The following is a 72089-nucleotide window of genomic DNA, read 5'->3' on the forward strand; positions in this document are numbered from 1 at the left end:
ACATGCAATGTGATGCAAAACAAAGGTTTTTTGTTTTTGTTTTTGTTTTTGTTTAAAAAAAAAAAAAAGAAGATGGAGAAATCTACCCCCGAAACACCAACTATACTGGATGCAATTTTAGCCCAGTGTGGATTTTATTTGCACCCCATTACTCATAAACACCCAAATGTAACTCTTTTACTAGAGCTCCTTTTGAGTTCAATGTGATAATGAATGTGAAGGGTCTATGTGAGGGGAGTTGGGGAGGGGGGCACTTTGTGATTTTGCAGGTTCACACCAGATAGGCATTTTTTATAGCCTGAAAGGGGATGTTTTCTTTTGTTAATGGCTTACAATCAGATGAAAGGACTCATCACTCTATTTTAGTGCTCCACCACATGGCGCGTATCTTTTATAAATTACAGGCTGGCGTTGTGTGCACTTGGGGAGAGAAAGGTTGGTTTTTCTCGCTGTGAGCCATCCTGCCTAATTGTCGTATGCAAATAAAAGCAATTATAAGGCTTTTAGGGTGAAGGGATGACAGCTGAGTTTGGCAGTTGAGAAGGCCTCACCCACCTTGTTGGCATAGCAACAGGGAGGAAAAGGACAAAATGGTGTGTATACACAGGAAATATATATGTTTTGGTTCAAGAATTTTAAAATATATACCAATGTTGAGATGAAAATGTCAATATTGTAATGAATGCCTTTGTTTAAAATATTATTTAAATTAAACTCTATTTATTTCCCGGCCCTTTGAATGATCCTTGTCATCTAACTACCATTTATCTGCTGTCATTTGTGATTTTTAGTTGCTACTTTTAAAGTTCTAGGCAGATCATAACAACAGTATTCAATAATTAGGAGATTATAAGTTCTTGATTTTAACAACCTTTGGAAATACCACTGGGTGAAAGTTTTGTGAAAGGAAATCCCAGTAAAGGAGATGATGTAATGTGGGAAAATGGTGCAAAGTATGCAGCTATCAGTGCATAAAGTTCAATATTAAAAAAAAATTGTTTGTACTAAAGTGTTAAACAAGTAGAATAAATAGCATGCTACTAGCATACAAAATTAAAATGAGTCACAAATGGATATCTTCTATGGCAATTTATTTCACAATTACTCTTGTGGAAGCTTTCATGAATTAAATATGAGTTCTGTCTTGAAATTAGGTGTTATAAGGCTAAATTACAAGAGGCAGGCAGTAATTGAGGTGGCAGCAACACAGGGTCTGGTGAACTAATCTCTTGCCATGTCACATGGCTCACCTTCAGCCAATGAGATGCCTCCCATCACAAAAACAGAGGCAGCTGAGAAAAATTGATTTCTCATCTGAGCCATATTTGATAGCTTTTGAAATCGAAAATTGAAATTAACTAACCTAAGCCCCGTTGTAACAAAAGAGCAAATTAAATATGCAACATCGTTTCCTATTGGCAGTAAGAGGGCCTGCCAAGGTAAATTTGTAAATAGAGTTTAAGATGCAATTCTGTTCTCTCTCTCTTTCTCTTTCAGTGTAAAAGTGTAAGTGTATAGTGGCTTTATAAATTATTTATATAAAAAAATCATCAGCTGCAAATGGCCACTGTGGTTAAGGACTTCCATGGAGAAAATGATTGCATTAGGAGAGCTCATTGAATGAATTAAAATTAAAAATCATCCTCAATGATTTGCTGATCTTACCTAAAATAAAAAGTGGGAATATTTTAAACTTTTTTTCCCTGAACTTTATTTTTTTTCCTCTCCCCCCAAACTCAAAGAAGAAATCTACCATGATTTGCTAAAATTAAAAACAACCACAACCACTGTGGTATAAATTAAACCATCCAACTGTCCTGTAAATAATTGTAAAAATTAATTTTGATTTACTAACTGCTTGAAACAAACCTATTACTTCATTGTGTCATACGTGATAGTTTCAAGTCTGACCACTTTAAAATTATTTCCCAAATGGATCCCAGTGATTCGGTAAGTATAACTATTGATTCTGAATTTATAAATGTACTAGATCAGGTGAAGGAAATAGGTGTCTCAGAGGCTATATCCTAGATAACCCAGGAGTGACAGTTTTTAATTTATTATTTCACTCCTGCTTGTGCAATAGGCTGTCCAATATAATGTTTGTATCACCACAGAAAGTGTTCATCCTGACTTTATATTGCTTGAATTTTTTAAGTAGGTAAATTAATTTTATATGTGTGAATGATAGGTGATTGAAGATAAAAAATCATGAAATCACAGTACAATCCTGTCTTCCTTGTTCAGATCTGAACTGTACATATAGAATTCAATGACAAGCATAATGGAGGGTATTATACTTAGCCCGTCCGTCAGCCCATAGATCTGGTAAAATCATTTTCTGTTCTAATTTATTATTTTTAGTGTCAATCAGACTCTGAGGAGATAAGTAACATCATTAGGTACTGGGATCAACTACTCAGCACTTTTTAAATTCAGTTTAAGTAGTTGTCATTATCTGTACTGGAGGACATAGTCAAGGTTCAGAAAGTTTTTCTGTTGCATAGAAATTTTGTTGGAAAGAAAGCCTTGGGAAGATAAAGCCTAGAAGCACTACTTTCATTTCCTTTGTAAGAACCAAATTTCAAGGAGGAACCAGGAGGCCCCATATTACTTCCAAACCGTAGGTAATGCCCATTACCAGATCTCATTTCTCCCCTGAGCCTCTAACTAGAACTCCTGTGCACAGCTGTAAGGACTGACTCAAGCTACCTTCATTTTCTTTGCCCTGTGTTTTGCTTTTCTATTGACTGTGCTGTGGGAAAGAAACATATCCAAGGTGAGTAAGCCCAAAGGAAAGGAGAAGAAACCAAAGATGGACCCCAGTCCAGGTACAGGACATTTCCTCCATGATTTTATTTTTTACTCAACTTTCTAAAAAATACTTCTGTAAATAATATTTTTATTTGCAATAAGTTTTTCCCTAGAAAAGTATTGGCTACAGATTGATAATTTGCATTATCCAGCCTTGATATGCTCCAATTCCTTTTAATCCAATGATCTGATTGAGTTTCAGAAGTAGCACTAATTAGACAGAAATAAGTGGTTTTTGGTTACATTTTATGGATGATTAATAAGAAACAACCAAGAAAAATTCCAAATCATGGATTTTAATTGGTCACATTTCCTGTTGTTGGAAATTCAAATTTCTAACTTCATTCAGATTAAAGTGCGTGGATTTGAATCAGTTTTATTTATTAAAGCTAGAAATCAAAACTTTTAAATGTTCAAGATCCCATCAAATTTTATGCATCAAAAGAAATTTATGTACAATTCTTAGTCAACTGGTGAGATATTCAAAGTATTCAACAATTGGTGATTTGGACACTGATTATTAAGGAGAGAGGCTAGCTGTAAATAGCTGGCATGGCTACGGGATTTTGCGAAGACTTGAAAGCAGCCCTGGACTCAACCAGTATTTATTAAACAACTACTACATGTCAGGATCAATGCTTTGTAATCGCTGCCTTTTTATATTCTCTTTCTTGTTTATGCCCTTCACTTTGTAAAATGCTTTGCTAATATCTAGATGTTTTCCCCGTGTCTTACAAAATAGTAGCCCTGTCAAAAAGATGAAGTACTTCAAAAGCCCTCCCTAGTGGTGAGATTTTGGTGCTTTTAAGTGATTAGAAAACATTCACCTGAAAATTTGGTCTATCATTCATTTCATTGCATTAATTCTCACCTCCTTGTACCTTGCTTCTACCTCTGTAAATGGAGATTCTAATACACATGACCTCAAGTGGGTTTTTGTTTCTGTTTTATATATTAAAGGAGGTCAGATTTCAAAGCACTTGCACAGTGTCTGGTCTCTAGCAAGCTCTCAAAGAATGGTTGCCACTAACTTTTCAGAAATGTGGTTATGGGCTCAAAGCAAGGATCTAAGCAGAGGATGAACACTAGGCACACTTTTCGGGAGAATTCTTGTTTAAGAAGGAGAGGACAGTAGTACTCTGAGCCTACTGCGTGCATTCTTCAAGGGCATTTCACATTGATTTAATATCTGATTGAATCCTTACAATAACCCTGAGACAAAATTACTATTCTTAAAATGTCCATTTAGGCTAACCTATCAGAGGGTAAGTAACCAGGGTTCTAACCAACATCTGTCTAACTTTGTCACATTTTCTTTTTATTAAAAAGCTGTATCACCTAACTGGTGTCAGGCATTGTGCTACCATCAAGCGGTTCTAAACATATTTATCAAATATATAGGAGTTCTACATAATGGAGAGCTGGAAGTAATTCTTATCTCATTTTTACAAGTTCTTCTTTTAAGACTATCTCTGTGTGTGTGTGTGTGTGTGTGTGTATTCAAATTATCATAAATGTATAGTTGTATAGACAAACAGAGTGGATGAGCTGTAAGTTTCAATTAAGTTCTGGGAAAAAAAAAAGATGTTTAAGGGGGAAATGTCTCTTAAGCATATTCTTATATGCATCATTCAGATTTATTTCTGAACAAGGTCAGATTCATGCATCTTAAGCTACTATAAGATTTGATAAACACACACTCCAGAGGGTCCTGTACACTCAGGACTCACACCAATCAAATATTGTTGTTGTTGTTAGGATCTGGTATTTGCACAAGAAGTGTCTCTTCAAAAACTTTTCTGTATGTTGAGTTTTATTTTATTTTAATTAATTAATTTATTTATTTTTGCTAAAGTGGATTGAACTTAGTGCATTGTGATACCTATAACCTTAGTTTTGGAACAATGAGGATCAAATCTCTTTCTATTTTATGAATCACAGCTTCTCTAAACCAAGTGCCTCCGGAGGTACTGGAATTATATCTGAAAAGAAGTTGGCTATGGCTCCTGTTCTCATTGTTTCTCTCTCTTACTCTCTACTGGTGAACACAGACAAAGAGGCAGCTATTATGATATAATGTGGCACACGCAACACTGAAAATAAACAGGAGGTGTCATGGGAGCATCTAGAAGAGATAACTCACTTGGAACTGTGAAATCAGAAAAGTAGTGCTTTCTCTGTTGAGATCTGGAGATTGAGTACCAATTATTCAGTTGATGGAGGTGGTAGTGATGGGGCAGGCTCAGCACCAGGGCTCAAAGCTGAGCAAGCAACACATGCAAGGGCCAAGATGTCAGCAGAGAGCATGGCCCAGTACCAGAACCCAAAGTCAGTAAACATAGCTAGAGCACAGGGTGTGTGAACTAGAGGGCAGAAACTGAGATGAGGTTGAAGAAAACGGCAGAGGCCATATCATACCTGTCCTCCATGTCATGTTCAGGAGGACAATTAGAGACCTTTAAGGCATTTTGAATAAGAGAATGGTGTAACGGGAATATTCCCTGATTGCTGTGTATGTTAGAGGCTATCAGAGAAGTGGCAGCGAAGATGGTTAGGAAGCTGTCTGCAGCAATTCAGATATGACATGGTAAGGTTCCACTGGGGTAATTCTGGCTTTAGAGATGATGGTGAAAGTAGAGAGATTTTTGATAGATATTCAGGACTTGGTGATAAATTGGCATGTAGGGGCAAGCATGGCTAAAACAAAGACTGAAAGATAATAGCTAACTCCTGCACACCAGTAATAGAAAGATAACCCAGAAGAAAAATAGGAAAGAGAGAGGAATTAAGGAACTCATATGAGAGGGAACATGAGGGGCCAAAAAACGTATGAATACAACATCAGCCTCACTTTTAATCATAGAACTGTACACTACCACCAAAATGAGATACCATTTTGCACCCATCAGATGGGCAAACACTAAAAAATCTGACAATGCCACACATCAGTGAAGGTGTGAGTAAAGAGCAGCAGGCATTCATATCTGGTAGGAGTAGAAATTGGTGTCACTCTGGAGACCAATTTGGCATAATCCAGTAAAGCTGAAAATATGTATGCATTCCATCCAGAAAATCCACTTCTAGGTGTGTATCCTGGAGAAAATCTTACTCTTGTGCAAGAGCAAATGCATAAACATATGCTCATTCTAGTATTGTAGAGTACAGATGACTTGCATGTGTAATTGTATTGTAAAATTTTAGACAACATAAACATCTCTTGGGGCTGGAATGGATAATCACATAAGGTGTATTTATATGATGAAATATCACACAGCAACTAAAATTAATAATTCAAACACTTGTGTTCCAACATGGATAGTATTCAAATAATGTTGAGTTGAAAAAAGGCCAAACAATAGTATTATGCCAGTAAGACACCATTTAGTTAACATTCTAAAAGATGTCAAAGAAGATGGTATATTGAGTATGTTAGTATGTATTGTCTTGATTATGTATATATTATAAATGTGTAATAAAACTATAGAGGCATGGAGTGAAAAGACACAGGCCACATTTATCATGTCAACTCATATTGGACTCAATCAGTATTTAATATGCACAGTATTTGTTAAGCATTTATAAGTGGCTGAATCTGGAGAGTGAAAGAGAAAGAGAGGCAAATGTGCTTGGAAAAGGGATGGAGTGAGGTGTAGAGGTAGTTTCACTGTGTTTATTTTATTTATATTTTATTGGAGAAATAATGATAGGCCTTTGTTAATTCTTGGTGGTGGATACAAGGATTTATGTGCTATGACACTGAAATTAGACGCATGCTGAAAAATCATCCATAAATTTAGAAAAGAATGTATGTGATGTGAGATTAATTTTGTGGGAATGTTGGAAAAAAAAAGGCTGATTAAAGGAGAGTGTAGGGCAAAGGAGAGGGAAGAAGAAAAGAGAGGAATTTAGCATTTTTTCAAGAAGTTCCACTTGCAAAGAGAAGAAAGAGACATTGATATAGTTGAAGGGAAGTGTGTGTGTGTGTGTGTGTGTGTGTGTGTGTGTGTGCGCGCGCGCGCATGTTTAAAGAAGAAAGTCTTGGTACATATCTAAATGCTAATGGGTTGAAGTGAGTTCCTGAAGAGAAAACTAGCTGCTTCTTGTTACTGCAGAAAACATGCTGTGGGTGAAGTCTTGAGCAGAAGGAAGGGCACTTCTAATGGAAAAGCAGAGGAACGAAGGGTTGTGGGCATAAGCACATTAGGGAGGTGGCAGGATGTTGTGTGAGGACTCTCACAATGGTGTTTGAATTTATATCTTTGCAAAGAGAGCACGAGTTAGCTGAGTTAAAAACTTTAAACGAATGTTGGGAACTGCTCTTGTGGAGAATTGGAGGAAAACAGACTGAGTAAGAAATAAAGACTGGCTGGCAGAGTTGAGGACTTGGATGAAATTGGAGATCTTCAATTGCTCATGGCCCCAGTGTCTAGAGATGTGTGATCTGCTCCAGCATGGCTCAGCTGAGCAAGTAAACAGTGGAGTGGATCCAGAGCTAAGTTTTTCTGGGCAAATAGAATGGAAGAGCCCAAGAACATGGGGGTTGAGGAAACAACAAACCTTACCTAACATAACTACCATTGAATCTCAGCTTGATAGAGAAGGAAGTGAGGTCAGGAAGAGCTGGAAGATGAAGGGTAGAATAGAGTCAGGAGAAGAGAGGTCCCAGTGAAGTTAAAACAGTAGTAGTAGTAGAGTTGAATGGTGGTCAAAAAGCAGATGTTGAGATTTTCATGACTTTAGGATGGAGCAGTTCTTTTTTTTTTTTAATTTATTTATTATTATTATTATACTTTAAGTTCTAGGGTACATGTGCATAACATGCGGGTTTGTTACATATGTATATTTGTGCCATGTTGCTGTGCTGCACCCATCAACTCGTCAGCACCCATCAACTCGTCATTTACATCAGGTATAACTCCCAATGCAATCCCTCCCCCCCCCCACTCCCCATGATAGGCCCCGGTGTGTGATGTTCCCCTTCCCGAGTCCAAGTGATCTCATTGTTCAGTTCCCACCTATGAGTGAGAACATGTGGTGTTTGGTTTTCTGTTCTTGTGATAGTTTGCTAAGAATGATGGTTTCCAGCTGCATCCATGTCCCTACAAAGGACACAAACTCATCCTTTTTTATAGCTGCATAGTATTCCATGGTGTATATGTGCCACATTTTCTTAATCCAGTCTGTCACTGATGGACATTTGGGTTGATTCCAAGTCTTTGCTATTGTGAATAGTGCCGCAATAAACATACGTGTGCATGTGTCTTTAGAGCAGCATGATTTATAATCCTTTGGGTATATACCCAGTAATGGGATGGCTGGGTCATATGGTACATCTAGTTCTAGATCCTTGAGGAATCGCCATACTGTTTTCCATAATGGTTGAACTAGTTTACAATCCCACCAACAGCAAAAGAAACTACCATCAGAGTGAACAGGCAACCTACAGAATGGGAGAACATTTTTGCAATCTACTCATCTGACAAAGGGCTAATATCCAGAACCTACAAAGAACTCAAACAAATTTACAAGAAAAAAACAAACAACCCCATCAAAAAGTGGGCAAAGGATATGAACAGACATTTCTCAAAAGAAGACATTCATACAGCCAACAGACACATGAAAAAATGCTCATCATCAATGGCCATCAGAGAAATGCAAATCAAAACCACAATGAGATACCATCTCACACCAGTTAGAATGGCGATCATTAAAAAGTCAGGAAACAACAGGTGCTGGAGAGGATGTGGAGAAATAGGAACACTTTTACACAGATGGAGCAGTTCTTAGTGATGACATAGTCAGGGGTGTGGTAATCAGAGTGGGTGACAGAGATGGATGAGAAATCAATGGATATAGTTTAAGGAGCTGAGTGGCCAGGGAACCAGCTGTGTGCCCATGAAGATGCTGACCGCACCTAGGATGATGTCATCATTTGGAAGGGAATGGACTGTGAACCAGATGCTCAGGTCTTGGATGAGTGGTGGATAAATAATTGATGAAGGCAGGACATGTTCTGGCTCAGTCACCTGAGTCTCAGCGGATTGGAGAAGAAGGTGTCTGGACTTAGTGAGATGGATCAGCAAGTGCATCTTCATTCTAAGGTTCATGAAGGTCAGGGGGATGAGGTAGTCTCCACTTGAGAAGATGGTAAAGGAACAGTGTCCTTTGGAGGAAGTCAACTGTCAGTGGGGACCGTACAATGAAGGAGGCCACCCCTGAGGTTGAGGATGGCTTGCAGTTCTAGAACAAGGTCCCAGAAGGCACAGTGAAACATTGAAACATTTGGCTAGGAAGCAGAGTGGGAGTTTGGGGAAGGGGTCAGGCAGCACAGAATTGGGTGGTAATGAAGGGACTGAGCAGGGAGCTTCCCATCTTGAGCAGTGTGGACCAGGATGGCAAGGCTTTGAGGCACCATGCATGAATAACTATGGCTTCAAGACTTCCAGAATTATTCCAAGCAGTCTTCTGCTGGCAGGTGGAAGGGAACAGGTGGGAGGGACCCTCAGGATCTGAATGAATTTACTAGGCCTGGATAATTGAATTTCTGAAGAAGTCTTGGTTCATTGATGAACAAAGAGACTCTCTGGAAGGAGTTGGGTAACTGGGCTCTGGACAGGTTGGGAAGGCTCCAGGGAGTGACTCAAGGCTGCCAACTTGTGTGCTATCAGTGCAGATGGAGGCTCAGTCTAAGGCTGAGGCCAGAGCATAATCAAATTCAGATTCTGCAACTCCACATAAGCCTGCACCAGTCCTGGGAAACCTGTGAGGAAGGTTGGCTTAAGATCTAATAACCACCCTTACATTCCCCCATATATACACACATACTCAACAAGCAATAGCAAAGTTTAGACTTGATACTGCTATCCAGAAATTTGTAACCAGAACTCAGGGACATATTCTAAAAAACATATAACTTTTGTACCATTTAAAAATAACAAAGAGGTTTTTCTGTTGTAGTTGATGATAAATTACATATTTGGTGCATTTGTGGGAGGGCACTGTCACAACACTTCGAAGTTTAGACCATCAATAGGATGTACTCCATCCAGCCCAGAAAGACAGTCATGCCCCGCAGTGGTGTGGTCCAAAGCTATGCACATCTGCATCCTCCCTATAACTTTATAATTTGGTATGTTTGCATATCCGATTTTCTTAAACCAAGTCCCTTCTGAAGGATATTAACAGGCAACAATGAGGATGGTTTCACCTCCTCCTGAGAAGTTCAGGGAAGGTGAAGCCACTTAAGAAGTCTTCACAGTCTTTGTTGATGACATTCCACTTCAACATCGCCCTTTTGCCTGACATGAGGGTTCACCGTGTGAGCCAGCGTTGATTGATTTCTGGTTGGCGCTAGTGAATCTAAGCCCTTTAGGTCAGTCTTAAGCATCATAAACTCGTTTTCTTTTCATGAAGATGCATTTTGACTTTAGTGGTAGAGTCTGCTTTTAGTCGAAGGGACAGAGGAAACTCGCGGCTTCTTGTTGTTGCTCTATCTCTCACAAATGAAATGAAATGAAATAACACATGCCGTTGTTCGTTCCTAAATGCTACAGATTCCGTCACACTGGCATCCTGGGTTCAGTTCAATGAAATCACTTCCCTGTGATTGGCTTAGAAATCTCGTGCGCATATATGCTTACCTAAGCTGGACGTTTTCATGGTCTTCCTCCAAAAGGAGAAAATAATCAGAATGCCAGTAATTCTGGGAGGCTTCAAAAACGCTCACGGCCATAAAAATCAGAGTGAGGACAGATCTATACTGAGAAAATTTCTGTAGAACAAATTCTGCAGAGAATATTCAGCCACTGGACAAGGTTGATAATTTTGAGAAGCCTACCGAGGCACTTAATCTTGAAACTGCCAGTGCAGAAGAAGAAAGCACCCTCTGTCCACACTTGAGATCTTTGGAACAGGTTTTTTCTTTTTTTCTTTTTCTTTTAATTCTCAATATACAGATGGTTTGTGTAAAAGAGATTTAAAATAAGCAGAGCAGGCCCTCCCAAATGAAAAAAAAGTAACTTGATTATCTGAAACTTTTCTGTGCTTCCAACGATTAGAACACTGAAAAATTTCCTAAAAGAATGTTAGTTTTGTTAAAATCTATTTTGATGTATATACTATAAAATACAGGTTTCAGCAGAATGAAGCTTTAAATGGGTTTGCAAATGCCACGAGAATGGACTTTCTCCTCAACATTTAAACTATAAAACCGGTGTTCTAAGAATCACATGCCTGCACATTTCTATAGTAATAACTTATTCCCCAGGAAGTGAAAATACAGGGAATTTTTCTCAGAAAAGAGCATATTGATGAAAATATAAAGGAATAGCTTCACAGAAGGACTTCAAAAATAAGAGTGTTGATGTGTTTTATTTCCTCCATCCATGGTGAAGGATGAATTTGCTCACTTGAGTTTTTTCCAATCTCCAACATTTTACTCAAATACCTCCAGCCCTCTAACCCCACCACCTTCTCACAGGAATGCAAAGACCTCACACCACCCCCAACACCTACAGTGAGAGTTAGCTGCAGGCTACAGTTATATAATATCACAGAAAAAGATTAAGAATTACATTATTGTTGTTGCTGGAAGGCTGTATTATAGCTATTTCAGAAGAGAGATTTATAGCAGTATTTAATGAATGCAACTAGTTTCGTTATCAGTCAGTAACCATACCCATGTCGTGCATATGGTAAGATTAAATTAAGCCATTATAATAACCTTACAAAAGGTGACTATTTGGTGGTGGCAAGTCTGGCTAAATGAAATCGTATTAGCTTGATGCCATGGTATTATTCATTTCGACACAGGTTGTTGGCCAAGTCTGCCCAAAATGTGCCTTATAATTTTTAGGCATTTCCCTATTTCCCTTACTAAAGAACATGAAAAGATCTAGCTTTAGGATGTAGGTATTATTGGAGTTTATGAATCCCAACCTACTTAAAAATATCACAGGTTCAAACTTTAAAGCATAATTTCTTTGCAAAATTAACGTTTTCCACCTTTGAACAATTTTCATATGTTTATTTTTTACTAGGAATTGTTTTTTTCAGAGATGGTTATATGAAGGGTCATTAGATAGACAGGCTAGCGTACAGGAAGTTTCAGAAAGTTAATTCAAAATTTTAAAGAGTTGCAAAGGAAAAATAAATCAGTCTGGAGCTAGTGAAAAATGATCAACAGATAACCACTGCTTATTTTAAAGGTTTTATGTACCACTGGTTTCATAATAAGTTGTAAATAATACAAGCTAATTACACTGATAACATGTATTATACATATTTATGTACACTATATAATATATATATTTAATTCATAGAGGAAATCTAATTTCACTATTAGCAAATTTCCGCAATAAATATTCTTGGCTATTTCCTTTTCCACCAACATTTTCCCAATTATTTACACTGTTCAAACTTGAAATAATCTACGTGAGAAAGGAAAGGTTGTTTTGTCACGATTTTTAAATGAATACCTGGGAAGGTAGGCAGGGTGCTGTTATAATTTGTGTTTTGGCAACCTGATTAGACATAATATGTTACAGTTATGAAAATAAAATCAGGATTTTTAGCTTTTTCTACTGAGGGAAAAAAAAACAGAGAAATTATATGGCAATATTTCTTAGTCTCAAGTGTGGATCTTGGCTATTAGATCCTTACATTGCACAGCTAGAAAATGTAAGAATTGTCACCTGGCCAGGTGTGGTGACTCACATCTGTAAACCCCGTATTTTGGGAGATTGAGGTAGGAGGATTACTTGAGCATGTGAGTTTGAGACCAGCCTGAGCAACAGAGCAAGACTCCGTCTCTACAAAAAATAAGACGAAAGTTAAAAAAATAATTAAAATGAATTATCATCTTATAACTGGGCCTAGTCACCCCACATATGGACACTGGCACTCCCAAGACACATATGTTATAAAGCCGATCTTGCACACAACAGCATTCAAAGCTTAGCTAAGTACCTCTTGAACATTCTAGCTGTTTTTTTTTTCAATTGACTGAGTGTACAAAGGCCACATAAGAGTAGTTAAAAGCAATAATGCAAGTTAGCGACTCATAAAATGAGGCCCCTCTGACTGTACAAGTGTATTGGCAGAGTTTGTTAAGGTCTGGAAATCTCACTTTCTGGTTTAAAACACCATTTCATTGATGCCCAGACTAGTAAAATCCTTCTGTTATAGTCTCATAGCTGCTTTCCTTCCTTCCTTCCCTCCCTCCCTCCCTCCCTCCCTCCCTCCCTCCCTCCCTCCCTCCCTCCCTCCCTTCCTTCCTTCCTTCCTTCCTTCCTTCCTTCCTTCCTTCCTTCCTTCCTTCCTTCCTTCCTTCCTTCCTTCCCTTCTTCCTTTTTTGACAGTTTCCTCCTGTCACCCAGGCTGGAGTGCAGTGGTGCAATCTTGGCTCACTGCAACATCCACCTCCAGGGTTCAAGAGATTCTTCTGCCTCAGCCTCCGGAGTAGCTGGGATTACAGGTGCCCGCCACCATGCCCAACTAATTTTTGTATTTTTAGTAGAGGTGAGGTTTCACCATGTTGCCCACATTGGTCCTGAACTCCTGACCCCAGGCCATCCACCCGCCTCGGCCTCCGAAAGTGCTGGGATTACAGCCGTGAGCCACAGTGCCTGGCCTTATAGCTTAGCTGCTTTCTCATGGTTTCATAAGATGTGTAATTATACATCTGCATGATAATAAGATAAAAGTCTCTCTCCCCAACAAGTGTTGCTCACCTCTGTATCCTTAGCACCTGCCACAGCCGCTGCTGCATAGTAGGTGCTCAATAGATGTTCATTATGTGAATGAAAGGATCTGTCAGACAGTTCAAGTGTTTTCCCATATATAGACATTCAAACCAGTGGGTCGCTCAAAATAAGAGTCCTCTTCAGGGGTAACATTGTTAACTGTAAAGTAATGACGATACTTCAAATTTGTAGAATGTTTTAAAATTTTTTTTAAGTCTAGTTTACTTATGACATTGACTTAGATGAAAGAGGAAAGAGTCTTCAGTAAAATCCCCAAATGTCTTATAGTAGGGAATGTTTGCTATAGTCAGTGTAATGTTTCCATCAAACAATTCACTCAGTGTATTTATTTATGTGCATCAAAGGACTCAGTCCATGAGATCTGAGAATCCTTATGGATATGGATGAAATAAAAAGCAGAAAGCTCTCATGTAAATAAAATGGCTTGTTACTAATTCCTTACTGGATATTCCTGTAAAAATTTAAATGACAAAACAGCATGTCTGTCTCATGGTAAAAAAACAAAACAAAACAAAACAAAATAAAAAACTCACAGGTAAATTAATTCGAAGACCACGTGACTCTACTGAATGTTTTTCTCTTTTCCTCAAACATCAATGTAATTCGAATTTAAAATGGGCAATTTGCTTGTGAAACAAATGTTATATATCATTTAGAAACTGACTTCCTAATAATGCCTCTGAGTTTTTCTGTGTTCTGGATATTTAAGTATTTACATATACATTACTAACCCCTGTTAATTTTATATTGCAATCAGAGGAGGCCTTAACTTTTATTTTTAGCTAGAGAATTGCTTCTGCCCCAGGATCCATTTCAAGATAAAATTAATTTTAACTTAGTGATAGAAAGATAGAATTTTAAGTCACATTCAAATTTTATGTTTTAGCTAATGATTTCTTTATTTCCTCCTCTCTATGTATAACATGAGATTTTTATGTATTTCCACTTTATAGAACATTTTAAGCCTTCGCTTAAAATTCTAAGTATTTATTTTGTCTACTCAAAACTTAATTCAACATTTGTGGAATTTTGTCATATTCTTATAACATGCGAAGACCCCAACTAAAAAAAAAAAACTAAACTTTTGGAACGTATTTTCATATGGTGGTTGGTTTCTTATTCATTAAAACAATCTTTTGTTTTTCAGAACTATTTATTAGTAGTCTTGACTGTAAGCTGTTTCATATACGTCACATACACAAAATTATATCTCCCTATTGTGTTAAACCTAAAATAAACCTTTAGTATATTTTTTTCAAAGGTTTAAGACTTGAAGATTCTGATGTAAATAACCTAAGAATATTCTGCTCATCCATTGTTGGAAGGGTATTCCATAGGGGATATTGTTAATGTGACTGACAAGTCAATTATATCCCATTCACAAATGTTTTGATGTCTGCAATATTAATAATACTGCATTGCCCATGAGAAGTGCTACCCTAACTACTGGCACGGAATAGTCACAATAAATGGCAGCAAATGTAATTCTAACCTCTGACTCTTTGACAAACAGCATGGGTACTCTCTGCCGCTCTGCCTTTAATTTCAGTGGCATAAAAGGAAAACTCAAGCGCCTCGGAAAATAACTCTAGCCCCATGTCTCTGATAAAATAAAATGCTTACCCACAGACATAAATTACCATGGAAATAAAAAGAGGACCAAAAAAATTACACAGTTTCCTAATGCTCTTAAATCAAAGTAGCAGAGGGAACCGAGAACCAAGAGCAGAGCGTATGTATTATGCAGCCTTACTGCTTGGTGAACAATCTTTGATAGCTTTAATCCAACAGGTTTGCTCAGTTGATGATGGGGGAGTGTTATTGCTAATTTTCAAGAACAGAGTATTTTAATAGTTATTATTGTGGATGCTGCATGAATACTTTTTGCTGTAGAGACTTTATAAATTAGAATTCAGTCAATAAAAGCTATAACTGTGAGTTTAATAGTCACAAAACTATTGACTCTCTGGGGTTCTCTACAGGAAGCTAAACAACAGGCAGTCTCCTCCCAACCTTATAAGTCATGATTTGCCTGTCTTCTGCCTTTTCTCCCGTCCTCCTTACCTCTCTTTCCTAACTCCCTTCCTATCTTCCTTTCAAACTTCCTTCTTAATTATACGAGATAAACCATTCTCATTAACAATAAACAAACAAACAAACAAACGTGTAAAATCAGAGCCCTCCTTGACACTCACTCCTTTCTCAAAGGTAACTGTTATAAACAGCGTGTTTTGCATCTTTGTGGTGCAAAATACGAATATATGCAGGTGCATATACACAAATAACTTGTGTGTTTTAAATCACTATTGGGATCAAAGTGTACCTATTGTTGCAATTGTAAAATGACTTCAAAATGTTATGTAACAGTACTTAAAGATTTGCCTAATTCCTTTAATATGCTGCATAATATTCCATAATACAAATGTCAGTTTCTTTGAATATTCTTTCCTTGATAAAAAATAAATTAATTTGTTTCCAATGTTTTGCTGTCAATGATAATGCTGTAATGAACATCTTTCTCACTGTGTGCACATGCAAATATTTCTCTAGGGTTTAAACCAGAAGTGAAATCGCTGAGGCAATGAATGCATTTGTAGTTTTATTGGCTGTTGCCATGTTGTTTTCCAAGGGAGCTGTACCAATTCAAGTTTCACCAGTCTCTATGATACTTCGGATTACATTACATTACATCCTCTGCAGGTCTTGAGATTGTCAGATGTGCTGATTTTTCTAATCTGATGGATGAGAAGTAATACCTCCTCATGATTTTAATTGCATTTTACTAATTGCCAATGAAGTTGAGCCTATCTTCATTGTGTGTTGACCTTCAGTGAATTTTCTGTTCAATCTTTGTCCTTAAAAAAATAGCAGCTTATTTGAAATATAACTCACATACTTTGAAGTTTATGCATGTAAAGTGTACAATTTGATGGTTTTTGTGTATTTGCAAAGTTGTGCATTGATAACTCTGAAAAGAAACCTCATACCCATTTAGCAGTCACTCCCCCTTGTCCTTCCCTGGCAACCACGAATCTACTTTCTGGCCCTATGGATTGTCCTCTTCTGGACATTTCATATAAGTGCAATCATACAATATATGGCCTTTTGTGCCTGGCTTCTTTCACTTAGCATGATGTTTTCCAAGTTTCCCCCAGTTGTAGTATGTACCAGTACTTCATTCTTTTTTGTGGCTGAGTAACATTTCGTTGTATGGATGTACCATAATTTGTCTATCCATTTATCAGTTGATGGACTTTGAGGGTGTTTGCCCTTTTTGGCTATTTTAATGTTGCTATGAACATTCTTGGGCAAGCTTTGAAACATATGTTTTAAATTGTCTTTGGTATACACCTAGGAGTGAAATTGCTGGGTTATATAACAACTAAGCTTAACCCTTTGAAGAATTTTTGGATTGTTTTCCAAAGAATCATTTTACACCAGCCATCTCTGAAGATTCCAGATCCTCCCACATCCTTGCTAACACTTGTTATTATCTGCGCATTTTGTTACAGCCTTCCCAGGGAGTGTGAAGTAGTCATATTTTGCTTTTGCTTCATATTTTCCTAATAAGTAGTGATGTTGAGTATCTTTTCAGGTGTTTATTTGCTATTAGTATATCTTCATTGGAAAAATGTCTATTCACATTCTTTGTCCACGTTTAAATTAGGTTATTTGTCTTTTTATTATTGAGTTGTAGGAATTTTGCATTCTGGATACAGGTCCCTTATTAAATACATTATTTGCAAATATTTTATCTCATTCCGTAGGTTATCTTTTCACTTTCTGGATGGTGTCCTTCAAAGTATGAAAGTTTTTAATTTTGAAGAGGTCGAATTAACCTATTTTTTTGGGACACTTTTAATTTATGTCATTTGTGATCATTGCACAATCCAAGATCACAAAGATCTGCTCCTTTGTTTCTTTTAGGTGTTTATGCTTTTAACTCTTTTATTGTTGTTGTTGTTGTTGAGACAAGGCCTCACTTTGTCACCCACGCTGGAATGCAGTGGCGTGATTTTGGCTCCCTACAGCCTTGACTCACTGGGCTCAAGTGATCCTTCTGCCTTAGTCTCCCAAATATCTGAGACTACAGGTGCATGTCATCACACCTGACTACTTTTTTTGTATTTTTGTAAAGATGGGGTTTTGCCATGTTGCTCAGGCTGGTCTCAAACTCCTGAGCTCAAGTGATCTGCCCGCCTTGGCCTCCCAAAATGCTGGGATTATAGGCATGAGCCACCACACCCAACCTGTTTTAAACTCTTACATGTAGGTTTTTGATCAATTTTGAGTTATTTTTTTCATATGATATAAGGTAGGGGTCCAATTTCACTCTTTTGCATGTGGATATCCTGTTGTTCCAGAACAGTTTGTTGAAAGGCTATTTTTTCTTCAATAAGTGGCCTTAGCACCCTGGTCAAAAATCAGTTGACCATAAATGGAAAAGTTTTTTTCCCCTAAAGTCTCAATTCTGTCTATTTGTCTATCTTTCTGCCACTACTACACTGTCTTGATTGTTGTAGCTTTGTAATATGTTCTGAAGTTGGAAAGTAGGAACTGTCAAAAAAAATCTTTTTAAGATTGTTTTGGTTAATCTGGGCACCAATTTTTCTATTGCGTAGATTGTCTTCAACTTATTACCTAGAGGAGTTCTTTTATATTACTAATAATACTTCTTTGTTTGCAGTAACAAAGATTTCCTCAAGACTATCATTTGACTTTTAGTTCAATTTATGATATTTTTCATACCAAGTTACACGTTTGATAAAGCCCAATGTACTGAGTTCTCTTGTTTTGGCGTCGGTATTTTGTATGTAAATAAAAAGGTTTTTGAAAATGAAACAAAGTTCTTCAAGAGTTTCTTTTGATAATTTAAGTTTCTTTCTTTAGTTTTTAAATGTATCTATAGTTTATTTTGAATATTCTACATAGCGCTATAGCTTTTTTGCTTTTTTCTTAATGGAACAATTTTTTGTTTAACATTTACTGGATGTTCTTCCATTTCTTCACTATCTCAAAATCACTCCATTGTTACATATTAAATTCCAATATACACAGTATGTCTATACTTATATATATCTGTGTCTTCTTTCTATCTATCTATATGTATATATTTGGTTCTGTGTTTCTATATCCCTTCAGTGATTTACTATTCTAGGTCAATACCAATACATGCTCTTAATGATTACAGCTTTATAATATATTTTGCAGTTTTCATAGCAATCCCAATTCCAAAGGACAGTTTGCTGTCCTTTGTGTATGTTTTTAAAATTTCTTGGCTATTTGTTTACATTATTTTTCTTTGAGATAAATAATTTATTTTTCAAGTTCCAAAGACTCCTGTTGTCATTTTGTTTGGGGTTGTATTAAATTTTGGAATCATTTGGTAGGATATTGCCATTCTCAGAGTCCTCAGCATTTCCATCTAGGAGCATAGAATGTTTCCTTATTTGTTTGAGTCTTCTTTTATGGCCTTGTATTAACTTTTGTGAATTTCTTCACATAGGTTTTGCAAATTTCTCAGTGTGACCTATTTCAAATGTATACTTGATTGCTGGTTATTTGGAACCTGAAATTGGATTTTCTATTGACAGGATATAATAACAGATGGTGGTTAATCCCACCTCTTACAGCCACATAGAAGAGGCAGGCAAAGGAGCTGAGTGGTCGGGGCTGGGCACCAAAGTTCAATGATCTGGGTCTGAGTCCCAATCCCGCCTCTTCCAAGCGGTGTGACTTTCATCACATTACTTTCTCCTCTCTCTCTCTACTCATTTCTTTGCATATAAAGTGGAATGATAATTGTACCTCCCTCGTAGGGTTGTTGTAGGCATTCACGTCAGACATACAAGAAATATTCAATAAACATCAGCTAGGATTATTAAGTTCCATAAAGACATGCTTTGAGATCCATTGTAGGGCATATAGTCCAGGCAGACACTGAACTCCCCATTTGTCCTTCAGCTTTATGATTGAGTTGAGGTTGCAAGGAATGGGTTTGATCAGGTACATGATGCTGGGACCCTTCAAGGCTTCCAGATGGAGGAGGCAAGGAGAAGGGAGAAGAAAAAGAGAACAGGATTTAGCAAGAGCCAGTTAAACATAAGAAGCAATCTGGATGCTTCCTTCATAGGACTCTGCAGAGTATCTCTCAATCAGAGGCTGCCAAAGCATTGTCACTTGCTTCCTGGCCTTTGGTCTCCCTACGACTCACCCCTGTCTAAACCAAGTCCTCTGAAAAATGTGGCTTTCATCAGAGCATTGCCGTTCAGTAGGCCCTGACTGGCTTCACAATGTCCACAAAACAGATATGGGCTCCTAAATGTGGTTTGAGAATCTGGTACCTTTATTACTTTTGCAGTCTGATATCTCTTTACTCTAGTGATCGATAATTTCTTTTTGTCCCTTCCTCCCTTTCCAAACTCTTTCTTTCAATTACTTAGGTTTATAGCAGAGATCATTTCCTTCTGAAGACTTCCCCTGGCTTCTTTCCCTTCTGGATAAATGCTTGTTGTTTTGTAGCTTAAATTGTCTTCCAGACTCTGATTTTCCTAAGCAGCCCCCAAAAATGTCCTTGCATCTAGCAGCTGTCCATATTGTGATTGGTGAAATATATTTTGAAGGCAAATGTGTTAAGTTGATGGCACAGATATTCTTTTTACCCCAAATTTCATGGCCCTGTCTTCACCACACAGAAATGTGGTGGAGACAAATACTATAAAATGCCTACACGTTGTCTATTGACTTTCTAATCAATTTATACCATGCTAGAGTACATAAAATACTGCATACGGTTTCCTCCTCCCCCACCAGCCATACAGTTTAGGCTCCTCCATAACTTAATAAAAGCTTTAATATTGACCAGAAGTTCAGTGGTTAACCCTGGAATAGCCGGTAAGGTATGGATGCCAAAATGAGTTATCATACAAATCTAAACTTTACAATTATTTCTGTAAAGTACAATGGTCCTGACTGAATCAGGGGCTGAGGGGATGGAATGCCAATCCTAGTTCTGGTACAAATGGGCCTTTGACCTTAAGTGAGTATGAGAAAGTTTCCAGGCCTTTTTCAGTTAGCCACCTATGAACCAACTAGTGGCTTTTCCGATGTTCTTGAAAGTTTCATCTAACTAAAAAACACTGTCATTTTTCATTGTTCTCCTGCTGAAAAGTCATGCATTCCATTCAGAGTTACTTGTTAAGTCCTTGATGAAAGAGATTGAACAAAAAAGAAACAAAATATCTGACCCCTACCATTGTAGAATTTGAAATATATTACAGAATTAAATGATACATAAACCATTTACTTTAATTTCATGTTTTGGTGTCTTGAGTTTGGATAATGAGTCTGTTTGTTCAAAATCCAATTATCCATTCTATTTTCTCACCCTCCACTACATACGTGAATACATTCATTACCCACTTCCCAAAACCACTCCCCAGTGCCACAAAACACATAAAGAGAGCATTGTGAAGAGGTGGTATTTGAAGCAAGGGGATGGGCAGACTTGAAAGGGAGGCGTTAGTCCAGGTCTCAGAGCCAGGGTGGAGGAAGTGTAAAATCAGGAGTGGGAAAATCAAACACCAAGACATTCAGTTTGGGGAGAACAGAGGGAGCCTCGAGGGTTAGGGTCTTCAGAAGGGACAGGGTGGAGAGGGAAGAGTAGACATTTTTCAACCAGGATTGAATGGTAGATACAAAAGAGGACAGACAAAGACCAGAATTAATCTTCAAAAAGAGCAAACTGTGGTACAACTTAATAAAGATATTAACATGACTCAAACTCTCCCCTGTTTTCATCTATTAAGGAGAAAAACTGGTCAAGGTCCAAATATGTACCTACAAAGTGGCCCTGAAGTTAGATATTTGGTACCCGACCAATTATATCTGTACAGTTGTCACTGGGCATCTGTTCTCTCATCAAAGCAATGTGACATTTAAGACACAGAGTCAAACAGATGGCTGTATTTTGCTGAACTGGACTTTAATGAAAAACTCCAGATTCTTTTGTTGCAGAGGAAAGGGATTATTGCCATAGAGGATGTTCATGATGGGGGGAAAAGATAATGCTACATCAAATAATTGAAATGAGCAAGGAAACATTGAGATGATTTCACTTCTCAGGAGAGATTTAAAAAGAGTAACTCAGATAATGTGAAATATTCCATATTTATACAAGAGAAAGCTAAAGTCAGGTTGCATTTAAAATTCCAGGTACCCTCTTTAAAATGAAAGAAACTTCAGTTAACTTTATTCAGTATAAAAAACCCAAGAAATATGGTATGAGTATTTATTCCACTAAAACAAGAAGGAAAAATAAAGTGAAGTGGGATTAATGCCAAATTATCAGAGCAAGGTGATTAGAAACATTTGAATTTTTTAACAACCTCAGCTTTCCAAGCTGAACCATCCCCAAATGACAATGGCATCCTTGTTCTCTATAGGTTGTGCCCCTCTTCATGAGGAACTGTTAAATGCCCACAAATCTTTATGGGTTGAGGAAGAGAAATTATCGCATCAGTTTATCAGAAACCATGGCCCGGGTTCGGGTATATCCCTGTCAGAAAAATAACTTCTTAGACTTGGTAGTGTTTTTAATGTGATTCAAATGGTTTTGAAACTCCTGATTTCAGAGTTTCCATTTCACAAATAATTATCTTTGTAACGTTTTAAAAGGGAAAGAGTAGAGGAGAGTATGTGAATATGGTTATTTTCCAAAGCTCATTAATTGAATGCAAATAAATTGTAAACTCATTACAATGCAGGGTGCTTTAATTAAAATGGTATGTGTGACATAATAAAAACAACAAGAGAATGAACTTTACTTAGAATTTGATAACCTTTGATAAATAATAGTTCTTAATCAGAAGCAGAAGGGGGCACAGGAGCATTTGAGCGTTGTTTGTAAATGCAGACGCATTTTCAGCACAGTAATTGTCTTTATGAGTGAAGTCACACAGAGGGAGCTTTGCTCGCTGAGGCTTAGAATTTATTGACTGCATGTTGAAGTTATGGGCCGCAGTGTAACATTCCAGCACAGTACTACTTGAGATTCTAAGAATCAAGTGTCTCCAAAGAGGCTTTCATTAGTTCAGTACCCACTCAGTATCTCAAGACACAGTTTCAAATCAGGGGTTTTAAGTGCATCTTGTAATAACTATAGGAAAGGAAAAATCAGTTTGCTTTCCTTTAACTCATAAAAATAGCACTGATTGTCAGGTAAACGTCAAAGGAAGTGGTCAGTGAACTTGACTTTGAAAAATACAAAAGGCTCTTAAACACAATGTGTAAAAATGATTACATGGTAGCTTGGTTGCGTCTGTTTCAATGGAACATTTTTCCCATTGATATTTGGGTCTGTTTAGTTATAAAATACACACACACCAAACAATTCCCAGTGCTCTTTTAGCAAGGTAAACAGAAAATCAGTAAACTTCTTTTTAAAAAATTCTTTTATTATTACAGACAATGCTACAGTTATCAGTTTATGCATCTGCTGAATCTTTCACTGTGCATACATTTTCAGTAAAATGAGATCATACTATACACACAGTTCTTGCAATCTGCTTTTTCCAGCCAATGATCTACATGTATCCATTTCAATAAATGTCCATATACCGATACTCAGGCTGTGCTTAGCTTCCATTATTAAACCTAAATATCTTTTACAAGGTACTTTGCAGAATCACACATTGAAACTGGCTGCTATGCCTGCGAGTCTCTTTCAGTTCAGCACTTCTCCTTTCCCGTGACCGTGACTTGCTCAAGAGAATGGACCAGTGTCTGTAGAATGTCCCACTCTTTGAATGTATTGGCTTGATTCTAATTCTGCTCTTTTTTAACCATCATAATGCAATTCTTTTACTTGGATGTTCTGTTTTTCTTATTTTTTAGCTAGATCTTGTTTAGAGAATAAATTATAAATTTAAATAGTAACCATAATAGCTAATGAAAGGGTCAGAAAACTGAGTTAAAGTTTTCACAGTACTGTTGCATCATTTACTTGGTACTCCTTTTGGTAGAATCATAAACATTCCCCATTTGAACACATAGATTAAAAAGCAAGATGATTCCATTTCGTCCCCATCTCTTGCTTTCAATACTGTGTGAATGAACACAAATTCTTGTTTATAGTATCCTTTCATGAAAAAGAGAGAAAGAGAGAGAGATTGAAGATTCAATTCCTAGTGGTTTCCTTTGTTCCCAAATAATGCTGTTGATAAGGGGTCAGCACAAATATATGCAAATCTATTGTAATAATGTGAGATCATTTTCACTGTCCTAATTTCTCTAGAAAGTTATGAGCTGCTCTCCTGTTTTATACCTCTGGTAATCATTCCAAAGTTATGACAAAAATGGGTTAGTAATCCAGATGTCAATAATTTCCTCAGTCTCTGATTTTCACACAATTTATTTATTTACACAATTTATTTATTTATTTAAATTAATTCACACAATTTATTTATTTATATATTTTGAGAATCTGGTACCTTTATTACTTTTGTAGTCTGATATCTCTTTACTCTAGTGATCGATAATTTCTTTCTGTCCTTTCCTCCCTTTCCAAACTCTTTCTTTAAATTACTTAGGTTTATAGTCACACAATTTCATATATTTATATAAAAATTAAAGTGATTTTTGTTCAGGGGAAAACCAAGATGGCTTTAAACAATATTAACTGTGTACCTTGTAATTCTAGTTAGACAGGAGATTTGATTTTATTTCAAAATTTTATAATCTTTTAAAAGTAACAAAAATTCCTATCAATGTTATTGTCTGTAATTCATTTATTCAAACTAATGTATTACTACTCTGAAATTGGATATTTAGATTCATTATAAAACAGTAACATTTAAAAATAGAAAATATTTACAGAATGCTTACAACGGTCGAGGCACTGGAATAAGTACTTTCCAAGGATTATTTTATTTAAGTCTCACGAAAATCCTTCAAGGATAGATGCTACTATTATATTCATTTTACATCTGACAGAAAAGATAGAAGAGCTAAAAGGTGTTTTTTAGGGGGGAAGGAATTTAAAAATGCACATATGGTAAAGACCCTACAGTTGAAATACACTTGGTGACCTATACTTTTCAGGTGGGTGTATTTTAGAATAGTCCTCTTTTGAGATGTTGCCCATAATAGCTATCTGCCATATGTCTGGATAGAAAATACCTACCTAGGTCAGTAGCATTTCATTCCCCAAACAGAAGGATCCAGGAAATCAATGAAATGTGAGTACTGTCAAACTATTAGCTTCCGTGAGCACTAGGATGGTATTGTTCTGTCCTGTCATTGAGAATATTGTGGATGAGGCAGTTTAGATGAGTGGGCCTTTTGAGAGGTTTCATAGTAGAAGAGCAGTCTAGAGCTGGCACAGTGTAATCCCAGCACTTTGGGAGGCCAAGGCGGGCAGATCATGATGTCAAGAGATCGAGACCATCCTGTCCAACATGGTGAAACTCTGTCTCTACTAAAAATACAAAAATTAGCTGGGTGTGGTGGTATGCACCTGTAGTCCCTGCTACTTGAGAGTCTGAGGCAGAAGAATCCCTTGAACCAGGGAGGCGGAGGTTGCAGTGAGCCGAGATGGCGACACTGCACTCCAGCTTGGGTGACAGAGTGAGACTCCGTCTCCAAAAAAAAAAAAGAAGTCCAAAGGACCTCCCAACTCATCTTTGGTATTTGGATACATTTTATTTATCTGCCTATGCTAACGTTGATGATTGTATGCTAATTCATATAATAGGGACATTTGTTTTGAAAAAATAGATGAAAAAAGAGCATGTAAATAACACCCCATTAAAGACTTTTCATTTGATGTTCTGTTTTCTTGTGGAATAAAACACATAATTTTTTTCTATACAAATATCTTCCAGGAAGTTAATCATCAGATTTCTACAAATAAATATTCTGACTAGAAGAACAAATCTTAGTTGTGTAGTTTTAGCCATCACTGTAATGATTCAAAAAATTTAAATTTTAATGCGGTTAACAACTAAAATATAAGAATGTTTTAAAAAGCAAAGAGTTCAGAAAATAAATATTATATTTAATTCCTAGAATAAGAGATTCTTGGATTCTATGAATTGCTATATATCATGACTCAAATAGCTGATTAGTTCTTTTCTTAGGTGACTACTAAGTATAATCTGGAAGGGGAAAAAAAGGGTGACATGTTATTTCCAGAACTTGGATTTGATAATGCTTTACAAAGCTATCCAAAGCCAAGGCCATTCCTTAAAATGCAATTATCTAAAACAATATAGAAAATGGTATTTAATCATGATAACAATAAGAGTTAAGTAACTAAGTAACTTTTATGCTAAGCACTTTACCTGAGTTAATTTCATCCTCACAACGACCCATATTATTCCATTTGCAGATGAGGAAACAAGCTTAGTGAGATTGAAGTCACGTCTCCTAATTCTGGGTCTCACAACTAGGATTAGATATTTTGTGGATTTGAAAGTAAGTCTGTTCTGTAAGCCCAAGCTTAATCATATGCTTTCAACTCCAACTCCCATGCTTTTAAAAGTTTATATGATTTAATATAAAATGTTTGATAAAATGTATTCAATTGTTGAAAGTCGTTATGGAGCTTCTACTAAGCACCACCCGGTGGAATAAAAACAGGGGGAACAGAAACCATAACTATTATGTTCCGCCCACTGGAGGCTTCCAGACAAGTAGAGAGATGTGAAGACTATCATTAAAACCATGCAACTGTCTATTAATTAGAAAGGTGAATTTCCGAGTTCAGTTCCCTTTTGTGGGGAAACGGTGATGGTCAGAAGGGGCAAAGGTCACTGATCTTCCAAGTGAGAAGGTAACAAATGCTTCTTAGGAGCAAAAAGTGTCCCAGTCATGTGCACAGCAAAATTGGCAGATGTAAATAAAGACAAGATAGTGCATAATGTTCATTTTGCATCACTCTCTCTTGAGTATCCATTGTGAGTGAATTATTGGACTTGTAATACTTGTTTATCTGTACATTTTCTAGATTTTATTTCCTTAGCCGTTAAATGAAGTATGCTTAGTTGTACATTAAAATGCTGTTTCAGCATGATGATGTGCAATTGTATATCTGTCAAAATTCAAAGAAAAAGGTGTTACATGTTATAATCAACATTTAAGATATGAAACAATTATCATTAAACTTTGTAAGATAATGAAAAATCATGGGAAGCACTGAATATATTCTGTATCTTAAATTCTTGCTTGGATAATACAGAAATGCGGCTTCTTTCTATATTATTTTTCTCACCAGTTCTCTTTCTTTTGATAAGTATTGGCCACTATATATTTTTTTCAGCATGATATTTTTACCACAAATAAAAACAAAGCTCCCTACAACTTCTATGTCTACAAAAATTCCTCGTTTCCTGCAACCTAAAAATAAATCTCTTAATGGAGCCCAGAAAACTGAGTATTTGCCCACAAGCCTAAAATCTGAACGCTGGGAATTATCAAGATAGGTATCATTATGGAAAAGCCGCCTGCATCAAATCAGTTTCTTACCAGCCCAACAGTTTACCTCAATAGAAATTCTATGCCAGAAAATACCATGGAGCCAAAGAGGGTTGAACAATAAGTCCTGACATCCAGCATGCACTTAACATATAGAAGTTGTTCACTAAGTGGTTTTTTTGGCAGAATGCAAATAACTTTAATAAAATAGTATCCTTCGTAAAATAACACAACAGTAAATACATATTAATATAAAAATGAGAAAATAACTTTTATCAAAATTTATTTTGTTTAATGTATAATAATATTATCGAATGCAAAGTAGCATTGGGTTTGTAAGTAGGTTTTTTTTTTTTTTTATTTTAGTTTCAATAGTTTTTAAAGTACAGGTGGTTTTTGGTTACATGGGTAAGTTCTTCAGTGGTAATTTCTGAGCAGTGTATGTTGTACCCAATATGTAGTCTTTTATCCGTCAGTCCCCTCCCAACCTTAACCTCCAAGTTCCCAAAGTCCATTATATCATTCTTATATCTTCGCATCCTCATAGCTTAGCTCCCACTTATAAGTGAGAACACACGATATTTGGTGTTCCATATTAAGTAGTTTTTTAATGAAAGAATGAATAATAAACATTAAAAAATACTGAAGCACACATCATCACATTTATAGTGAGTCACACCTTTACTTTAAAAATTTCTTATTTTGTTGTCATTTAAGTGTCAAAGGAGCCAGAGGGCTGCAAAAACAGAAAATGCTTTACTTCACCTTTAGCTTTTTTCTGGATGTTGTTCTAGGGAATAGAAGTTCGTAGATAAACATCCATAGAGCTGGACTCAAGAAACTTCCAATCAAACTGTGTTTGGTAGGACATTAAAAGGAGCTTTTAATGTTGGGATTTTCCCTGTAGCTGGTTAAATAAGATAGTAAGAATCCATAGTGTAGATTTATGTGGCTAGAAAAGCTTTCTAGACACTTTTTTAAACACAAGCTTGAGCAGTTATTAACCTAGGAAGTTTCACTAAGCCAGTTCACAAAGGGTTGGCATAGTTTCCAAACTGGCCAGAATGCCAACTTCTACAGGTACAAGGTGGCTTTTAATTTGGATTTCCTAACTAACCAACCAAGAGGGCTTGCAAAAGGAACACAGAAACAACACAAAACACGAGAGACCACCATTCCCTGCAATCCCCTGTTCTTTCGGGGATGCAGGTTGAAGTTTGGTTGTAGTGCAGTCATGAAATGAGGAACCTTCCAGGTTAGAAGAACCAGGAAAGCAAGGACCCTCAGCACCTGCCAGGACCACATTGGTGTTAAAGACTCCACTCATTACCAGACATGGAAACTCTTGGCTCTGACTTTGTTCTGTTCTGTTTTCTTTCCTTCCTCTGTCATTAGGCCTAAGCATGGCTTCTTCCCAGGCTTCTAATACCACCAGGATTCCTTGAATGACAAGAGCAAGAAAAATTGCAAAGAATAGGATGTGTTTCTAATAAAACAAAAACTCTGTAATAGGTTGGTGGGGGAGCAACTTAAACTTTCTGTAGGTTTTTTTGTGTGTGTGAACATGAGACTAAAACTACTTATTTTCTCATAAGACTGTTGTAAGCGACAGAGGACGTAATACAAGGGAACCATAAGGCACCAGTAATCAGATCACATTCCTTGGATTATTATAATTAGTCATCCACAGTAACATGGACCTGCTTCCCACTTCAACTGCTGCCTGCATTGCATTTTGATGATTGGAAGGGAATCTCAGTGCTCCTCTAGCATAGCAAACTGGGTGGTGGACTTGGCAATATATTTTTGTGCAATAGCAGTTGCTAACTATAGCCTAAGTTTTTATGCTATTAATTTCCTCCCCTTCATTATTGGACTCTTTTTCTCTTTCTCTTTCTTTTATTAAAAAGATGACAAAAATGAATAGCACTGTGTAGGTTACAAGGCAGTTTCATATACAGTATCTCATTTCACCCTATCAACAACTCCTGGTATCATTATTCTCATTTCATAGATGAGAAACTGAAACAGTGATAAGGGGAAAATTGCCCCAGGTAATTCAGGAAATGGTGGCGAACTACTTGGTTTTCTACCACATCACCTTTTACTCTATGTCTATCTTTTCCATTTTTTTAAAGTTGGTTGGTTTTACATGAAAGCACAAATGAATACGGGATAATTGGCATAAAATAGGTAAGATCTGAGTATGGAAAAAGCAGAATTGTGCATACACAGTTGGGCTCTCCAGAAATAACCTCTAGAACCTAAAGAAGGAACTCGGCCTTAATGTTCATAAGTGTGTTAACAGCCCCTCCTTTTGAATCTGGGATCTATGACTCTAGAATCCACATTTACCAATTTGCACCCCCCAAGGATGCATCTCAACTTTTTTAATGAAGAGAGATTTCTTTGAATATCAGCCAGAGGTCTGCACGTAGGAAAAATATATGCCCTACATAACCTATGAAAGAGAATAAAAACCAGAACCTAAATTATTATCTCTTTCTTTCATTTACCTTCCTGTAATGAATCATACTGGGCTAGAAGACCTTTCTGGAAATTTTCCTAGCTGGCAGAAGGAGGTGTTAACTTGAAGGGTTAACACCTAGTGACCAATCCTTTTTCTGAAGGCCAAAAACCATTTTAAAAAGTAGAAAGCCATTTATCTGTTTTTCTTTAACAATTTTAAATATGTACTATATCCAAATCTTCACCCATATTATAAAAGCACTGAAATCAAACAACCATGGTTCATTCCTGGCCTTTGATTTTTATATCCATGCATGTTTAAAAAAAGAGAGAGAGAGAAAGAAGGAAAACCAAACATGTGTGCTGCCTTTTAATAAAGATCATATTAAAAATTCAATAAATAGCAATATCTCTGATCTCTTAACAAAAGCTTCTGGTGTACAGGAAATTAAATGAAAAAAAAAACCTTGTTAATCCTTTTTGATTTCTGTACATTGTAGCTAGAAGCGGAATTCTTTAATTCACAGATTTCTCTTTTTTTTTTTCTTTTTAACATTAAAAAATCTTTTCGTGCACAAATGTTGTCTGGGCAACACTATAAATGCAGCTTGATTCTCAGAAACATTTAAAAATAAAGGGGGGTGGGATGGGGTGGGAGCAGTTGTGTCATCGTTTCATCCCAGTGGCCTTGGAAGGAGGAGTCCACCTCGAACCAGGTGATAACCTGATAGACTTTATCTTGTCTTCTCTCGGCCTCCCTGAAGCCTGCCAACACTTCGGCTGGCTGTTAGGCATTTTAAATATCCCCCCTGAGCCCTAACCTCACCCCCTTTCTCTTCTTGTCAGCTGGAATGTCTCAGAGCTGTCAGAAGCTTGTTGCTTATTGATGTTTCCGTGTGTTTTATGTCTTTTCTGCGATATGACAGGCCCTGACACAGTGCTGATTTCAATCAGGCTGCTTCTGGAGAGGCCTACGATTTTTAGTTGCACTATCCACGTCTGGAGCATACTTCAGAGGCTTCTGTCTAATGAAAATGTTTCAGGAGGCCGAAATAAAGGCCCTGTGCTCAACAAACAGCAGCTGAGGAATTCGCAAGGCTTGAAAAAACACGTGTGCGTGCACACATGCATGCGCGTGCACACACACACACACACACTCACCCCAGAATCACCGCCCACCCCCACTTCCTGCTTTTGTTATAAGAAAAGCAAGAACAGAAAGTGACCTCGTGAGCCAAAGGCTCTGACACTGAATCAAATCCCTTTAGACCTGAACTGACAGGCTGGGCCTGGCTTTAGATTACGTTATCACATCTTAGAGAGAGGCTTGTATGTACCTCAGGATTCCCTACATGTAAAGAGCTGGCGATTTTACCCCTGCTGCCTATTAAGTCAAGTTCTGATGTCTTGTCGAGAATGAAAGCCTATCACACACAGAGGGCTGAAATAAAGGGGGAAGAAAACAACCAGAAATGGAAATAAAATGTGTAGCTGGCAGCGAACTCATTTCTGTTATTTACAAGACTGACCATCAGGAGATTAAAAACATTAGCAAATTATTCTTCATAAATCCAGTGTGATTTTCTGAAACTTATACAGACACCGAATTTGGTATGTCATGTTGGTCATATTCAAGCTGGACAAATAAGTGGCTCTGGATACTAAAGGCCTTTTATTTAGCCAGCGTTGGCACATTCATTTGAGGGCCACCCTCATCAAATTCATTTTCAGAAATCTGGGCAAGAGTGTAGAACACTCAGTTTTGTGTGTACGTCTAGTGAGTTGCACACACTTGGTCTAGTCAAATGACTTCATTGTATCTATTTCACCAATTGGAAATAAGAATGCTAAAGTCCTTTACGCTTTTTAAGAAGGACGTCTTTTCATTATTGATCTTTTAAACCTTACAAGTCAAGCAATTGATGCAAGCTTCTCATAAGGCAATAAAACTCCAATAATGAGGACCAGATTTGAAACTTTCTCAGTAACTAGTGTTCTCCTTTTCTACATGACAATGCACTTCTCACTGGACTGCAATTAATATTTGTGACATGATTAGGGATTTCTAGAGGGGAAAGACACAATATTATGCTAAGAGAGTCTAGAATGAAAGTACTTCTTGATGGATAAATATCTAAAGTGAAACAGGCGTTAATAAAAAATCCTCAAAAAGATCTCCAAAACAACCTTGCCTGGTTTTTTTTGTTTGTTTGTTTTTGTTTTTGTGGGAAAAGTGTGGAGTGGCGGTAAGAATAAGGACTTGAGAGGATGATCTCTCAAAACTCAGCCATTGGGCAGTTCCTGGGACCCAGCCTAATTCCTTTATGCTCATGGTTAAAAAAGTGAGGTTTTACATGAGAATCTAGATTTTTGGCTTATTTGGAAAAATCAGCCAGTCTAGAAGTGATAACAGTCAAGTGTCACTGCATGCCAGCAGCGCTGATTAGATGGGCCCAACATTCCCCGGGAGTTCACAGCCAACCACCTCTTTTTGTTTCTTCTATACTCAAGGTTCTGGTCCTTGTAACATCTGATTTATAAATTCGGAATCCAGACAGCCTTCGATTTGTATTTCAACTCTGCTACCTACTAGTTGTGTTGCTTCAGACAATGTACTTAACTGTTCTTAGTTCAAAAATGTGAAAAATAAGTCCCGCCTCAAATATTATTTGTATGATGAATTGACATTACAAATACAAAGTCCTTGCCCATTTAAAAAAAAACACTCAATAAATGGTAGTTCCATCTTCCATTCCTTCTTTGGAAAAGAAATATGATCATCCTGTGTTGGTTCTGTTTCCAATTCAGATTCTTGACTATGCTACCCAAGTTAGAGTTTTAGTATTTTTAGTAAAAGAAAAAAAAATTCCTTTGCCTCTAAGCCACAACGAGTGAAAATTACCTCTAAAAAAAGTGTTCTTTCACCTCTATTCCATTTTTAAAATGTTATGATATTTTTAACAATATTAATATAATAACAGTAGCATGTGTTTATTGGGTTAGTCTGTATTTTATGACTTAGTATCGAATTTATGGCTTGTTTCTCCCAGTACTGTCACTATTAATTTTTGTTCCCATTTTTTTCATCAGCTGGAACATTGTCATAGAACTATTGCCTGCCTGTGATAAGCAGCCTCTGCTATTATTATTTCAGGTCTGCTTATCAACAGTCAACACATCTCCCCAAATTATTGTTTTTTAAAGAAAAACTATATTATCAAGTTAACCCCTTGGTCACCAAAGAGCCTTCTTCCTTCTGGCCACTCGTAAGAATTCTGGCATGATGTGCTATGAAGTTAGAGGATTAGGAAAGCAGTCAAAAGGAGAACTGTCACTATGAAAATACCTCAGGGGGTAGAGCATGCCTTCACAGCATGACTTTAAGATATAAATTCATATTGTTCTGACTCATGTCCCAGTACAGGCGAGCTGAAGCCCAGGAGTCAGGGTGGCTACTGACCCTTGGAAGGGTTGGTTGATAGGGAAATGCAGCCCCGGAACTCCCAGAGATCACGGGCCTGCCAGGCTCTCTGAAAATGACTGCCAATTTGGCCTAGTCTCAGCTGACTGCATGCCCAGGAGGGAGGGAATGGCAGTAATAAAGCAGTTTAGTGAAGAAAGATATTGCTTCAAGCTCCCAAAGCTTCCAGTCTATTTTATGACAACATTATTCACTCATATATCCACACAGACACACACACACACACACACACACTCACACATGCACAGACACACAAAGGCTCACATGATAATCAGGATATATACCATATTTTGTACAGAGAATGATTTATGCCAAAATCATTATCATTTAAAGCTATGTTTGAAATTACCCCAGGAGTAATAAAATACTTTAGAGTTTTTCTTCTACAGTTAAATAATGGGAAAATGCTGGTGGTATAAGACCATGAGGACTGGGGTTCTATTCGCAGCCCCACAACTGATATCCTGGCCAGTTCTCCATATGCTATCTTGCCTTTTAATTGGGACTCATAAGATGCTCTTAGGATTAGAATTCTAAGAATTACTTGCAACATTTTAGAGAGTGTTGCTACTGACATAGTACTAATTTATATTTATATATACATTATGTTATAATATATAACATATATGCAACCATTATATCAATATAGTATCTTAAAATTAATTATACACTACTAAAATTTGCCACTTTCAAATATTTATGCTTTTCTATTTTTAAAAAGATTACCATTCCAAAGATTCATAAGCAAGAAAGCAGAAAATGGTTAGAAAAAGATGTTATTTCTTATGGTATCTTCCTATTTGAGGAGCAAATATAAAAGCCACATTTTAACATTATAGTGAGAAAGATGCTATGCTTTACAATGACTCTGAAGAACTAAATTTTGCTTGCTACATTAAGATCGGCAACTGTTCCTACAATTTTCACAACCACCTGGAGAAGTGGAAGGATTATTGTTTCCACTTTACAGAAGAGAATACTGAGATTAGAGAAGTTAAACAGCATGTCCAAAGCCATGCAGCTAACACAGTTTAATACAGACTTTCCTAAATTCCGCCTCTAATTTTAGTAAGGTTTAGAAGTCCATGGTATAAACAAACTTTCTAAATGATGAAGCCCTTGAGAACAGGATTCTGTTATGTAATTACCCTGGGATACTTTGAACATTTTATATACATTTCCGGTAGAAGTAAAATTTTTAAAAAATAAAAATGATTACACCAGTTAATAATACATAGAGAGCAATAATTCATTTTGTTGTAAATGCATCCCTGCAGCAGTGTTCAGCATGTAGTCCCTAAGACACAGGTGAGGAAAGTAAAGCTACTTCCAGTTCATTTTATAAGGTGGAATTATTTCTGTTCACATTTGCCTTAAATCGATATTCAAATTTAAAGATTTACTCTAAAATGTTTTAAAGGAGATAACCTACAGTCTTTCCTCTCTTGTGAAAGAAACAGTGTCTACAATTGACTAATTACAGGGAGAACTGGGCATTCCATGAAGAGTAAGGGCAAGCAGCTAATTACACCCACAAGTGGCTAACAGCAGCTACAATTAGCTGTTTATAGGAGCAATTATTGGTGTAGCCAATTTTGTACCCCAAAATAATTACAGGTGCAAAATCTCACATGCCGTTAGAAATGCTCTTTCAAAACGCTGGCCCCGTGTGTGTATAGATTTCTTCATTCATTTACCTAGATAGAGAAATAACCAGAGTGCTCCCAAATTTGAGATGCCAAAATACTATCAATTTTTAAACTATCTTTTATGAATTTACTTTATGCTTGAAAAACTGTAATTAATTTATTTCATATGCTCTATTAATACTTGAAGCCTCAGTGAAATAACTGTAGAGAAAGCTTATAGGTATAAGTTTCCTTTCTTCTTTCTGAGGGCAATCCACTAATTAATTGATAGTAAAATATATTTTAAAACATGTTTGGAGGTAAGATCAAATCATATCATGTGCTAAGGTTGTCAGTGTCAAGTGCTGGGTTAATTCCTTGATCTTGAAGTTGGCATTTCATTCACATACTCATGAATATACATTTCTGGAATTCCTACTATTTTCCAGGATTTTAGTCTAGATGTGCAAAGTTAAAAGGAAAAACACCATGGGTGATTCTTAACTTTCACAACTTCTTGAAATTCATTCCCTGCTCTGGGCAGCCTGGAGATATGGATGTGATCAGAGTTTATTTTTTGTCTCAGATTTGAAGTGAATGGCACATCGTCTTAACATACCTTCCCAAAACAAACAGTTGTACACCTTCATTCCTAAATAGATAAGAAACTACAGTCAAACAATAAACCACCATGCTTAGCTTTCAAGTTTTTATTTGGCTTCTAAATAATATACGTGTAAAGAAATAACTATACGTGTACTTTTATCTTTTCATGTAGGGAGTTTCTCATTTTAAAAAGTTCTAATAATCATGTATTCCATTGTGGATCATATCAATCATTACTTCCTTGAAGCCACAGTACAGGCAGAAAACAATCTATTCTTAATCAATCAGGAAGCATTTAATTTAAAGCTATAATCTAATCTGATTTTAAAAAGCCAAACTTGAAAAGCAAGCATGAGACTCAATGAGACTGCAATCTATTCATGACTGTATGTTTCCAGAAATGAATCAAATTCATGATTTCAGAAATGAATCAAATTCAGATTTTCCTGGTTGAATCATAGAAATGATTGCTTGATCAGCAATTTGATCAGGGTTATTCACAAGTAGAGAAGGTGAAATTGAGGTAGGAAAACAGAATTCTTGGACGTGGGGGAGCCACAGTGCCATGGTCTTAGCCCTGGCACTGCAGAGATTTCCAGTCCTGACTGTGTTTCTAATTTGTCTCCATGACCTTAAGCAAGGTATTTCCATCCAGGAGGAGCAAAGTCTCTTTCTGGAGGGACCATCACTTTTTCTGTTTATAAAATGGGAGTTATTATAGTTAATCCTACTTGGATCACAAGGAAAGACCAAATCAATTTATTCATTCATTCATTGAACAAATACTCATTTTGTAGAAAAATAATATCTGATGCTTAATAGCGCTTGTCATGTACTAGGCACTTGTCTAAACCCTTTAGAGATACTAATCTTTACAACCACCCTTGTGAAGAAGGCGCTACTATTAGTCCCATTTCACAGGTGTGAAGATTGAGTCGCGGAGAACTGAAATCGCTTGGCCAATGTCACACAGCCGGAAGGTGGAAGAGTCAAGGTCTGAACACAGACAATCTCATATCATATTTTATCCTATGTCCAGATTGCTCATTCTGGTCTCATTCTAGACATACACAACCCAAACAATTAGAGAAATTGCCTTAGAATATTTCTCTGTTGGAGAGAGGCCACAACAGTTCTGCACAATGGAGAGAAGTCTCATATTGGGGGAGCTGACTTTTTAAGTGTGACACTCATTCCATCACTTTATTTTAATGATGTTTGTTGTCTTTCAGGGTAGGCTGTAATTTCCCATTAAGCTACCTCTGAGCGTAAACACCTACATATCAGTGCTTGGTGCTTAGGCGCTTAACATTAAACATGTTATTCTAATTTTAATTTTTATTTATTTATTTATTTGTGTGTGTGTGTGTGTGTGTGTGTGTGTGTGTGTGTGTGTGACAGAAACTATTCTGAGATGAAAAGCATTCTATCCCGCTGCAGAGGCTGGAAAAATGTATCCTCCAGCACAGCAAAATGACCCAGCTACGGTAGACATACTTTCGAGATCTACACAGGAATGAGTTTATATAGAATACAGCCAACTCATGTTTCACTAGAGAAGTAGACTGACTAGTTAATTGAAAATACTGTTCCCTTTTAGGAGGAACTCTCTGCACCTGCATTGTAAAATACCTGGTTTAGAACTGAAGAAAAAGTTCACTGGATTTTTTTTTTTTCATAGAGAAACCATAAAGGCAAATATAGCATCTGCTTTACATACATGTTAAACCAGTCAGGACATTAACAGAGAGACAGATAGCTGGGAAGCCAGGGAACCTGACAGGATTCCCTTCTTAAGTCAAGCTTCCACCATGGGATTCTGTGTGGCAACCACTGGATTTGGCACAAGTTCCTCACTGCCACTGTGGTGGAGCTCATCACGTAAGCTAGAGCAAGATTAGGTTGTATGTGTCTGACTTTGTCGCATTAGATGAAACTTGGATGGATGTGTCAGAGACAGATCAGTTTTGATACCTTGAAGGTAAATTTAAGTGACTTTCAGAATCAGATTTGGGACTCTAGAAAACAATGGGCTGTGAAAATGAAGAGGATGAAACCACCAAAACAGAATCTAGTTACAGGAAATTTGGCAAACATTCCACTGTCTTTAAAACTGATGAATTGTCCATCAATGGAGGATTGGATAAAGCAAATTCCATTATATATAATGGAATACTAGTGTGTGTGTGTGTGAGTGCGCGTGTGCGCGCATGTGTGTGTATATATATATAAAGAGAAAAACATAACAAAGCGTGTCTTATATAATGATGTGCTAATCTTGATGTGTTTGAGGTCACTTTTCCGTCTAACTCCTTGTTAATTGGAAACTGAATTTCTTTTCTTTTTTTTAAAAATTATACTTTAAGTTCTAGGGTACATGTGCACAACGTGCAGGTTTGTATACATGTGCCATGTTGGTGTGCTGCACCCATTAACTTGTCATTTACATTAGGTATATCTCCTAATGCTATTCCTCCCCCCTTTCCCCACCCCACAATAGGCCCCGGTGGGTGATATTCCCCTTCCTGAGCCACTGAATTTCTATCAATGCTCCTTTTGGCCTGATACTTGTTTGTGTGTGTGTGTGTGTGTGTGTGTGTGTGTGTGTGTAATCCTCTCACCATATACATACACAATGGAATGCTACACACACACAATGGAGTACTATTCAGTCATAAAAAATGAAATCATGCCTTTTGCAAAAACAGGGATGGAACTGGAAGCCATCCACTTATCTTAAATGGAACAACCCAGAAACAGAAAGACAAATACAACATATCCTTAATTAATGTACACATGAACATTGAGTGTGGAATGACAAACACTGTGGGAAGTGGTAGGGGAGTGGATGATGAGAAATTTATTACTTACTGGGTATAATAGACATTATTTGGGTGATGACTACAATAAGAGCCTCGACTTCATCACTACACAATATATCCCAAAGAGTACAAAACTGCGCTTGTACCCCTTAAATATGTGAAAACTTTAAAAAAGGAAAAGAAAAAACTCAGATGGAGCCTCACATGAAGCTGGGAACACTTTTAAATTCTAGATTGCATAGCAATCAAAAAAATTATACATCTGATCTAAGGAGAGACAAGAATGGCAATGAACTTGTTTAAACTGTGGAGATCTTTAGACAGTCATCTGATTATTACCTATCTGCAAACTGCAATGTCAATTTGCATAAGAAAAACAGGGGAGGATCATTAGAACTCCAAAAATATTGGTGACTTGAAAACTACATTTCATATTCATCAGTAACATAAAATTAATACCAACATACCCCTTTTTGAAACAATATTTTGTAAATTTAGGAAAGAAATAGCTACCAATTTTATCTGAGTTATTTCAGGGACTTGAGATACTGAAGAGTTGCTGTCTTCTTGCCAAATATATTTTCCAAGAAATGTGACCTTGTGCTTGTTCCCCTGGCAGGGACCTCAGTTTACAGTTTTTCCTTGCTCCCCAGAACAGCTGACCTCTCACACGACTTCTCTTTCAGCTGTGGCATCTCTGGAGCCTGGAGTCTATGTGGAGCTCCAAGACACTGTCTGGCAGCTCTTCCACCCACTGGGAAGCCCAGTCTTAGAGGTAAGACGTGGTTTTGATCTTCAGGAGTTCTGTTCTTCATTAGTAACCATGGACCTTGTTTCCAAGGAGTCCAACAAAATCATGTGTGTTCACCTCACCTTTTATTATATTTTCAAAGGCATCCATGACCCAAAGAATATGAAGACCCCCTGTTTTAAGAGGCTTGTTTACAAATGGTGACTTAGTGTACCTTCCAGAGTGAAAAATGTTACAATATGAATTTGAATGCAGACCACAGAATTCTGATGATTTTGAGGTAAACCGGACCATTACACAACAAAGTGTGTCTTATACAATGATGTGCTAATCTTGTTGTTGTGCTTGAGCTCCTTGATAATTAGTTACTAAATTTCTACCAATGCTCCTTTTAGGCTGATATTTTTCTGTTGCTGTGTTGTGCTTCTGGTTCACCCCCCTCTGCCAGTACCTGGGCACTTAGGGAGCTCCAACAAATGTCAGTATTAGCCTACATGGGAACAAAGAGAAACATTGCCACCAAAAATGTATGCATAACTTTCCAACCATTAGCAAAATTAGTGTACAATTTTTGGTGGCATGCATTTTTATGTTCCTCCTCTCTTCTGGTTGCAGAAAATTCCCATCTAGGGTGAGACACTTTCCAACTCTTCCTGCAAAAAATCAAAAATACAGATCCCCTGAATGGAAGGGAACCTGGTCTAGAAAGCCCCTGGCTGCATTTGACTTAGGGTTTCCTGTGTGGTGTAGGATTCTCGCTGCAGGTGGCTGGCCAGCATAGGGTTGCAGCTTCTTTTTCAAAGAGTGTATTAGTTTGTTCTCATGCTGCTAATCAAGACATACCTGGGATTGGGCAATTTATGGAGTAAAGAGGCTTAACGGACTCATAGTTCCACATGGCTGGGGAGGCCTCACAATCATGGTGGAAAGCAAAAGGGAAGCAACACATGTCTTACATGGCAGCAGGCAAGATAGAATGAGAGCCAAGTGAAAGGGAAAACCCCTTCTAAAACCATCAGATCTCGTGAGACTTATTCACTACCACACGAACAGTATGGGGAGATCCCCCGCAGCCCCATGATTCAGTTATCTTCCACTGGGTCCCTCCCAAAATATGTGGGAATTATGGGAACTACAGTTGAAGACGAGATTTGGGTGGGAACACAGCCAAACCATATCAAGGAAATAATCTAAAATTCAGATAATCCTATAAGAGATACCATTATATCCTCTCTCTCTCTCTCTCTCTCTCTCTCTATATATATATATATATATATTTTTTTTTTTTTTTTAATTTTTTTTTCTTTTTTAGAGATGGAGTTTCGCTCTGTTCGCCCAGGCTGGAGTACAATGGGGTGATCTCAGCTCACTGCAACCTCTGCCTCCCAGGTTCAAGCAATTCTCCTGACTCAGCCTTCCTGAGTAGCTGGAATTATAGGCATGTGCCACCATGCCTGGCTAATTTTCTTGGTATTTTTAGTAGAGATGGAGTTTCTCCATGTTGGTCAGGCTCGTCTCAAACTCCTGACCTCAGGTGATCCGCCTGCCTCAGCCTTCCGAATTGCTGGGATTACAGGCGTGAGCCACCATGCCTGGCCTAAAAATATTTTATGGCTATCGACTGCCCACAAATTCCATGATATAGAATACAAGGCCATTCACAGTTTTGCCACACCTTGGGGCCAGTATGCACCCTCCCTGACCCCTTCCATCCATGTCCCCACTAGACCACTGACTTTCAATACACAAACTGTAGCTTGACATTTTTTACATTTGCTCATGTTGTTACCACTTGTGAGTATGTAAACCCTCATCCCCCTCTATCTGCTTGGCAAATATGTTTTCACCCTGCTTGGCCTATTTTGAGTATCAGTCTTTGTACATTCTCTGACCTGGCCCTCACCCCTCCTCTCTCCTCCTGACAAAGTGATAGACTAATTTGCCCCTACCAGTCATGCTGCTTGGAAGTCAGGTATGGGTCTTAGCTCTACCACTGTGGTGGTGATTGCTAGCTGTTGTCAAAGATAAACCAAGCTGGGCACTAGTCAAAGTGGTAAGAACAGAGTTTAATCAGTAATAACAATTGCAATGGGAAAGAGCCCAGTGCGAGCTGAACTCTGCTTTGTACAAAGGTAACTGGACATTTTAAGGGGAGAATGAGGGAGTATGGAGGGGGATGAGTAGAGTCAGGGAAATAAAAAATTACAAAAATCAGGAAGCAGTGATTGATCCATGTGAAACTCATTTGAGTTTGCTCACTGGCACTTACGGAAGTTAGGCCCCTACCCTTCCACAGAGGGGCCCTATCATCAGACGTTGGCTGGAACAAACAGTACATTTTTTTGGCAGGTTTGAGTTTTCTCAGGCAGGCACTTTAAGAAGGGGGACTAGCGTCATCCTAGAAATGTGGGCTTGAGCTATTAGAAACCATGTTAGTGTTTATTCAAGTCTTCAGAGGCCAAAGTTGAGGCCTAGTTGAGAAAAGAGGGCTCAAGGGGCCTGGCTAGAGGCTGGTCAAGGAGAGAATTTTTGTCACTGTCCACCCAAATCCTGCTGGAGCCAGGAGAGAAATCAGCCTCATTCTTTAAGCTAGAGTTTTAAGTTTGACTGGATTCCAGTATCTTTCTCTCTCTCTCTGTTTCTCTTTACAACCACTTAACCTTTTACCTACCTATGACCATTCATTAGTTTTGTGACCTTGGACAATTGGCTTAACCTCAGTTTCTGGATCAGCACAAAAAAAGGTAATAACTTGGTATGGCTTCGTGAAGATTACATAAATTGATCCATGTAAAGGAATTGGCGTGGTGCCTGCTCTATAGTTAGTGCTCCATAAATGTGAGATGTGATGATGATGACGATGATGATGATGATGACAAAAATGCTCATCGTTATTAACATCTCCCAAATAATGTCTGTCTATGTGCTGGTCTCCCTGCTGCAGACCTGGAAGGCATCGTTATACTTATTTTTATTGTTCATAGTGCATGTCCTAGAGTAGAGTCTCAGAAACTGGGTCTTACATATGTGCTTGTGGAATGGCTAGTGAGGGTCCAGGGTGTCTCCTCTCTCAGCTCCTTTTTCCTTTCCTCTGGGCTCCTGTGCAGACTCTCCGCAGCCTCTCCCTGCACCAGTGCCCTTCAGACGACCTGGGAAACTCACCACATCCGCTGTCTGCCTGGTCCAGTACTTCCCCCTGACACTTGTGTTTTCTCAAGGTTCACTTACTGATCACTGCCTTTGTTTACTCCTTCCTTCCTTAATTTAGTATTTACTGAGTACCCATTAAAGCTGGCACTGTGCTAGGGACTGAGGATATGGCAGTGAGTAGAACACACACAGTCTCTCCTTTAGTTACTCTTCTTATGGTTGTGAAGGCACAGTAATGATAAATGAGTGAACAGGCAGACCAGGCATTGGCAGATAGAGGGGAAGACCATGAAGGGAATGGCAGGACGATGTGCTGCGAACACAGGGAGAGCATGTTCTGGAAGATGGTGTCTGGGCTGAGACCTGAACCCTGGTCATGGAGGAACCATAAAAAGAATGCTATACTCCATGAACAGGGGTCAACTCCTGTGGCAGCCTAGTGCAGTCACTCCTGGAGGAAGCTCACCCTTCATGCAATGGGACTCTGCCTCCCTCCAGGGTCCCTCGCTTGACTACAGCATCTTTTGGCACAAGCAGCCTGGGTGCATCACCTCCACAGACCTCTGATAAAACTAGACCCCACCTGCTGGAAGGTCAAGTTTGGGTTTTGGAGAGGCACACAAGATTCAGCAATTTCTTTTACTTTTAGTTTTGCAAACATCTGGAGATTTTTCAGATCGTGTGGAACTTACTCTGTTTAGAATAGAACACTAAACAAAAGACTTTGAGAACTTCCAAACACAACTTGTGGTAATTTTTCCTTAAGGGAGAACATAAAAAGAAGGACCCCCTGTTATAATTGAGGTTCCCCAGGGAGCGAATATGGGCTTTGACTTGAAGTTGAAAGGGTAGATTTATTTTCTTTGTAGCCTGAGTTCTCCAGGATGCATGCAAGTATACTTGGGCAGTTTATTAGACAGCTTTTTTTTTTCTCCCTCATCCCTTCTAAATCTTAAATAAGGCTCACTGGGAAGAGAGGAGCTGTCAACTAGTGTTTGTTGAGCACCTTGCCTGGGTACTACAGTAGTGCAAATATGCGTGGCTGATTTTGTTCCAATTTTTGTTTTGGCTCTCTAACCCTTGATAAAACCACACTTCCCACCTGTTGCTTAGCAATTAATACAGTCAACTAGCTGCAGATTCTAATAGAGAAAACATGTGAAGAGTACTTTCTAAATGATCTTCCCATGGGTTACAGATAACTCATGCCATTGCTTCTTCCATTCTATGATAATGGCAGGTGGGTGGGGCAGTGGCGGAGTCATTGTTTAGCTAGAAGAAGGATATGACATTTGTTTAACTTAACTGAGACTCCACTTAGAGTTTTTTCCCCCCTTCTAAAGATACAAACTAAACCTGTGGATTCTTATGTTTCAAAATAATCTCCAGAATGTGCATCACTTAAATAAAAGTGCGATTGTTGGCTGTAGGTCAGAATTACCTCTTACTTACTGTTTTACTATCTACTCTGTTAGCGGACCCTCACTTTGGCTCTTCGATATGGCACAGAATTTGATATGAAGTGTTTCAGATATGTAGCTATTAAGGTGCCTTCCAAAAGGGGACCATCTCAAAGGTGGTCTTACTTGCAAGGCAACACATCAGCATGAGTTTGAATGTATGTAACTGCCAGTGGCTCACCACCAGGGCTGCCCTAGAATACTTCAAATAAGGGAGTTTAAAATGACCTAGTCAGCACTGCGGTTTCTGATTTCATGGTCTAGGCTGGGACTGAAACAATTATTATTATTATATTATTGATGGAGTCTTGCTCTGTCACCAGGCTGGAGTGAGGTGGCACGATCTTGGCTCATGCAACCTCCGCCTCCTGGGTTCAAGCAATTCTCCTGCCTCAGTCTCCCAAGTAGCTGAGACTACAGGCACCCGCCACCATGCCTGGCTAATTTTTGTATTTTTAGTGGAGATGGGGTTTCACTATGTTAGTCAGGCTGGTCTTGAATTCCTGACCTCAGGTGATCCACCCGCCTTGGCTTCCCAAAGTGCTGGGATTACAGGCGTAAGCCATCACGCCCAGTCTAAATGTTATTTTTTTTAAAAGCATTACAGATTATTTCAGTGTGTGTTAGATTGAGGCTGTCTGCATGAAAACTTTTTAAAAATCAGAAAGCTAAAGCAGGTCTCATTCCTCTTCTTTTCTAATTTCATGATTTAAAGTGGCAAATTTTATCAGTCACTGCAGACAAAGAATGGAAAATGGCTCACTATTTAATAAATTATTGCATTAAGCACACCATGTATATATGACTTTCAGAAGAGCATGATAAAAACATTGCATTCCAGACACAGTAAGTTGCTAATCTTAGTTGCCTCAAATGCTTTTCTTTCCATGAATAAGCCAAGTTTTTCATTGTAGCAGGACTCTAGGGCCTTTAGTTCCATAGCCTTTCAGATATGCCACTGAGACATGATCATTTGCAGCGAGCATGCTAATGGGTTTCTAAGATTATAAACAGTTTACCTAGAGGCATTACAGAGAACAGAGTGTTCGACTGTCAGGTACACACAAACCCCTCAGAAACAGACACCTTGTTTTCCTGGATGCCCCATAGCAGCTGAGCTTCTGGGTAGGTGTGTCTGCAGTTGTTTATCTCAGGTAGAAAATAGAGAACAGTATGTTTTTAATCATTTATCTATGAAGACTTGGAATTCAATTCAAATCCCACTTAAATACTGCATCACTCTTTTTATTCAGAGGCCTGGTGAGTCTTCTTCGATTCTCTGGAGAATGAATTTAGGTGTATGGGGAGAGATAAGTAACAGTATGTGAACTTCTCTGCTTGACCACTGAGCAGACAGACTCTGGATAATTGGCTATGGCAGGGCAAATTTCCCCATTACAATCTTTTGTGAAAGTGTTCAGAGTTCCACTGAAGGCATGGACTCCAATTGTCATGGAAGTCTTTTCTTTGTCTCCCAATTAACAGAAGACAACTAGATTCATTTAAGCAAAAGCATTGAGTTTTGCACACATGGTTCTTGTAACTCTTAGATAAACTGCCAAGCATCACTTATTACTATTGAAGTAGAGTCTCCACTTTAGAAGGGACTCCCCCTTAGTCTTTTCCCATCATATTCCATTTTCCTTTCCCTAGGGCAGTGTTCTTTAGGTTGGATCCTTGGTTCGCCTTATCTGGTGCACTTTTAAACTGCAGATTCCTTAAGTGTATTGGCTCAGGGTCTCTGGAGTGTGGTCTGGGAAGCTGCATCCTTAAGCACTCCCAGGTGAATCTTATGCAGACCGAAGAGAGAGAAGCATCACTTTAAGTAGCTCAGAGACCATGGAGAGATTTCAAAACAAAGGGGACAGAGAAGTGAATCAGGAGAAACCCACTCCCATGAGAGTTGCAAGGACCCTTTCCATCTTGAGTAGTCTTTGCATTTTCCTTAATAAACTTAAATAAAGAGGCGGAGAAACATCTCTGCCTGTAGAAGTAGACAAATAATAAGATGGCAATGGCTTCTCATTCTGTCTTCCTTTCTGAAACTAGTCCGATTAGGATCATGTGATTATTCTCTGAGTAACTCAGGTGTAGTATCCCTTGTGTCAAGGTCCAGAAGACGTGCTGTTATCATTGATCCTTAATTTTGTTGTCCAATGAACTGCAGGTTTCTAGGAGGAGTTAGGCTTTTCAAAATGAGTGAAAACTTATGAGAAGAAGTGCCTGATTAACAAACCCCACAGACATGGCCAAGGTCTACCCGCCCCTTGTGTACAGTGAAGGACTTTACCAAAAAAATCCCTAACTTTGAAGCACCTGGCTTTTAACAAATGAGCCATAGGTATAGTCTTTCTGTCTTCGTCCTCTCTTTTTCTTCTCTGCAGATGAGTTACACTTGGAAACTGAACTTTCAGATTATGAGAGAACTCAGAATCACAGGAAACAATGAGATGGCAAACAAAAAATAAGGTATAGAGTCTTGAACTGGCAGCCCATGGGGTGTTTTCATGATTGGGAAATGCCTCCTACAAATGTGGATTTCTAGATTTTCTTGAAAAAGTGAAAAATGTAGCCATGTTGGACTCTTCCCCTGTGGCAAAGACTGGAGAGAGATGAGTTGAATCGGGCCTTGTCCAATTTGCTGTCCTTCTCAATACCGGACCAATGATTCTAGACTAACCCCACTTTAATCACTTCTGTTACCTGCCAGATCCTCATGTAATGTGTTTTATGATTCCCTAGTTTAGTACAAATGACCACTATAAATTGCTTCTCCTCTACTCCAAAAATGCACCAAGTTTTTACTTTGATTTCTGAAATTCTAGCTACCACTTGCATATTACTGCAAATTAGCCTGACCAGATTGCTTTTTATAAAAAAAAAACTTTTGAATTTTGAAAGAATGATTATTTTGGGAGGGGGATGGTAAGGGCTAAAAGAAATTTGAGAAAGGCTTGAATAGGGAGAGCATGAGGAAGTCTTAGAGCAGTCTGAAGCCATGGTGGGATGTGTGGGATGGGGACAAGTATCCGTAGAGGGTTATGGTGATGGGTTAATTTTTTATGTTAACTTGAATATGCTGTGGTCCATTTGTCTGGTCAAATACTAGTCTAGATATTGGTGTGAAGGTAGTTTTTAGATGTGATTAACATCTACAATCTGTTGACTTTAAGTACCGGAGATTGCCCTTGATAATGTGGGTGGCCATCATCTAACAGGTTCAAGGTCTAAGAGCAAGGCCTGAAAGAAGCAATTCTGACTCTAGGTTGCAACATATAAATCCTATCCGAGTCTCCAGCTTGCTGGTCTGTCCTACAAATTGCAGAATCAGAACTGCAACATCAACTAGCCGGAGACTTTTTACTGACCTGCCTTATGGATATTACATTTGCCAGCCCTCAGAATCACATTAGCCAATTCCTTACATAAATTAATAAATATACACACCTATGTATATCCTGTTGGCTCCGTTTCTCTGGAGAACCTTGACTGACACAGGTGTCTACTTCAATATTCCTCCAGGGGACCCATATAACGAAAAGAAAGATTCCTACATGACCAGCCCTCCAAGCTTCATGATTTCATTACTGTTCACTCAATAACTCCCTATGGTTTGTCTTGAGATCCCAACACATCCCTCATTGGAGCAATAATGTGAATTATAAGCAATGATTTTAAAACCACCATTTGGAAACAATCTGTACACGAACTGGGAAATGCCAAGAAAAAAAAAAAGAGATAATGTTTAAATAAAGAAACTAGAATTCCCCCGTGCCTCAGGGTGACCTTCAATGCATGCTACTCCAGGGGTTGTACACTTGCTTCGTGTTCAACACATTTCAGAGAATTACTCTTTCAGCACTGACTTCGATTTTTGTGTGTGTGCCAGAAGTAAGTTGGCTTTGTTATTTCATATTTACATTTGATTTTTTTTACTTGAAATTGTTTTGTCAAGCTTGAACATCTACATTTTTCCTCTAGCACTAAATTATTTTGTCTGATTCTGAAGAGAAAACCAACACTTTTATGTGATGATTTCCTGACCTAGCTGATTTTCACAAGTGAGTATGAAAGTTGAAAACATAAGAGGAGTTCCAAAATTCTCCAAACTATATAACTAAGCAAATTAAAATGAAAACAAAGTTAAGTTACTAGAGTGTGAGTGAGTAGGTTTAACTGGAGACAATGTCTTTTTTGTTTATTGTCATATCTGCAGTACCATCATTTCATCGTTTTACAGTTTACAAAACACTTTATATTTTGCAAGCAATTTGAATGTCCTCTATGTGTCAGGAAGGGTGTAGGATGCTAGGCTCTATGAAATGTGCAAGGGATATAAAGATAATTACATATTGGTTACTGCATTTAAAAATATTACTTACCCATCTACCTATCCATCCAGTTGTCACACAGCATATTTCTGGAATGCCTATTATGTGTCAGAGATTGTGCTTGGTGCCAGCCCTACAAAAATGAACAAGAATGACAGGTTCTTTTCCCTCTTGGATTTGATAGTCTACCAGAGGAGAAAGGCAGTTAAATAAGACATTATAATAAAACATGCTAAGTATGATGGCAGACAAAGAAGAGAGTGTGAACAGAGTAGGGAGCAAGGGTCCGGAGGCAGGACTGCAGATGTTGGGAGGGGATCCTGTCCACTGTGATGAGTGTGTCTGCACTGAGATATGAAGTATTTGTAGGGAAAAGTTGGAGGAACCTGACATTACCCACCAAAATACAACATTCAAATTTGATTCAAGAAGAGGTAGAAAAGTGATTGAATAGATTTATCATAAAAATTTGGGAACACAATCTACCAGTTTTCTTTTTTAAATTTAATTTACTTTTATTTTAATTTCAGGGATACTTACGCAGGACATGCAGATTTGTTACACAGGTAAATGTGTGCCATGGTGGTTTGCTGCGCCTGTCAACCCATCATCTAGTTACCAGTTTTCAGTAGGTGACACAGCCAAATGGATTTTTAGCTTAGCGTGACATAACTTGAAAAAAGTGAATAATCACTGTGTTATTTATACCAGTGCTCTAAAATTTTTAATGTATATACAAATCGCTGGAGGATCTTGTTTAACTCTAGGTCTTAATTTAGTAGGGCTGGGGAAACATGCTAACATGTAGTTTTAGTGAGTGCTACTGACCTGAAAATTGCATTCTGAGGAGCAAAGCTTTGTACCGATCCAAACCAAAGTTTCTCAATTTAGGTTAAGGAGCTAGCAGCACTTCAATTTCAAAACATGATAAGACAGTGAAATTTTGCTTGTAAAAATAAAAAAAAGTGTATTAACAAATTGAATTTGGCAGTATATTATAAGAATAACAAAGCATGACTAATAGAAATTCAAGAAAGGTTCAACATTTGGACTTTTACCAACACAATTAATTATATCAACAAATATAATTTATTTAATCAATAGATGCCAAAAAGACAATTTCCAAAATTCAGCAACTACTACTAATAAAATATTTCTTGTATAATCTAATTAAATATGATAAAAATATATTTGTCAAAACAATAAGCATTGTATGTTGAAATACTGAAATCATTTTAAATTCAAATGCATTGCATAGATATCCTCTATTATTTAACATTTCTTGGAGGTTGCAATAAAGCAAGAAAACAAAATAAGTTGAAATAATTATTGAAAAAGAAGAGATAAATTTATTTTTATTGGCAGAAGATATGATTGCTTACTTCGTAAACCTAAAAAAACCACTAAAATTTAGTAGCATTAATAAAATAATATGAATTAAAATTAATAAGACAAGATGAATATTCATAGCTTCTCATTTACAGTAATAACTAGCTGAAAGACGAAAGGAAAAATGTACTCACAATAATACAATAAAAAGCAAAATTTGTAGACAAAAATTGAATAAGAAATCACAGAATTTAAGTGAAGAAAACCTCAAAATCCTATTGAAGATCAAAAATAGACACAAATTCGAAAAATGGTATTATTTTTACTATATAGTATCAAACTTTCTCAAGTTAATAAGTTTTATATAATTCTAATTCAAATTCTAATTGGTGTTTTGGGAGGATGGGTAAGGAATGAGGCAGAAAGATTTCGAAGTTCACATGGAAGAATATATATTGGAACTAGCTAAGAAAATTTTCCAAAGAAAAAAGGAGTATGAAAATACATGAATTAAACATTTGATGAATATTTGGATAACAGTAGGGTAGCAAGAGGCCTCTTCAAGAGACTTGGGAAACGCAAAAGATATAAAGGAAAACAGGCATATGTTGAGCAGATATTTTTGTCACACACAAGACAAAGAATTAGCTTAAAAAATCCTACAAATTTATAAGGGACACAAACAACACAATAGAAAAATAGGAAATGAGCTTGAAGACAGAGAATAAACTCAGTAAATGACACTGAACTTCCTTAAGAGTGAAGGAGCTAGACATGAAAATAAAGTATAATGTCTTACTGGCAAAATGAAAACAGGAACAAAAATAACACAAAAAGCTGTAAAATATAACATTATCAAGGATGTGGGCAAATAGGAACTCCCATGTATTGCTAATGGGAGTATAGATTATTACAACCTTTTTGGAAAACTATCTGGAAATATCTACTAAATTTAAAAGCTCATGTCCCTTTAGACATAGAAGTGTCACTCTGGGGAATCAATCCTTCCAGAAAAAAAGGCATCAATAAATAAGAACTTAAAAGAAAATTTGTAGAAACATTATTTTCATCTACAAAGAAAGTTAATAAAAAAGGAAAGAAAAAGAAAAAGAACCCTTGAATATTTAATAATGGCAAGATATTTTAGTGAATAACGATGCACGTGTAGCATGGAGTATTTTGAAGCATTAAAAAGAATGTGATCTATTTTTATCTTTTGATGTAGGTAATGCCCATGACATTGTAAAGTGACAAGAGCTAGTTTCAGAGCAGCATGAACAACAGGATCTCAGGTTTGGAAAAAAACCTTTATATGTCTGTATCTCTGTTTGCATGTGTTTAATGTGGGGATGGATAAAGGTGGATATATTCAGAGAAGGCTCTTTGGTCTGATTATCCCAAAAGAGTAAATAATGCAGAATTTTGACAGGGCCAGATTTGACAGTTAACATTTTTTTTTTATAATAATAGCAATCATTACAACAAATTTCAACACAAACATAAAAGCATGGTTAGCTGTAAGCCAGTAAGAGAAGGAGGTGGAGGAAGAGGGGAAATGGCCCAAGTACCAAGAACAGCACAGGAAACATGAACAAGTTGGGAATGGGTTGCAGGATCACACCTTGTAAAGGAGCTCTGTGAGTTGGCTTGGGCCTGAAAGTAGTGATATGTCATTGACTGCTCTTAAGGGAGGCAGACGCCTAATAAGACGTGAATTTTAGACATAATTCTAACTGGATTGAAGACGGCAGAGAGTCAGAAAAGGAGAATGGTAGTTAGGCTGCTACAGGAGTTCAGTTAAAAATACTGAAGGCTGTGGCAGGGCATACTGGGGATGGGGCAGCAGAAAAACATGTGAGGACCATTTTGGAGGGAAAACCTTCATGCTTGGTTGGACGTGAGGGATGAGGGATAAGATAATCTCAAGTTGGATTGGCTGAATGGCTTGATGTGAGTGCACTAATGGAGGCATGGGAGGAAAGATCAGGAAGGGGACATCCCTGGGAGAATGACCAGTCCTGCCTGGGTGTGCTGACCCTGCTTTCTCACACACATTCTCATTGACTGCCAGGGCTCCTTGGCTTCAGTGCATTGCCTCCCTCTGAAGGTGGCACCTTTGGAGAGGGTGACACTCATTTGAATGGTATGGTTCTGACTTGGCATTTTAGAAATCAGTTGCCTTGCTCTATAGTCACCTAAGTCTTGGAGTCTTGGAGTGCCAAGTCTTAGAGGAAATGCCAGCTTCAGAGGCATCAAGTGAGTTGGCTGGCTCTTCCTGCGACTTGCAGAATGACACCATGTCTATCGTTGGATGCACTTCATCCTTCGGGTGAATTTTACAGCAGCTGGAGTCGCCGTTTCAACTCAGCTAAGGCAGCCCTGTCTCCCACCCCTTTACTTTCGGAGAGGGGCCGCAGTTTCATCTTGCTTGTGCCACAGGAATCCAACTGAATACTCCCCATGACTCGGAAAGGAAACCTGAGTTATCAGTGTCTGCCTAGCAACCAAAAGGTGACACGCGGGGCCTTCTTTTCAACCCATTTCCTCTTGATGAGGGGAAGGGATTCTCCTGCGAGTTATTACCTGAAATAATACCATATGGTAAAATGTAAACAACATCTGCATATTCATGTAATAATTTCATCTGTTTAATTAGTTCCAGCAAAGCAGTTTACCCTCTGAGGCCCTTGCTGTCAGTTCGACGCTCATACATCCCGGGCTGGCTGTCGGGCTTGACAGCCTTCTATTGTTCATTCTCTACTTGCACCTCAGCAGTTACTGTAAGTGAATCTTCTCAGAGGTGGGGCGTCTGTCCCCACCGATCCAGATATTGCGGGGGCGGACGAGGGGGAGCTGTCAGCTTGGCGTAGGGATACTAAAGACAGACTTGACAGATCAGGTGATGCTGGCAAAAAAAGACAGATGAGATTATTTATTTCTTGTACCTTCTTAATTTGGATGTGAGTTTAGATGAGCTCTTGAGGTAAAGAGGTTTTAATTCTTTGTGCCGTGACCTCAATGAAAAACATCTAAGTCAGACCAACCACACAGCAAAACTGGGGTCCACATCCCGATTTGCTCGATCTCAGGGCATCTGACAGCACATTTGTTTAGCTAAACATGAAGCCGTAGATAACTCGACAAATGTGTCTTACAGGCTCAGGGAACTGCACAGGCATCCACGTGGTAAAGAGGTGAAATGTGAAAGCGAATAAACACACGGACCTGCATGCGCGCGCGCGCGCACACACACACACACACACACACACACACAGAAACACACACAGAGATGCAGAGATGTTGGGCTGTCTTTTGAACTCAAGGAGTTTCCTTCTCCCTTTCCCCCCATAACAAGATAAGAAGTGATCTTAAAGGTCTTTTAAACCAGCTTTCAAAGCTTCAGATCTCCTGGATGTCTTGTTAAATTGTGGATTCTGATTTAATAGGTATAGGGAGGGGCTAGAGATCCTGCCTTTTTTTTTTTTTTTTTTTTTTTGAGACAGAGTCTCATTCTGTCACACCAGATCATGCAATGGCACAATCTCGGCTCATTGCAACCTCCGCCTCCTGGGTTCAAGCAATTCTCCTGCCTCAGCCTCCCAACTAGCTAGGATTACAGGCATGCGCCACCTCGCCTGGCTAATTTTTGTATTTTTAGTAGAGATGGGTTTTCACTATGTTGGCCAGGCTGGTCTGAAACCCCTGATTTCGGGTGATCCGCCCGCCTCAGCCTCCCGAAGTGCTAGGATTATAGGCATGAGCCACCACATCTGGCCAAGGTCCCGCATTTTTAACAAGCTCCCAGGTGATGCTGAGCTGCTGGCTCTCGGAGTCCACAATGAATAGTGAGGGTATAGACATCTTACTCATTTTATAGATGGGGGAGTTGAAGTGACATGTCCAACCTAAACCAGTTCATTAAAGGTCAAACCAAAACTAGAACTCCCACGTTTTTGGAAGCCCAGGGCTCTTCACTTGTGGCTGCTGGTTTTTTGTTTTTATCTTTTAACATGCATATAAAGCGAGAGTTGGTACTCTTGAAAAGCATATAATTAATATGAATAGCAATATACTTCAGCCACTCAATGACCAACAATTTCTTTTTAACCTCTAAGGTCAGGCTGACATGAAAAATTAAGGTAAGGCTGGATATGGTGGCTCACGCCTGTAATCCCAGCACTTTGGGAGGCCAAGGTGGGTGGATCACCTGAGGTCAGTAGTTCGAGATCAGCCTGGCTAACATGGTGAAACCCTCTCTCTACCAAAAATACACAAATTAGCTGGGTGTGGTGGTGTGCCCATAATCCCAGCTACTCGGGAGGTTGAGGCAGGAGAATTGCTTGAACCCAGAAGGCGGAGGTTGCAGTGAGCCGAACTCATGCCATTGTACTCCAGCCTGGGCGACGAGAGCAAAATTCTGTCTCAAAATAATTAAGGTTATAAACTTGATCACTGTAGTTGCTGTATCTTACAGAAAATCCCAGGATATTGTCATGCTTCTAGAGATGTACAGTTCTTATGCACATCTCTGAAAACCACTATAAGCATTGTGTTCTTGAATCAGAGTTGTGAAGAATCTTAGAGATTTGGTCTTCTCTTTGACATCCCAGTCAAATTATTGTCCAGATGTTATTTGAGTGTCTTTTATAATAGGGAAAGAATGGAGTCTTAGAACATCACTTTTCATTTTGTGAGAGCAAGCTGAAAGCTAGAAATCTTTTTCTGGTATAAACTCAAAATGATCACAACATTTGGGGATGATTCTATTCTCTGGAACCATCAGAACCACTTGAAATCGGACATAAAATTAGTGCATTTTTTTTTTTCTGGGGAAAGGTGACCCCTGAAAATATAAAATTGTAGAGCTAGAGGCTGAGTTATCTGATTCATGTGCTCACTATCCACATATTCATTTCTAAAATTATGTTTAAGAGTACTTCTATAATCTAGCTACTTTGTCATGAATATGATTGATTTCAACCATATTGAAACCCCCCCCATTAAATATGGAGCATAGAGGGACTTCCATTTTTGTTTGTCAGAGTAAGGATTGGGCATGACCACCTTCAAACTAGATAGAAGTTGACTTAGTTGTCACTTTGCATTTTCAATATCTTTTTTTTTCTATTCTAGGAAGAAATTGCACAACTAATGGAAACATTTTTCCCCTGAAAGTACAATAAAATCATCTTTTAAGTTTCTCCTTCCATTAAGTGGCTCATATGTGGAGATTTTTATGCAGCCCTAAAGTGATGCCTAAATTAGCGCTCAGAAAAGTCAATTATACTTTTAAAGCTACTGTCTATAATTGTTATAGTCTTTTTCTGCATGTATCCAAATTGTTTCTAATGGGCATTTCAGGGCATGGGGGTTAATGGTATCTTAGGGAGGCAAAAATGCTGGCCAAAGCAGGGTTAATTTATCAAAATAACTTTGCATGGTGTTGTTTCAAAGCAATTTTAGTGTTTTCCAAGTCTACTTAACTCATAGCTGGTCTTTTACAGTGTTTTTAAGTGGAGATATACTATTAAGTTGTTTTATCTTAATACAGGTTAAAGATTTTACTTCTACTTTTGAAAATGAAAAGAATCCCTATCAAAGATTAAAATGTACCTAATTAAGCTGTTTTTGATATCTTATTCTGTCAGTTCTTTGCTTTTTTTTTTTCCTGCTCTCTCACAATCTTGACAAGGGAAATACCCATGCTCCGATTTACTGGTCTCTGACTAATCCAGTGGTATTCACCATGGCATTGGCCATGATCAATAACTAATTATTAAACCAGCATTTCTTTCCAGGGCTCCTTGTTAAAAAATTGCTTTTGGCTGAGAGAGAAAGAAAAAGGTCGTCACTTTGACATGGTCGCAAGTCTTTCAAAATCCAGTGGGTCGTCCAATTGAATTACTGTCCTCAACTAATTGATATAAATTTGAACAGAAGAATGCTTGTTACTGCAGAATCTCGTAATGATATACTTGGCAAGAAAATGTTGGGGAAGAAAAAAACAAAAAACAAAAAAACAAAAACCCGGCACCAGTTACAAAGCATCCACACACGACTCTAGAATTAAAACTTAGAAAAATGTTAAAGTTGGGGGGATGTGTGGCTGGACACAGTTTGATGACCCATTCAGACTTATCATACATGCAGTATTATGAATACTGAGGTAGTCACTGTCTCCCGTTTTTATAGTCATAAGAAGACAAAAAGTGCTTTGATATATTATTTAACTTCTGTACTGATTATAACTTGCAAAGCATTTGAGTGACAACTGTCATTTTATTGTTACCTAAGGCTCTTGGTTTGAGCCAATTGGATAGAATGTTGCTTTCTGAGTGACACAACTTTGAAAACCGGGATTGTAAAAAGATCAGCACAAAACAATGCAGGCATCAAAAACATAAACCGCTTCTCCCTGCCATCATCCCTCCTCCCCAGTTAAGTGGCAAATGACAAGAGAGTGAATAACATAGCTTCCTCCATGAAATCTTTTATGTTTGCTTATTGATTTAAACATGAGATTAGACTAAGACATCCAATATGTAGGTTTGTTTTGAGGAAAAGTTTAGATTTGGAGGAACAGCTTTAATCGAGCTACAGAATGAGAAATAGATCTACTCCCTCACCCATTTATGGGGGAAAAAAATCTGTCATGCTGGTGTTTCTAATTGCACTTCACAACTGGACATGCCCTATGGGAATCACGCTTCTCCTTTTATTGGTGCTTTGTAGGACTGTTCTGTTAGGCCAGACCTGCCTCTCCTGGAGCTTCAGCAATTCTCTGTGCATTTATCCTACTCCAGGTTGAAGTTCCTGGAAATGTCCTTTTATTTTAAATGTTCTCTGCCTTGTCCTAACGGAATCTTTTGAAACCTCACCAATACTGGATTTATTTTTCATTTTCTTAAACTGCTTAAAACTTGCTGAAATATCTCCCCTTCCCTCTTTTACACCTGATTTTAAAAGCAAATTTTTAAACAACGGCCTTTATAGTGAAATAAATCTCTACTGCTCAACCATATTTTGCAGTTTTTTAGTTGATTCTCTCGGATCTGTGGTACTCTGCAATGTGATATCATGCCGAGAGCTTTTAAATGTTTTTAATTGAATAAGCTTCCTTTTAAAAATTAAAATCAATGTTTACTTAGATATCCTTTCTGTGAAGTTCGTTCAGATGGCATAGTCAGCTGGTCACTATAGAAAATTGAGGACCATTGAGTTGTTTGGTCATAACTATAGTCATAGCCAACATTGAGCCAGGCAGGAGGTTTGGCCCTTTGCCCAGATTCTTCCATTTTACCTCCAAACAACAACGTAGAGCACATACCTTATTTTAACCACACAGATAAGAAAACTGAGACCTAAAGTTTTAAGTAATTGCCCAGGGTTCTAGTGCCTATTAATGGCAAGGCGTGGATTTGAACCCAAATCTGAGTAAACCCAAAGCCTGCAGTCCACAGTGATAGTTATGTGATGAGTACCATAAGGAACAAGCTGGAGAGGCTGAGGCTTCCATCACTGCGAGAACCCATTTGCCAACGGGGAAACACTTGAGCTGGACCCCTGCAATGTGCCTGTGGCCTCAGTGCCTATGCAGGCCTGAAGGTGGCAAATGCTGGGGTTCTTTCAACCTCATTTAAGAACAGAAGAGGCCAGATGCTTAGGAGAGAGCATTTGTGGGTTCCCCTTCAAGGAGAGGAATAGAGGACTGAGATGTACAATGAGATTTTCCATGGTTTGCGGAGTAATCTTTGGGTCCCTAAGATTTCAGGTTGCAGGTTTCTCTGTTTCCAGCAGAAAGGAGCTTTGTCCGAAAGTATCTGTCCTGTACCACCCGAAATATTCCATTTAGTCAACAACCTGATACCTAGGAAGGTTAAGTGGGCTCTGAAGTAGTTGAGCTATAGTGAGAACTGACTTTCTTTTCGAGACGAGTTCAGAGTAAGAGCTTCGGTGCAGAAGAAAGAAGGAAGGAGTGCACCGTCTGGTGGGCAGGGAAGGCACTGGCAGCCATGACAAACAGAGGGCAGAGGAAGGAATAGTGGAAACACCTGAGAAGTGGCAAAAGCTCTCCGAGAAGAAAGGGCTGGTTCCGGATATTACCTTCACCTGATTCTAATTCCACCCCATCTGTTGCGTTTCTCATTTCCGGAAGTGAAACCCAAAATGGAAGAGTGGCTTGCAATTTTACCCCAAGATCCTTCAGTGGTGTGTGAAGGCGAAGAGTGTTCCAAATGAGAGGCAAGCCACACCTTTTGATAGAAATAAGACCAGACATATCAGTTACGACACTCCGCTTGTCAATAGGTTATAATTTCTTAGACCAAACAGGCCTGAGATTAGAGATTAGACTAAAAATAAAATTCAACTCTGAGGTATATACAAGAAACATGACATTAGGAGATATACCTAATTTAAATGATGAGTTAATGGGTGCAGCACACCAACATGGCACATGTATACATACGTAACAAACCTGCACGTTGTGCACATGTACTAGAACTTAAAGTATAATAAAAAAAAAAAGCTAAAAAAAAAAAAAGAAACATGAAATGTGATAACAGAAAAAAAAATGAGGTGGGGGGATTCAAAATACATCTGACAAATACAAAGGAAAGAACCACCAGGTTTATGATTTTAACATCAAAGTAGAACTCTTGGGAGGGGTTGAGGAGAGAGAAGAAAGAAGGCCACTGTAAACAGGAAAAACCACCATGAAGATAAAATACTATAAACCTTCATGGAGGAATAACATTTTATTGACTAAGAAAAGAAAAAAGAAATGAAACCTGTGTGAAATACAGGAAAAAAAGATTCATACTAGAGAACTTTAACCTATCAAGTAGGCAAAAATGGATACAGTTTTAGATCAAAACCATAAGGATAAGACTGTGTAGATGCAACCTTTGCTTACTAAAACTTTAATGTTCACAAATAAAAATTTGAAGCTCCAGAGTTCTATTTTTATTTTCTTGAGACAGGGTCTGGCTCTGTTGCTCGGGCTGGAGTGCAGTAGCATGATCTTTACTCATTGCAACCTCCACCTCCTGGGCTCAAGCCAGTCTCCCACCTCAACCTCCCAAGTAGCTGGGACTACAGGCACACACCACCACACCTGGCTAATTTTTGTATTTTTTGTAGAGATAGGATTTTGCCATGTTGACCAGGCTGGTCTTGAACTCCTGACAGCAAGCGATCTGCCCTCCTTGGCCTTCCAAAGTGTTGGAATTACAAGTGTGAGTCACTGTGCTGAGCTTCAGAGTTCTAATCAACAAATTTAGCCTCACCTCTCCCTTAAATTGGAGTTAATTGCTTATCTGTCTCTTCTAGTACCTTTAACAACTTAAAAAGAGAGACCAAGTCATTTTTGTTTGTTTTCTTGTGTCATCTAGCTCTGAGCTTTGTATGGAAAAGGGAATCAGCAAATGTTTTCTTTTTTCTTTCTTTTTTTTTTTTTTTTTTTTTGAGACAGAGTCTCACTCTGTCACCAAGCTGGAGTACAGTGGTGCAATCTCGGCTCACTGCAAGCTCCGCCTCCCGGGTTCAGTCTCCCGAGTAGCTGGGACTATAGGCGCCTGCCACCACGCCCGGCTAATTTTTGTACTTTTAGGAGAGCTGGGGTTTCACCATGTTGGCCAGGATGGTCTCGATCTCTTGACTTCGTGATCCACCTACCTCCACCTCCCAAAGTGCTGGGATTACAGATGTGAGCCACCGCACCCTGCCAAATGTTTTCTTAAATAAGAGAAATGTAAGCTACTCTCAACCAGTTAATCAGAAACGTCATACACCTTCCTATAGCAAGCCTTGGATAAAATCACACATTACCTCAGTGATTTAGCTTCTTCCTTCATGACCACATTCATTGCTAGTCTCTTTCCCAGTTGCTTGCATTCAGCTAAGTTCTTGCCAATTTTCAGGATATTGGCTTGTGGGGCTCTGTCTTTCAATATCTCCTTGTTCTCCCTTCCCTTCCCTTCCCTTCCCTTCCCTTCCCTTCCCTTCCCTTCCCTTCCCTTCCCTTCCCTTCCCTTCCCTTCCCTTCCCTTCCCTTCCCTTCCCTTCCCTTCCCTTCCCTTCCCTTCCCTTCCCTTCCCTTCCCTTCCCTTCCCTTCCCTTCCCTTCCCTTCCCTTCCCTTCCCTTCCCTTCCCTTCCCTTCCCTTCCCTTCCCTTCCCTTCCCTTCCCTTCCCTTCCCTTCCGTTCCCTTCCCTTCCGTTCCCTTCCCTTCCCTTCCCTTCCCTTCCCTTCCCTTCCCTTCCCTTCCCTTCCCTTCCCTTCCCTTCCCTTCCCTTCCCTTCCCTTCCCTTCCCTTCCCTTCCCTTCCCTTCCCTTCCCTTCCCTTCCCTTCCCTTCTTCCCTTCCCTCCTCCCCCTCACCTCCCTTTCCCTCCCCTCCCCTCCCCTTTTGACGGAGTCCTTTTCTTTTCCTTTGACAGAGTTTCGCTCTTGTTGCCCAGGCTGGAGTGCAATGGCGAGATCTCGGCTCACTGCAACCTGTGCCTGCTGGGGTCAAGCGATGCTCCTGCCTCAGCCTCCCAAGTAGCTGGGATTACAGGCGTGCGCCACCATACCTGGCTAACTTTTGTGTTTTTAGTAGAGACTGGGTTTCACCATGTTGGCCAGGCTGGTCTCAGACTCCTGATCTCAGGTGATCCATCTGCATTGGCCTCCGAAAGTGTTGGGATTACAGGCGTGAGCCACTGCCCCTGGCTTGTACCTTCTCTTTCAAAGCTTTTCCTATTTCCCTTAACAATCTTCAAGTGTCAGTGTAATTGTCACCTTTTCTGAGAAACCTCTATTATTTTTAAAAGTACCTGGGATTTCTTTTTAATCAGGTTATGGTAAGACATGCAGATACATAAATGACTATTATCAAAGAAGAAGTTTTTTATATTTACAGATTCCTAGAAACAGGAGGCATGGCATGCCATGTGTGGCTACAGGGGGAAGTACCAGGGTTGGTTGGTGGCATAGGCAGCCAGGAGATATTGTGGTTTTTATGGGAAAGGCAAGGCCAGGCAGGGTGAGCAGGCTTAGGTTTAGCTAGCTTGAATAATTTTGGGGCTCTGGAGCATGAATGCTGTTCCTGGTTTTAGGGTACTTGGCTGATGGAGAGTGACCTGGAGTGAAAGAGCCAGATGAAGGAAGTAGTGGAGGGCAATGGCTTTGGACTGGTTGCTTTGCACATGACAGGCATACTTGCAAGCAAGTCCTTTACTCTCTGTAAAATTTGGCAAGTCCTGGAAGGCACAGTCTCTTCAGGATCAGCAAGGCTCCCAAAGTCAAAACATCAGAAAAGACAGAAAATTCATACATCTATAACAGCCAGTCTCATTGTTGTTGTTGTGGTTTCTTCCTAGAATTTATCAGGCGCTGTATTTCTTTTCTTTTCTTTTTTTTAATGGAGATAACGTCTTACCATCTTATCCAGTCTGGTCTCAAACTCCTGGACTCAAACAATCCTCCCGTCTCAGCCACACAAAGTAGCTAGCACAGGCATGCACCACTACACCTGTCCAATGCTGTATATTCAAAATATTTCTATGTGCTTCTCCAAGATTTAGCTGTGCTTTTTTTTTTTTTTGGTGGTGGTTTTTATTCCTGGCTGCATATTAAGATCACCTGGGAACTTGTACAAAATACCATTGCTGTAGAACCACACAAAGATGCTATTTTTTTATTTCTCTGGAGTGGAGAATGGGTGGCAGTGTTTTTTGAATTGGATGACTGTAATGTGCTATCAGAGTTGAGAATCACTGCCCAGCCAGTGAACGTGTGGCACCTGATGAACTGGAGACACCAGTTATGATAATTTCTAAGTGTTAACACTAACTCAGAGATGAGCAAAAGGGTAGTGACTATTTACATAAATGATAAGAATTTAAGAACATTTATCTATTTAGTATTTTTAAATTAAACTTCAGGTAACATTGAAAAAGTATTTATTTTGTATCTAATGCAATGCATTACTATATCATATGCATTTATGAGAGTTAATTTTCTTAATTAAAGTATTGTATGCATTGCAAGCACTTATTAACTTAGAGTTTTAAAAGTTTTTAAAATGTCTGAATCATGTAAGAGAACTCAGAAAAACCAGAGATGAAACGCTAATGAAACGTTAGAGTAGAGTTCAAATAGATTCTGAGATGGAAATGAAATTCCTATATGAAAATGGATGGGGAATATTGGAAAAAAAAAAAAAAGAAAAGAAAAACAATTGGAAATGAGAAGGGGAGGGAAACACTGTTGGAATAATGAAGTGAAAGTACTGGATTCGAATAATGAACAGGGTGAAATCAACCTGAACAAGCAAGACATAGGAAATATGAATTACAGCCAGGAGCACTGCAAGATATTGGGGGCAAGAGTTAAACCCATCAAATAATACACCAACTGCTATTCTGATGGAGAGGTTTCATGCAACCCGCACTGAAGTCCCCTCTTCCATTATGAGAGCTGCTCACAGCTGAATGCAAGTTGAGAAACAAGAAACCCATGGGGAAGTATAGCACAACTGAGAAATGGCGTCCGCTTCAATAGGGCTGGGATTAAGTCACCAGGTAGACCTTGAGGGTATGACCACTGGTCTTATTAAATACTGTGCCTAAAAATTGGTTTGTTAATTGTGTTTACAAATAAACATATAAGTAGGTAAATTATATTTATTTATATTTTATGAATAGCTATTTGTATCTGTTAGAACACTGCATGTTACATCAGCTTCAATTCGTTGGTAATTATTTGTTTGCTTACTTCTGTCTGCTTTCCCCAACAGATTAGAAACTTCCCAAGAGCACAGACCATCTCAATCTTGTTCATCATTCTATCCCTGGTTTCGGTTGCATTATCTAGCACAGCAGTGCCCAATCTTTTGGCTTCCCTGGGCCACATTGGAAGAAGAATTTTCTCAGGCCACACATAAAATACACGAACACTAACGATAGCTGATGAATTAAAAAAGAAATTGCAAAAAAACTCATAATGTTTTAAGAAAGTTTATGAATTTGTATTGGGCCACATTCAAAGCTGGGCTGGGCTACATGTGGCCCATGGGCTGCAGGTTGGACAAGCTTGATTTAGCATATAATTGATGCTCAGTAGATGTGGGTTATGATATGATATAATGCCTGCACCACAAGATACAAGGATAGAAGCATCGTAAAATCATAATGCAAGTTGAGAAAGTACAATGAAAATATGGAGTTGTTAAGGAGGGCTTGAATGATCCCAACTGGAGACTATGGAACAGGCCGTTGTAGAAGATGGTATCTGAAATGGGGTGAGAAGTTTTCAACAAGCGGCGATTTAAGAGCAAGCACTGAGTTTAACCACTCTGGCTTTGGTCACTACCATGGTGTTTTCTGGAACCACATAAAATGTCAAGGGTCCATGACTGTCTCCTCAACCTCCCCTTGAGTCATTCTCTCTTTGTCTTTGTGTTCTCCGAATCCAGGCTACCTGAACAATGCCATTGCTGCAAACCTCTTATGGGATGGCAACCTATTTTTTTCTGTGCTTCTCCTTGATAATTCCAATGCAATACTTGCAGTATTTCTGTTTTTCTTCTCTGCCTTTCTTTTTTTAAATTATGCTTTAAGTTCTGGAATATGAATATGCTTTAAGTTCTGTACAGAACGTGCAGGTTTGTTACATAGGTATACACGTGCCATGGTGGTTTGCTGCACCCATCAATTCATCATCTACATTAGGTATTTCTCCTAATGCTATCCCCTCCCCTAGCCCCCCACCCCCGGACAGGCCCCTGTGTGTGATGTTCCCCTCCCTGTGTCCATGTGTTCTTATTGTTCAACTCCCACTTATGAGTGAGAACATGTGGTGTTTGGTTTTCTGTTCCTGTGTTAGTTTGCTAAGAATGATGGTTTCCAGCTTCAAAGTAATAAAAAAAAGTCTTAGAGTTTGACAAGTCCATGAATACATCAAGTGGGTTACTTGTATATTTTTTGTACTTTATACTCTGCTTCTTCATGTCCCAGGCACAAGATCCCCCAGTATACTATCAGAAAACAGAAAGTAACTTTATAATGCATACATATAAATAGCATACATTTTGTTATTCTGGGAATTATTTGGGTTTACCTCTCATGCAACAGGTAAAAAAGAGGGAACCACTAAATAATGAGTAAGGAGAGATACGATAACTTCCCTATCAATCTTACCTATTACCAAAGAAAAACTATTCTGGACATAGTGAAGACCTTATCCAAGGACACTGTATTACTTCCATGATTATATTAATTTCTTATTTCCTGAAAACTCTAGTTCTAGTTTTTTATGGAAATAAAAAATGAAACAAACCAAGTATCTCCAGGTAAGAATGATAAAGGAAAAGTAGTTTGAACCAGCTTAATCTGGGTCCAGTAAAACAACATTTTAACACTGCTGTTTTGCATTTTTCCAGCAGCCAAAATATTAAGGTATGAAAAACCTATAGTTAACTGAGAATAAAAAGATAAAAAAAACAAGCCTCTTTCCACCCTCGAAGTTCTTCACACTGTAATGCTGGGGCAGTGCTGTAGGGAGAGAAAAGTCTCCCTTTGGATTTGCAATACATACTGACCCTTCAAATTATAACTTAGAAGTAGAGGAGCTCTCCCTTGGCCCTCACTGAGTTGTAATTAGTTGCCAGTGAACAAAAGCAGAAAGTGAAAACAAATGCATGTAAACTAGCCTCAACCACATCAAAATAGAATGGCTTTTTGCCATTTCCACTGAAAGAGAGACCTTGTTTTTGGTCTCTGCAACTTGAATTTAGATCTGAAAGACAATTCTCAGCTTCTATTTGCCCTTTCTCAATCAATCAAAAGAGTCCAGGAGATAATGATTAGGCTGGATAATTATTTTACAAAATAGAAGGTGCATTTCTTGTCCATTTACATCTCAGTGTCATTCATTACTTCCTGGAATACTAATCATAGTATTAAGGCTCATCGCTTGTTTTAAGGCAAAGGGTCAACTGAGGAGGACCTGAGGAGGACTCTGAGCATCTGAAATGTAAAAGAAACCTTTCATAGAGGAGTGTTAAATCATACATGCTTGATGGCTTGATGGTGCCTTTCATTTCAGTCAAAGATGGAGGAGACCAGAAAGTGACTGTGTATTCCTGGAGTTACTAAGTTAAAAGCAAGTTTTCCCGAGTTTCTCTTCAAGGTGGGGATCGTTCTGCAGTTGTGGTGTGGATAATAGAGGACCCCATTTTTCAGAATTTGGAAGTTTCACAGGATTTCTTACTATCTCATATCTTTTCATTCTCACACTAGCAAAAGTCAGAGTGTTGAAGCAAAGTTTTTTTTCCCTCTTGCTATTATAGTTTCTGTCTTCACCAAGAAGTAGGCTGCTTGGGAGACTCTATTTCCTTTTCTAGTTCAATCAAGCTGGTGTCTAGAGCCATTCAACTGAAAATCGCCCATTTATTTTTAGTGACTCTTATTTTTGGAATTTCTTGTCTTGAATGGGGACATTATCCAGTTCAGTAGTCAGTTTATAGAGTAAAAGTTGGCTTGAGTAAAAGTAAGCAAGTCTTCCTTTACTTTAAAAAATTTTAAAAATTTGAAGAAAGAAGTGAGTGCAATCACTGAAACAATCTGGTATGAGATAATCTGGTGTGAGATTCGGGATATAGGGAAGTGTCTCATTCCATCTGCAGTTAGACTTTCTCAGGTCTAGGATACTTTATTTTTGGGTTTCAGTCTTCCTTTAAGTTCTGAAATTCAGCACCACAAAACCCTGACAGTTGCAAAGTGAAGGTGATTTCGACTTAACCTTTGCCCTCTGGGCCATGACTTGAGGCATACTGTGGAAAAGATGGAACTAGCTTGCTTAAAAAGTGTTTATGTGTTTTTCTTTTTTTCTTTTTTTTTTTTTTTTGACCTTTAATAAAAGTTTATTTTCTGTGAATGGCTTATTGATTTGCAAATTAGTTGCATTAAAAGTAATAATAGATAATACATTTTTAAAAACATGTAAATTACTACAAATCAGTGAAACTGACTATACATTAGGAGGCCTTTGTCATATAGAACTTATAATAACTAATATATGTTACTTAGTGTTTGCTTTGCCCCTCCACTCACCTACACAAGTCTGCGGCATTGCCGGTTCTTCCTTTGTGAAGAGAACCTTTCTATCCCATAGACACCTGGGCTGTGAAAGCTAAGGTGAGATCTTGACTTCAGATTCTAGTAATTGGAATCAGAACTCTAAAGGTACCAGAATTATATAAAATAGAAAAACAGGAGGGCAAATACTTGGAATTTGCCCAATTCATATCACAATCAAATACTGGAAAAAGAAGAGCTCAATTAAAAAACTTATTTATATTTTAAACAAATATATAATGTATAATACACATATAATATATAAATATATATTTAAATATATAATATACATATTTAAATATGCAACATATAATATATATTTGTGTACTATATATATTATATATATATATACTTATGGTGTTTTTCATATGGGTCTTCTCATTTCCTCTTTTCAACAACCTTGTTATAGATATACTCTTGTAATGTCTACTTTACAGTGGTGGAAACAGGTCTGTAAAACAGGTTCACTGCACACTGGCTATCTACTTGCCTGAGTCTGGCAAAGCAGGCTCAGACACAAGTTATGTAAAGCATGTTTATTACTTACAGACAAGCAGCCAGGGACAACAGAAGCCTAAGATTCATTGTGAGCCTGTCCTCCAGACTCAGGAAAGCTGCTTAGGGCTAATGGAGTCTCATCTGTATGTGCCCCACTTGCACTGCAACTAAAGCTCGCTGGAAAGCAGTCCATCCTGAGATTTATAGCCTGGGAATCACTTGAAATTCTGGGTGAAAGCATTAAAGAGCATCTTGTTTCTAAGGGGCAGTGGGACAGAGCCTGGGCTATTCCAGTCATTCCTCCCTATCCCAGGATGTTGCATTCCAAGTACGTCCTACAGTTACTCTTAAGAACTACAAGCCAGAAAAGCAAGTCAACTGGGTCAGTCCAAGGCCATCCAGAGAACTGTCCTGCAAGACCCGGTGGCGACTTGAACCTATGACCCCTTGGCGCTAAACCCCATATCCTTGCTCCTCTCATCTTCTGCACAGCACGGCCCAGTAAGCATCATGGCCCTCCTCCCATCTTCCACTCTTCAAAGGGCCCTCCTATTAATTTTCCCGTTTTAAAATTACTACGCATGTTACTGGTTGTCAACTTATCCATCCTTTGCAGGATTCTCCAATTTTGATTGGGGTCGAAATGTACTCATTCGAGAAAATTAATTTTTCAGGCTCTTTTGCAGTGGAGAGAGGCTATGTCTGGTTTCGGCTAAGAAGTCCTATTGATGGTGTGCCCAAGAAGGTTATTATTTCCAGATATAAAGGAACACAGCAATGGGCTTTTCCTTTGATCTTGCCCCTTTCTTTTTGCCTTAACTGAAGTTGTGCCTTAACTCATACAGTAGAACAGCTGTTTACAAACACAGGGGTGAAAGAGACATTTACAATTGCTGAGTGGAAAGACAGAAAGTGCCTGAGTCTGCTGGCATTATAGAGATACCACAACATCCCTGGAATTGTCTACTTTTGGACTTGTTAATATAAAAGAAAATAATTTTTGTTAGGTTTGTGTTATATGTGGCCAAATGCAAGTCTGAGAATAAGTTATTGCTGGGGGATGAGGCGCCATATCAGAGAGGGCTGTTAGAGCTGAAACAATAGGAATCCTGAATCCTGGGAGAAAACGTAAAGTCAGTATTCCAGTTACCTACTGAAATGTAACAAGCCACCCCAAATTTCATGGCAGAAGGAAACAGCTTTTTATTATACTCAACAGTTTCTGTGGGTGAGGGATTCAGAAAGACTACGAGGCAGCAGGGGCATGCTGTCTGGGCTCACCTTGGAAGATGCAAAGGCTGGAAGTGTTTTGAAGACTGAAAACTGCAATCATGTGAAGGCCTGCCTACTCACAGGCTGGAGGTTGATGCTGACTGTCGGCTTGTGCCTTCCCTGGAGAATCAGTCTAAACAACTACCTGTGGCCTATTTGTGTGATTGCCTCCACTTCTTTACATGCTGGTGCTGCATTCTGAGTGCAGATATCCCAAGTGCTGCATCATCTTGAATGGCCTAGCCTTGGAAGTCACAAAGCATCATGTGTGCCATAGTCACCAGCCTGTCCTCCTGATGGAAGGAGTGTCACTATCACAGTAGAAGAGTATGTGACATGGGAGATCTTGCCATGGCCATCTTGGAAAATACAACCAGCTCTGGCATTGAATGGAATTAACCAAACACCCAAAGGAATACTAAATTCTCTTTAGGTTGCTTTGGACAAGAACAGGAAGAGAAGGCATAAAATATGATAAATACAACACATATGGTTTGGCTCCATGTCCCCATCCAAATCTTACCTTGAATTGTAATAATCCCCATGTGTCAAGGGTGGGACCAGGTGGAGGTAAGTGGATCATGGGAGCAGTTTCCCCCCATGCTGTTCCTGCGGTAATGAGTGAGTCTCATAAGATCTGATGGTTTTATAAGTGTCTGGCATTTCCCCTGCCTGTACTCATTCTTTCTCCTGCTGCCCTGTGAAGAGGTGCCTTCCATCATGATTGTAAGTTTTCTGAGGTGATATGGTTTGGCTGTATCCTCCCCACCCAAATCTCATCTTGAATTGTAGTTCCCATAATCCCCACATATTGTGGGAGAGACCCTGTGGGAGGTAATTGAATCCTGGGGAGGTGGTTACCCTCATGCTGTTCTCATGATGGTGAGTCAGTTCTCATGAGATCTGATGCTTTTTATAAGGGGCTTTTTGCCCTTTGCTTGGCACTTCTCTTTCCTGCCACCATGTGAAGGCGGACATGTTTGCTTCCCCTCCCTCCATGATCGTAAGTTTCCTGAGGCCTCCCAGGCATACTGAACTGTGAGTCAATTAAACCTCTTTCCTTTATAAATTACCTAGTCTCAGGCGTGTCTTTATTAGCACTGTGAGAATGGACTAATACATGAGGCCTCCCTAGTCATGTGGAACTGTAAGCCAATTAAACCTCTTTTCTTTATAAATTACCCAGTGTTGGATATTTCTTCATAGAAGTGTGAGAAGGGACTAACACAACAACCTTTATCTTTTGAGTTTTTTTCAGTGTTATGTGTTTGTGAAAAAGATTTAAGATACTAATGAATAACACCATCCATTAGCTGAGATGTTCCTGTGGGCCAGGCATGATACTAAGCTGTTTACACACATTGCCACTTTTAATCTTCACAATACCTAGGAAGTAAGAATTATCATCCCCAGATTACAGGTGAGGATCAAAAAAGTTGAATAACTGTCTCAGTCTCTATAAGAGCAGAATTGTCATTCAAATTCAAGTCTGCCAGTCTCTAATGCATTTTTTCATGCTTCTCATTTATATAAGAAACTGCACAACCTATCTCTGCCCAGGCTGCTCATGACTGACCTCTCATCAACTTATTTGGTCCCAGGTCATGTATGGTACTCTAATTCTTACAGCTATATCTCTGGCTTCTTACCAGCTCAGCTGACTGTCTGTGGACCCCTTCACTTTCAACATGGCTATGAATTGGGATTTCCAGCTGTGACTTTTCTGTGGTGTTGAGTGTCCACATTTGCTTCATGTAGGAACTTCCTACTCTGGCTCTCCCAGCTTGGAGATCACTGCTTTGCCCTTTCTCTTCCTTTCAGAACAGTCAGAGATTTAGACACATGTAATAGCCTGGCAAAGAAAACCTTTGTTGGAGAATTGTCAACTTGTAGTTTTCTTGCTCATTTATAAAGAAGACAGATCTCTTTCATGCAAGGGTAAGGTTTTAGTATCAAGTAATGAGCATGGTCTTAAGAAGCAGCCAGATGTGTTGGTTTAAAATTGTGAGGAAAGACATTTAGTGCAATGCCTCTTAAACATTTAAGTTTCATCTGAAGAATGTGTTAAAATGCAGATCTGGGTGCATGAAGCCTGGGTAGGGCCTGAGAGTCTGTATTTCTAACCAGCTTCTGTAAGGAAGCTAATGCTGCAAGTCTGTGAATCACATGTTGAATAGGGAGACTTGGGGCAGTGATTCTCAGCCTTGGCTGCACATTGGAGTCACATGGGAAATGTTAAAAATGACTGACCCCTGGATTTCACCCCCATAGATTCTGATCAAACTGATGTGGTATGTGGCCTGAGTGTTAGGATTTTGAAAACCTCATCAGGTGATTCTGATGTGGGGTTGAGGTTGCAAACTACTGCTCCAGGGGGTTATACTCATTCATTCACTGAAAAATATATTGTGTACCTACTGTGGTCCAGGCTCAGCAGTGAGCTGCTAGGGATAAAACAATATACAAGAAACGTATAGACGCTAGAAGGAGAAACAAATAATACATAGAAGAACAAACTCTGCTATGGTTTGAATGTGTCCCCCAAAGTTCATGTGTTGGAAACTTAATCCCCAACGCAACAGTGTCGGGAGGTGGGCCTATTAAGAAGTGTTTAGGTCATGAGGGCTCTAATCTCATGAATGGATTAATGTCATTATTGCAGGAGTATGTTTGTTATTTATCAAGAGAGTGGCTTTGTTATAAAAGTAAGTTTGAAGGGTGAGGAGGGACAAGGAGGGAGGAAGAAGAAGGGTGGGTTAGTGGGCTAAAGGGTACATACAGTAATATAAAAGGAATAAATTCAATGTGTGCAAGCAGAGAAGGGTGATTCTCCTTAACAAACATTGTATTTAAGTAATGGACACTCTGAATATCCTGACTTGATTACTTTGCATTATATACATATAACAAATTTTCTCATGCACTCCATATATTTGCACAAATAAAAAATAAGCAACTTTGGCCCCCACTTGCTCTCTCACCCTGTCCTACCCATCTACCTTCAACCATGGGACGACACCAGCATAAAGGCCCTTGTTAGATGCTGGTGCCATGCTTTTGGACCTCTCAGCCTCCAGAACCACAAGCCAAATAAATTTCTGTTTATTATGAGTTGCCAAGTCTCAGGTATTCTATTGTAGTAGCACAAAATGGATAAAGGCACATTCCTAATAAGATGTGTTAATTCAATTTGAAGCAATGGTGAGACTGTATATATGAAGTACAGTGTCCTTTGAAAGAAACCCAACTCTAGAAGTATTGATTGTAGGCTCCTATATATTAGTGATTGTCTTATAAATTGTACCTATAATTAAGAATTATAAAATTATTCATCTCTTTGGATGCAATAGACCCTCTCTTAAGAATTTCTCCTGAATGGAGAGGGAAGATAGAAGGGAAAAGCACTGTGCATCAATTCATAATTGAAAACAACTTTATAGGGAGAAAATTAGTTATGACCCAAAAGGTCTTTGAAGTTTTGTGCACCTATTGGAGCATGAGCTCCATGAGGGCAAAACCACACCTGTTTTCATTAGCCTTAGAGCCAGAATTGAGCTCATGGCCTGGCACTTGCTAGAGTCTCAGGGAATATGTGCTAAATAAATTACTTAAAAGTTATGATTTTATAAAGTATGAAGATATATAGATACATATATTATGATACTGGTTAAAACTGGAATTATAACATTGTAAGTTCAATATGATTGGAACTGTATCAACCTTAAATAATTTCTGAAACAAGCTGAGAGTGTAAATTTAGAACTGTATCTTTTTTAAAAGAACTCAAGTCAGAAAACCACTAAAAATAAAAGTTACTGTGTCAGACAAACACATTTACAGGTGATTTTTCTGGTCTTCACAATTTTTCCTTAATATTTTTATACCATTTAAAATTTACAAAATAGAGATTAGTATCCACCCAGGTGAACAGAAATGTTCTTTTGATTCATGGCCTGACTGTATTCTGTTACAATTCTCATGGCACACTTTTCTCCAGGGTTCTAATCACATTTTGTAATTATATATTTGAATGTTAAATGTGTGATTATTTGTTGAAAGTCAACCTCTGCTTCTAGACCAAAATCTTCATAGGAGCAAGGACCATGTCAACTATGACCTCTGCTGTGTTGTCAAGATCTGACATGATACAAAACACAATAAATTTCTTGAAATGAATAAGTGGCTAATGAGGTACATTAGAAATAATTACTATTAAATTTTCTCAGGCCAACATCTTCTCCTCCATATATAATGCAAAACCTTGGAATCCCAATTTACTGTTTGTTCAAGTACTTGATTGGAATAAATATGCCTTTCAAAAGAGAAACAGGCTGGGCACAGTGGCTCACGCTTATAATCCAGGACTTTGACAGGTTGAGGTGGGAGGATCACTTGAGCCCAGGAGTTCAAGACTAGCCTGGGCAACATAGGGAGAGCCCCTTCTGTACAAAAAAATTAAAAACAAATTAGTCACATACCTATAGTCCCAGCTACTCAGGAGGCTGAGGTGGGAGGATCGCTTGAGCCCAGAGGTTGAGATTGCAATGAGCTGTGATCGATCATGCCACTGCACTCTAGTCTAGGCGACAGAGCAAGACCCCGTCTCAAATAAGTAAGTACATACATACATACAGACATACATACAAAGCAAAATGGCCAAATTTATGTGGAAGAGAACTGGTTTGTGCCTGGGTGACAATACTGGCCAGCATCTACATTTTTACAACAGGTTATCCCTACACTGCCAGGTGTGATACCAAAAGTATGGGATCCCTCTTTAATTAATAATGAGAACAGTCTTCAAATAATAAAATCTCTAGCATAAATACACTATAATCCCAAAGCCACATGGATTCATTCACTATTGAGAACCTCTCGGTTACCTAAGATCTCTCTGTAGAAGATCATCAGAAAGTAAGGATGTGCCATTCCTAGGACCAAGTGGCCTGCAGTTCTTTCTTTCTCTTCTCCTCACTCTCTTCTGTATCTCAGGCTGCATTTTACTAGTTTTCATGGCAGATGACTTCTAGCTGAGTTCAGCCAATGGGAGGCAGCAGCAGGAGTTTGGAGGAGGAGCGGAGGAATATGGGTATTTATCTCCCCCGTTTTCTGTTTTGAAGGAC

This window comes from Macaca fascicularis, chromosome 7 (assembly GCF_037993035.2).
Source record: "Macaca fascicularis isolate 582-1 chromosome 7, T2T-MFA8v1.1".
Taxonomy (NCBI): domain Eukaryota; kingdom Metazoa; phylum Chordata; class Mammalia; order Primates; family Cercopithecidae; genus Macaca; species Macaca fascicularis.